The 72,089-nt window shown below is 32.4% G+C and overlaps 7 protein-coding genes across 11 annotated transcripts; 3 read left to right on the top strand and 4 right to left on the bottom strand.

Annotated features, from left to right (window-relative positions):
* The first annotated feature begins 16,755 nt into the window (after positions 1–16,755).
* On the top strand, positions 16,756–20,730 carry LOC115702356 (alpha-(1,4)-fucosyltransferase). The gene is made up of 3 exons (XM_030629823.2): positions 16,756–17,390; positions 19,555–19,728; positions 19,870–20,730. Exons 1-3 carry the CDS (start codon positions 16,914–16,916, stop codon positions 20,437–20,439), a joined length of 1,221 nt encoding a protein of 406 aa, XP_030485683.2. The 5' UTR covers positions 16,756–16,913; the 3' UTR covers positions 20,440–20,730.
* Positions 20,731–26,341: 5,611 nt separating this feature from the next.
* On the bottom strand, positions 26,342–31,246 carry LOC115702355 (receptor homology region, transmembrane domain- and RING domain-containing protein 2). The gene is made up of 4 exons (XM_030629822.2): positions 30,667–31,246; positions 29,852–30,079; positions 28,678–29,082; positions 26,342–27,400 (listed from the first exon to the last, which is right to left on the bottom strand). The coding sequence occupies exons 1-4, from the start codon at positions 30,791–30,793 to the stop codon at positions 26,835–26,837; spliced, it is 1,326 nt and encodes a 441-aa protein (XP_030485682.1). The 5' UTR covers positions 30,794–31,246; the 3' UTR covers positions 26,342–26,834.
* A 466-nt stretch (positions 31,247–31,712) lies between these two features.
* Positions 31,713–33,769, bottom strand: LOC115696977 (CAAX prenyl protease 1 homolog). Of its 2 annotated transcripts, none has more exons than XM_061106409.1 (4): positions 33,585–33,769; positions 33,313–33,378; positions 33,099–33,197; positions 31,713–32,635 (listed from the first exon to the last, which is right to left on the bottom strand). In XM_061106409.1, the coding sequence occupies exons 1-4, from the start codon at positions 33,624–33,626 to the stop codon at positions 32,477–32,479; spliced, it is 366 nt and encodes a 121-aa protein (XP_060962392.1). In that variant the 5' UTR covers positions 33,627–33,769; the 3' UTR covers positions 31,713–32,476. The 2 variants fall into 2 exon arrangements, with proteins under 2 accessions (XP_060962392.1, XP_060962393.1); XM_061106410.1 differs by lacking the exon at positions 31,713–32,635 and adding an exon at positions 32,664–32,840.
* A 2,012-nt stretch (positions 33,770–35,781) lies between these two features.
* LOC115702352 (uncharacterized) lies at positions 35,782–42,849 on the bottom strand. 2 transcript variants are annotated; one of them, XM_030629817.2, is made up of 4 exons: positions 42,425–42,849; positions 42,204–42,272; positions 36,221–36,334; positions 35,782–36,087 (listed from the first exon to the last, which is right to left on the bottom strand). In XM_030629817.2, the coding sequence occupies exons 1-4, from the start codon at positions 42,563–42,565 to the stop codon at positions 35,983–35,985; spliced, it is 429 nt and encodes a 142-aa protein (XP_030485677.1). In that variant the 5' UTR covers positions 42,566–42,849; the 3' UTR covers positions 35,782–35,982. The 2 variants fall into 2 exon arrangements, with proteins under 2 accessions (XP_030485677.1, XP_030485678.1); XM_030629818.2 differs by lacking the exon at positions 42,204–42,272 and having other exon boundaries at positions 42,425–42,840.
* Positions 38,542–41,986, top strand: LOC115702354 (uncharacterized). 3 transcript variants are annotated; one of them, XR_004008852.2, is made up of 3 exons: positions 38,542–39,858; positions 40,424–40,490; positions 41,449–41,986. XR_004008852.2 is itself a non-coding variant. In XM_030629819.2 (2 exons), exons 1-2 carry the CDS (start codon positions 38,660–38,662, stop codon positions 41,594–41,596), a joined length of 456 nt encoding a protein of 151 aa, XP_030485679.2. In that variant the 5' UTR covers positions 38,542–38,659; the 3' UTR covers positions 41,597–41,986. The 3 variants fall into 3 exon arrangements, 1 of the variants encoding a protein (XP_030485679.2); XR_004008853.2 differs by lacking the exon at positions 40,424–40,490; XM_030629819.2 differs by lacking the exon at positions 40,424–40,490 and having other exon boundaries at positions 38,542–38,967.
* A 4,648-nt stretch (positions 42,850–47,497) lies between the features above and the next one.
* LOC115702351 (ABC transporter G family member 25) lies at positions 47,498–54,775 on the bottom strand. The gene is made up of 3 exons (XM_030629816.2): positions 54,456–54,775; positions 53,409–54,255; positions 47,498–49,025 (listed from the first exon to the last, which is right to left on the bottom strand). The coding sequence occupies exons 1-3, from the start codon at positions 54,588–54,590 to the stop codon at positions 47,914–47,916; spliced, it is 2,094 nt and encodes a 697-aa protein (XP_030485676.1). The 5' UTR covers positions 54,591–54,775; the 3' UTR covers positions 47,498–47,913.
* Positions 54,776–65,764: 10,989 nt separating this feature from the next.
* LOC115702350 (large ribosomal subunit protein bL21c) lies at positions 65,765–68,903 on the top strand. Its single transcript, XM_030629815.2, has 5 exons — positions 65,765–66,282; positions 66,403–66,483; positions 68,038–68,139; positions 68,260–68,334; positions 68,709–68,903. Exons 1-5 carry the CDS (start codon positions 65,947–65,949, stop codon positions 68,778–68,780), a joined length of 666 nt encoding a protein of 221 aa, XP_030485675.2. The 5' UTR covers positions 65,765–65,946; the 3' UTR covers positions 68,781–68,903.
* The last annotated feature ends 3,186 nt before the right edge of the window (positions 68,904–72,089 follow it).

Genomic DNA, 72,089 nt, shown 5'->3' with positions numbered 1-72,089 from the left:
GCTTCTTCTTCTTAGGCCGATCATCGAAGAAAGCCATAATCACCTACCAACAAGCTAATGTAGAAAAAAAAAATAAACTCCTTTTAAATATTAAACTTAGAATATTAATCATGTCGTAGACTAGACGAACTCCGTCGTCGATCCTTGACCGGAGGTCTAGTCTTCCACGAATCTCGACGTAGATTAGTGGAAGATTTTGTACAACACGAAGGTGGTTGAGATGGAACTTTGGGCCTCAGGCGAGGTGAGGCGAGGGAGAACAAGAACGAGAGACATAGAGGAAACATTGGTTCAAAATTGAAAAACTATAAAATATGGTAGTTGAAAACTTAATTACAAAATTATGGCATAAAAAATCCCATAAAAATGTAAAAGGAACAAAAAGTCCATAACTCCACTACATTTAAAAAAATATATCATAAAAAAGTAAAGTCTTTAATTTTTTCTATATTTAGTGTAATTTCTGCTAATTCAAATTATGCAATCTAAATAGTGAATACTAAGCTTCTCAAGTAAAGGATCTAGTACTCAAGCACTCACATGCATCACATATAATATTTTTATTTTTTACCTAATTATGAGATTCTATCATTAAATATTGTCTAATATTATTTTATATGTAAAAATATTGAATCATTTATATAATATATAAAAGAACATAATTTATTTTATTTATCAGTAATTTGTTCTGACATGCAATTTCATAATTTTTGTTGTGGTATTAGAGTTGTATTCTTAGCATACGTTGGATCTACATCTATTTAGATAATGCAAGACACTTAAAAGGAATATTAAACAATATTATGATATATAGATTAAATATAAAAATATTAATTTTGAGATAGAATTTTATATTCTAATTTCTTTGAGAGAATTTTATAATATTGGATGCTAATGAAGAAGTGTGAAATGTGCTCTTAGCGTGGCTAACAAACAACCGTACTGTTCATTGTTGATTGTTAAGTCTTTTGTTTCAGTGTTCAATTATTGAAGCGACTTGTTTGCAGGAGACAGTTTAACAAGATTGTATAATATTAAATTGTGAGTTCAAAAAAAAATATAATATTAAATTAATAAATGGTTTTGTTTGTTCCTTCAAAAAACAAAATAGTTTTGTGTGGCTAGTAATTTCTTCAAATTACCTATACAAATAATTCATACATTTTTATAGGTCCCGTAATGTACTTTTACGGAATGTATTTTGTGATGTACGTCAGCTGTTAAATGGGAGAGGGCTTAGGTTGATATATGAGTAATTAAGGTTAAAAAATGGTAACGTACCCTGAGACCAGGAAAATTTTCATAAATATGGGAATTGAGGGTATAGTTTACTTTTTAATGGCATAAATAAATAACACTATAGGGTTATGAGTTTTTTTATTTTTTTACATTTATATGAGTTTTTTATGTCATATTTTTGTAAAAAAAAATAAAAATCTCATATTGTAAAACAACAATAAGTTTTGCCGAAAAAGTCGCCGGCACCGGGAAAGTCGCCGAAAAAATCACGGTCGCAGGAAAAGTCACCGGAAAGTCAACGGAAAAGTCAACGTTGCTGGAAAAGTCACCAAAGTAAATGTCTCATATATAACTAAAAATATAAACGGTTATATGAATAAAAACTAATTACTCAAACCAGTTATAATTGAAATATAACCGGTTTTGTAACATAATAAATAAATATAAATAATTTATTTATTAAAAACTAAAAGGACAATTTTATTAATTATTATTTAGAATTATTTATTAAGAAGTTTAAAATTTATTATATGTAGTATTTTAAATTATTTTGTTAAAAGAAATTATTTTTATAAAAATAAATAAATAAGTTGGTATAGAAAAAAATTACGGCGTTTGTCATAATGCATTATTTTCATATCTCGATCATTCAAAACTATTGTTATTATTGTATCTCACTTGTTGTCTCATTGTATCTCACTTATTTTTATCACCGCATCTCACCCGTTGTCATCACTGAATCGCATCCCTTGTCATTACCGTAGTTCACTTGTAGTTGTCACTATTGTATTTCCCTAATCTATATCTTAATCTTAGATTTCATCTCGAATTTTAAATATTTTTTAACATTAGAGAAAATTCTTTAGTTTGTTCTTTTATTATTAAGCAATATGTTTTGAAAAAGTGATTATTATTTTTTTAAATATCTTAATTAAAAAAAGAAAAATATAAAAAATGTGATATTTTAGTTATGAGAAAAGAAAAATAGTTTTAAAGAAATTTTAGAGTATCATGTCATCGCTTTATGTCTCTACTATATATATAGATATTGATTTATCTATATTGATTGATATTTTATGTATGTATATAAATGAAATTTACGATTAATTATTTTTTATTTAAGTTTTAATATTTTTTTTGAATTTTTTTTTATTTTCTAACTTTTTTAAAAATCTTTTATATTTTTTTTATATAAAATTAAAATAATAGTAAAATATAAATTTGTAGATTTATGCTTTTTATAGAAAAATTATTTAAATAATAGTGAAATATCAATTTGTAATTTATTTTTTATTTTCTATTTTTTTTAAATATTTTATATTTTTATAGAAAATTAAAATAATAGTAAATATCAATTTGTAGATTTATGCTTTAATAAAATATTAAAATTGAGAGAATTAAGGAGATAAGAGAAAAATAGTTTTAGAGTGATTTTAGAATGTCATGTCACTGCCTCATACTTCTCCTTTATATATATATATATTCTATATAAAGTGTGCCTATATAACAGAATTTTTGGTTTAATTATGAGAAATTCATGGGTGACTTTTTATTTATATTAAAAATAAAATGGTTTATGAGAAATTTATAGGTCACTTTTTATTTATATATAATAAAATAAATAAAATAAATCTCATTAAATCCAAAAAAATACGATTAGATTTTTGTTGTTGTACATCTACGATTGGGTTTTCTAAATATACTTATGTTATTTAGTTGGATTTTATTCTAAATAAGAATTTACTACTATTTATATATTATATATATATATTGCTAAAAAAAATTTCTATTTGTTTTTTTGGCTCGATCAGGTTATAATTGTTTGGCTCCACATTTATTCTATATAAAATGTGGCTATAACAGAATTTTTGGTTCATTAGAAATTATTAGGTGACTTTTTTTTTTTTAAATAACAAATTATTAGATGTTGCCACGTAAAGGGTCAGCATCATGTAGTTAGTTAAACCTAAATATAATTAATCTACCTAAAGTGTTGCAATCAATAATAAATTTATTTTAATTACTATTACAAAGTATAATAGTAATTTTTTTAATTACTATTACAAAATATAATAGTAATTTTTGTTTTTATTTAACTTAATATTATGCTTTCAAATTTCAATGATTATCACTACATTGAATATTATTAATTTTAAAATTATGATATTAAAAAAACTAAAAACTAAAATAAAATTAACATACGTGACTTGGCACGTAACATCTATCTAGTACATATATAGATTTTAACTTAAAAAATCATACTTTTAAGTAAAAATATTTATAAATAAAGAAATATCTACCCAACATTATACTCTAAAAACTAACCTCATATAAATATATATCTTATTTAAGGGAAATTAATCCATATACTATTTTTTTAACTTTTTATTTCAAATTTACGGTTTGAGTTTTTAAAGTGGTTGCAGCGCTAGTTGTAATAGAAGTTTCTATACAATTTTTTGTTACAATTTAGGTTGCAGCGCTAGTTGCAATAGTATTTTTTATGTAGAATTTCTTAAAAATACAAAAAAAAAAAAAAAAAACTGTTTTAAAGTGTAAAAATGAAAAAGGGCCTTATTTTAATCCTAAGCTACATTATTATTTACTCTTTCTAATTTTCCGTTGCATTAATTATAACTGTCGGTATTCAATTTTTTGTGTAATTTTTTGGTTTTCCTAATCTAATTTCTCAACCATTTTTAGGTCGTCATGTTGAAATTCCTTTGCATCATGCAGTTAGAAGAGGAGGACTATATATATCCTATTAATTAAGTTGTTTTGAGATAAATAATATGCTTTTTGATGTGGTATATGACACATACTTTTTTGAGTGTTCAACCAATGTTTAGTCATGAAGGATGATATTATTGCAAAGGTAATTATTAATTATTAATATGTATAAAAAACAATGATGTAGCACTTTAAAATTACTCTAAATTGCTTTATAAATTTATTTTTAAGTGTAATTTGGCGTTTTAATTTTCCAGCCGCGTAACAAGAGAACTCCAGAGTGTATTTATATATATATTTGAATTCTTCAAGATTTAATAAAAATAATTCAATTGTTGATACTATCTTCAAAAATATGCTTACTATTAAAAGGGCATATAATTGAATGGAAATATAGTACGATCAACAATCTCAAGAAATATTTACACATTATTATTACTTTTCCTTAATAATTTCTATTTTTTCAAACAACACAAATTTTATTTTCTTACAATGAATTTAATTAATGTATATGTACTTATTTTATTTATTTGTTTATTTTATGTTTTATTATAGGAAAGTGACTAATTAAGGCTTTAAAGAGAAACTTGTACACGTTTTAGAACTGATTCAAATTTTCACCACTTCATTTGGTACATATTATTGTAAAGCTTAAAGAATAAATGCACATGAGGTAATTCTCCAAAAATTTCACATTATACAATAGTATTTAGAATATATGATAAAATGAATAAAATTCTTAAAAATTATCTTTATTACTGCACTAAAATAAATATTTAACAATAATTATGTGGCCAAATTCATGATAATACCAATTAAAAGTACAATTATATATATAAATATTTGACATATATAGTGAATGAGTAAGTGGACCAGGAGGAGAAATATATAAATAAACTCAAGATTGTTACGTACGTACTGACCATGATCAGTTACTCCAGTCCTGTTATAATTTATCATATCATATCAGAATCAGAGTTTGATTTGCATTTGCATTATTAATTATCGCTTTGAAACCAATAAATAAGATGTCAAACAATTAATACTTGTCTGGTTCGGTATGTACGTACGTATAATACTATATATATAATGAATAACAGGTTGAATTCGATTCACATATAATTTTGTTTATATATTACATATCGTGTACTGCTTTCTATATATAATACATGTATTATTTATTATGCATATCGTATTTGAGATCTTATATTATATGATGACATGATATTCAATCATATATATCATATACATCATATCATATTTAAGTCTATCAAAATAATTATTTCCACTTGTTTCAACACAACACGTACGCTGTGTATATATAACATTTTAACTAAAATCGTTTTAATTTTTTTTTTATAATATTTTCTGACAAAATAAATTTATAAATTAATATTTTACTATTATTTTAATATATTTTTTATAAAAGTATTTAACATAAATTAATCATTATTATATAAATATAAATATCATAAACCCTAAATAATCTCAATTTGATTTTTTATTTTAATTTTTCTTCTTCGAACCTCTAAATACACTAAAGACAAATGTACATATATATATAATTCATATTCAATATAATTCATAATATATATAATTTTATTTATAACTCTTCTGATCCATTGTTTATTTATTTGGATGTTTTTAAGTTTTTAGACTTCTCTTTCTTAATTTATATTTTCCCACTGCCTTATTTTTTCTTGTGTTTGGCTTGAAATACACTTCTTATGTTATTGAGCAACACATGTTTTTCTTATATTTTTATACTATATATATATTTAACAATAAATATAACTAATTGATTCTTTGAACTCTTATTAGATTGTAAATCTCTTATAAAACTAATATATATCGATTTATACCCTTAGGTATATTTATAATGTCATCTACTTTCATTGATTCTAGTGTTTTTGCTTATATTTTTTTCAGTGTATATTCTTATTACAACGATTCGTTTTCTACATTACTTTTAACTTATCATCACTAATTGTATAAATTAAAAAAGTTCCACAATTTCTTTCCAATTCTTTCAAGCAAGTCATACTCATCAAATAGTTCACGCATATTAAATTATATATAAGAGAATATATATTTATTTTTTTCATATATTATGTGATATTTTAATTTTTCTCAGTGAGATATATAGAATGTATATTATGACATTTAATTAATTAATGTACAATACAAGTGAGTGCTTCTTCTTTCATTATTAATTTATTATTTTTTTACTAATATCTCATTATTATTTATTATATTGTTTGTGAAATATTTTATTTATTCTAATATCTATATATAAAACTTTAGCTATGTATATTTATATATATATATAATCCTCACATATTCTCTCTCATATCCTCAAATAGTTCAAGGTTGGATGCAATATAGAGAAAAGAAGTGAATATATGGTGCTATTTTACAAGGAGGAATAAAAAGCTTCAAACAAATTAGCTATGTCACCAGACACCAATTGTGAACATATCTCAACTACAATTAAAAAATTCAGATTATATATGCATATAGAAATACATTGTGAGAACAGTAGGAAACGACTACAAGTGAGATACGGTGATGACAACATGCAAGATACAATGATGACAACAACTTTAAATAATTGAGATATAAATATTACAGAAGAAAAAGTATTACTTAAATAATAATAACACTATTTTTTTTTTCTATGCCACCTACTTTTTTATTTTTATATTGAACCAATTTAAAATTTAATATGTACATTGATCTTATAAAACGAACTTTTCAATTTTCCTAATAATAATAATTAATATTATGGTTAATAGACTTTAAAGAAAAATCAAAATTTAATAAATAGAATTATTATTATCAATAAGTAATTTTAATGTTATTATATATATTAAAATAATATTTTATTTTGTTAATTATTATATTCATAAATAATTACTTTTTTGTTATCATACTTGAAAAGTATTATAAGAGACGTTCGAAGAGCAACTATATTACCTAGTTACATATAGAGAAAATCTACATGCGCCACACTCTCTTTTCACAGTAAAGCGACACAGAACGAATCAATGATAGCACACCACACGTTTGTGAAAAATACAAACATAAATTGGACTTTCAACCACCAGATCAATATTTCTCTGTTAAATTATTTATCTTTACAAATAGGATAAATTAAAATTGTCGCTTCAATATGTCAATTTGATTAGAATATGTGAGATAGGTCAGATTAAATGATGTCATGCAGTCTTTCCACCCTTTTTTTTTATCGTCTCTTCTTTACTTTTCCTCTGTTGTTCCTCTTTTTTCTATTGTTTCTTCTTCATTGATTTCAGAAGCAATATTTTTTGCTTATTTATATTGTCTGCTATTGATTAGAATTTCAGTTTAAATCTAAAACTATAAAATCAAAATTTGATTATTTTTGAAATTGACTAGCCTTTTCGATTTGGTATAAATGCTTGGATTTCTATAAATATTGAATAAATTTAAATTTAATTGTTTGTCAATTTATCTAGCCTCTTCAATTTGGTATAAATATCTGAATATCTATGAATATTGAATAAAATTAAAATTTAAATGTTTATAAAATTCTTAATTCAAGTTCATAAATTCATCATGGAGAATTTATCATGGGAGCAGTTTACCAAGCAATTTCTATCGTCATCAAAAGATTTTATTCACTGTTTACGTCATGAACTAACTGCTCTGTTCACCTTTATTCCTCTCTCACTCATATTTGGAAAATCTTTAACATTTCTCCACACAACCCTAACAACCCATGCAACTTTTCCCCATCATAACCAGTACTACAATTTGGTCTTTTAATTACACTACACTATTTAGTGATCACACAAAAAGTGCGGGTCACTAACAATTTAGGAGTAATTTTAATAACCAACACAATTAGACTCTAAACATTCAGTGTTAGTCTCTTATAAGGTGTGTAACTGAGGGTCACTAAAAAGTGAAATCCAAATATTTTTTTTTTTTATCAATTTAAAAAATATTGGCATATAGTGACACGCTAAGCACGATTGGGTAAATGTATCCCGACCCACCTAGCATGTCACTAATGATAGTTTTTATGATCCATATCAGAGTTATAAAAGTAGAAGAAAAATTTGATAAAAATAGTTTTTATCCAATATGAACCATAATAAGTCCAATGATCTCAACATAATTCATATAGATTAAATCTAAACTACTAAAAGAAAGATTATACCGCTTAAAGCCTCAGAGTATCCTTGTTTCTTTTCATATAATTATCGATCATCCAATCTAAGAACTTTATTGAAGAATCCACACCTTGTTCTTTCAAGTCAGACTCAACACTCAAGAAATGGAATGGGATATTAGATCTTAATTAAGATGACAAATTAGGAGTTACAGTATGTACTCAACTCATGAGACAGTGTAATTGAGTTAGGGTTTCGATCTCACACACCTAAATAGGTGTGGGCGTGTGAGACAAGAGAGAGAGTAGGAGTGAGAAAATCAATTTCTATTTTCTCTCTATTTCCAGTTGCTTACTTTCAAGCTTCTAATTAATTGTCTGTAAATTTTATGTTACTATATATCCTATATATAATGTTATAAATAAATTCCTTTAATTTTTTATTTAAAATAAAAAAATATCTAATTTGATTTGAATTAGAATTCAAGTTCAAATATAAATATCTAATAACTGAATAACAAATATCATTTAGATTTTTATTTTAATTATTATCTTTTTAATTAAATAATTATTCAATAATTTATTTAATTAATAATTAAAAGAAAATTAGATTAACTTAATTTAAATTATGTTAATCATATGACTTTAGGATCATATTTTAAAGTCTAAAATTGATTTTTTAATTTTACAATAAAAAAAGATTTATTATTTATTCCAATCACACACTTTTATTAAAAGCAATAAAAGTGATAAGGTCCTCATATATGACAATAAAAATGAATCAGACTTTTGTGTGTGTCTTAGCAATAGCATTACTGGAGAAATAATCCTATATTTTCAGGTAATAGAAAAGTAGTTAATTACCTTCATTTTTTGATCACCCTTTCATTCACATGACACATATACATATTTTCGTTTTATCTTCTAATGAAACCAATTAGAAAAAGGAGAGTTAAATTTGTCAATGACGTCACAGAGAATGGTTAAGCGTTTACATAATTTGTAACTCAAACCCAAGACCTCAATACATAATAGCGTCACAGAGAATGGTTAGATTCAAAAAAAAAAAAAAAAAAAAAAAAAAGAAAAAAGAGACTAAAGAGGCGGCATTAATGATAATGTTGTCCAATTCTTACTTTCCATATTATTTTATATATGAGACAACTGCCTATTATATATATAAATATATATATATATATATATACTGCCAAATCGAGTTTCAACGTACTAGATGAAAAAACAAAGAAAGCAAAAACACATTAATTTATGTAAACGTCAGTCAAAGTGTTCTTTCTTTAAAAAATTATTTATCTATAGTACTGCCTTGAGTTTCAAACAACAACTGTCAGAAATTTTCTATACATTATAATGTTTTCCTACTTTTCTATTTTATTTGTTCAACTCCCTAAATGTTAATTTAATGTTAAATCAACATAAAAATAATAAAATTTTGACATTAATTTTTTTTTTATTTCAAACACAATACTAAAAATTACATTAAAATTATATTCTTTATTATTATATTATTTTACTAAATTATAAATATACACAAATAATAAAAGAATTATTACATAAAAAACACAAAAAATTTAAGTATAAATATAATATTTAAATATTAAAACTAATATAAAAAAAAATTAGTGTATTCTATTGTATCACACTAATAATAGTGGAACACTATAAACAATATTATAAATTAAATAATTTTAAAGTATGGTTAGAATAAATTTAGTGTAAAATTTCATTAAATTTGACATTTTAATGTTTCATTAAAATTGGCCTAAAATGCTAATTTATATAAATATAGAGTTGTTAAAGGTATTATTGGTAAAATATAATTTAAGAAAATAGTTTTTATAGAATATTACTAACCAATCATAAAGCACAATTTATAAAAAATACTAAACACTAATAGTACCCAATAACAATATATGCTCATAAATATATATTGTAAGATTGAGAGTTTGAAACCAAAAAAGATTAATTATTTAGGGTATCCTATAAATTATGAGTTCTCCAATGTCGAAAAACAGAGAAAGAGGAAGATGGTCTGACTTTAAGTTTACAGCTACAAGGCATCTTATATTTATATATATATATATATATTATATGTTTTTTCTTTGTGGTAATACTAATTGACTCAAGTCATTCATAATCATAACCACCCCCCATGCGTCTCCTTTCAATATCATTATACAAATAAACGCATATGGACCTCACCACTCAATGCTGCTCCTCTCTCTGGACCCTCTTCTCCATTACTACCAATCTTATCATTATATATTCTTGTCTTTATTATTATTATTATTATAAAATTTTAGACATGAGTTCTCTACTAAAGACATTAATATAAAATCACATCGTATATGTATACATATACCTCAAAGGCATTAATTCTCATTTTCTCTATAGTGAAAAACAAAATGGTAATCAAACTTGATGATTAGATGAATAATAGTAGATGCACATGCATGGCTATATTGGCACCACGTTTGCAACCTACACACCTCTATTATTTAATAATTATCAAGAAAAGAAAACCTCCATCTACACAATTACTAATTAATTATCTTTTATCCTATGTTTATTATAGCACTTTAATCTAATGTATACACTAGACCGAAATGATTAATATTAGTAAGGAGTAATAATAGATATACTTTTATTTAATTTACACCATATTTTTACACACATACACATCTCATGTCATCATTTTTAGAAAATTTCTACTAATACTAATTTTACTTTTTATTTATTTGTATTTATATAAAATATCCTACTTTCTTAACTCTTTCCTATTTTTCTTTTCTTTTCTTTTTTTCTTAAACGTAGTAAAGAAAAAAAAATTGAGTAACATATGATTTATAAATAATACTATATATAAATATATATATATATATATAAAAGACATACACCTATTTCCACTTCTTATATTTCGCAATTAATTCATTATTTATAAAATATAAATAAATTAAATAAAAACAAAAATTAATTTGTTTGGATTACACAAGAGCTAATTTAAATGTCATTTTAAATTTTATTTCTTTGAATATTGGTCACTCTGTATCTTTTTCTTTGATTATTATATCGTTGATAAAAAAAAAATGGAACTTCATGTTTTTTCTTATAAAATCATATAAGAAGCACACCAAAAATAGCCATGTATCTAAAAAATTGATCAACTTAAAGACATTAATATAAAAAGTGAAACATGAAAATATAATGCACACACAAAAATAAAAAATTACTCAAATTAATAAGAATAACAGTGTCTGTTAACAAAAATTCTTGCACACCTATTCTAGAAAAAAAAATAATAAAAATTAAATAAAAAATTCATAGTCAAATAATAACCAACGCTTCTACTCATAAAATTCTTTTATTCTTTAACAATGATAATCATCATTATAGTCTATATATATAGAATTCTTCATAGGTCACATAGACAAATTAAGATCTCCAGATCACTCTCTTGTTCATTAACTTGTATAGTAGTTGTTCCTTATCAATTCTTTGAATTTGTCCATCAACATATATATGTATCTTGAGAAATTTGAACACCCTGTACTTATAATAAATATATGTGTACATATTAAATATAAATCAAATCAAAAAAACAAAAAGTAACCTCTACAAATTTTATTGATAATTTCTTGTGTTGTAATCTGACTAGTATTGCAATTTCATTGCTTACTATTTTCTTGGAGGTCGTCAAAGAAAAAAAATAACAACAAAAATATCATACTAATTTATAAACATAATATTAGTATATAAAAAAAATCTGACTTTTTAAATGAAAAAAAAATGTACTAACCTTCTTTGTATTTTTTCCTTCGAGCTAATTTGAGTATTCTTTTGTTTTTTATTTCTATTAATTTACTCAATTTTAGATTATTTTCTCTTGAATGACGGATATCCTTTGCTCCTAACTGTAGAGATCAAGAATCTTACAACCATTTGAAGTGAAAAGTGAATGCCAAATTCAACATTTGATTTAGCTCCTTTCTCACAAATATCATCAACTTGTAGTAACTTTATCTTAAGATCATTGACCATTTTCAACAAAATATGCATTTGATCTCATCTCTAGTTGCCAAATCTGCAACTTTATAAAATGATTTACACATTGTTATCATGATTTTTGCCCACTTGACGTGGCATTACTTACGTAGAAAAAATCAGCGCCATGTGGCAGTACAACTCACCAATGAAAAGGCCAAGTCAGTACCTCAGCCTACAGGGACCCCGGCTCTCAAACGGGACACCAAGTGATAGACCAGCTTCCTCGGAGGGGGTGGCCGACCCTATGGCCGACTAGCCTCTGGACAACACATGGCCAGCCAGCTTGCTCCCTGCAGGTGCTTGGCCGGCTAGGAAAGGACCTGGCAGGATTTTCTGTACAGCTTTACACGTGGACTTAACAACCCAATAAAGTAGTTGAAAAATATCTAGGTTTAAGGGCATTTAAATCTTTTGTTATTTATCAATTTAATATACAAATATTTAAGGATTTTGTTTGAAAATTAGGATTAAGCTTTCCTATATAAAGGCCTTAACTCTAACCTAGAAAAACTTAAGTCTAATTCTAGCCTCCAAGCTCTAAGCCTAAATCTCTAAGTCTGATATCTTTCTCTCTTCTTCACTATCTCACACGCACCATATAGCATTCTCAACACTTGAGATTTGCCATCTTGATTCCTATTTTGTAGTCTGAAGGGAGCTATATCGAACCCCAACTATAGTTCTGAATAGTATTTTCCCTCAGTATCAATATAACAAAAAAGGGAGTAGGTCATTATCTGCTAAGAAAGGGGATCAAAACCTCTATAAAATTTTGTGTGTTCTTTACTTTTTAATTATAATTGTGTAATACGTGGAAAACATCAGATTCATACGACTCCACTGTCGATTTATCACTTTTTGAGGTCAACCGTTTGGTGATTTTATTGAGAGAGTGGATATTTATCTGATCAAATGTCATGGTTAACACGAGAAGAACTCCAATTGCACCGTCTGCATCTTTGGATTTTCCTCAAGACACATAGGCTACAGATCTTGATGTTCATGTTCCAGCCACAACTAGAATTCTTATGAACACCGCAGATGTGGTAAATTTTGTTACCACAACAGGCACCACAAGTCTGGCCATTACAGCTGGTCAAACCAACACAAACATCCCGGTGGGTCTAAATATAAGGTTGTTGCCTCCAAGGGAGGACCTTCCACTGGCGCCTCCCACTAAAAGGAGGACTCATGGGCGACAACCCCCAGGAACAACAATCGGATCTTGTCTCCAGTACTATGCTGGAGAGACAGGACGAGGAGTTGGCGAGCCTACAATTGGTGAGCCCCATTTGGACTTGGGAGAAGATCTCGAGTTAGCCAGACTTAGAGAAGCTATCGGCCAAGCTGGCCTAACTGAAGAACCATGCGTTGCTGATTGCAATGTATTCCCTCAGCAGAGACACGAATTCTTGAGGTGGATGGATGACTGGGAGTACATCATTTGACCTCACCAAGCAAAGTTAGATTACTGCAACAAAGAGGACAGTAATCTGATAAGGCAGTTCAACCAGAGAACCGATGAAAGAGGCCAGGATCTCATCAGAGATCCACTCCAAGGAAGACTAGTTGATAGATCAGGGAGGGTCTATCGACAAGCTAATCAACCCGGTTCCTCAGGGACTAGGACAGATCTTCCTTTGTCAGAGGGAGGACAAACCTTGCCTCAAAGTTCTAACGACAAGAATAGACAGATCCCATCAACCAACATCATGGAGGCCAGCCAGGGATCTCAGGCTTTGCAACAACCCCCGTCATCCAGCCTTTAGCCGACCAGCCACCTGCAAAAGTCCCTATGGCCGGCCAGAGAGGAGCACTCCTTCCCCTAGGGGAACGAGACACCCAAAGATTAATTTTCAATCGACAAGGATCGAGAGCGAGTGTAAACACCCAAAATGACGATTTTAGAAGTGAAATTGATCACTTCAGACATCTAGATCCACCAAACTCCAATAACTGTTGCGATCTACCTCTTGACAACACACCGCAAACATCAATCAACCAAGGAGTCATGGGTGGCTAGACCCTACCATATGCAGGTCTGGCCGACCATGGAGGAGTCATGGGCAGCCAGACCTTGCCCGATGTAGGTCTAGTCGGCCATAGACAACTGTCTAGTGCAAGCCTGGCCGACCAGAGCCAACACCCCTACCTAGGAGTGGCCGGTCAGGGCCTGCAGTACAACATCGGTCTGATCAACACCATACACCCTCTCAAAGTATGGCCAGCCAGACCCTGTCACACCAGAATCTGAAACCCCTCTAAGGAGGGCTTGTCAGTCAAGCCCCTACAGCAACAGATCCTTCTACGCAAGCATAATTAGACCAACTAAGGGACATGATTCAAGGCATAGCTGGTCCGAAACCTTCAGATCCTGAACCAGACCGGTCAAGGGGATCACCATTTCCGACATATATAAATGCCTTGCCCTTGCCCAAATTTAGGATGCCGGTATGGAAGATGTATACCGGACGAGAAGACCCGTTAGCGCACATCAAATATTTCAAGATGTAGCTTAATCTCCAAAAGATAATTGGTGATGTGCAATGTCGCATATTCCCAACCACTTTGCTAGAAACAGCTCAATAATGGTACTTCAAATTGGCCCTAGGAAGGTTTAATTCTTGGGCTAAGTTCTCTCGAGAATTCTACACACAATTCTCATCCTCGAGGCTTGTACCATCACAACTAGAAGACCTTGTTGAAGTCAAACAACAAGAAGGAGAACCTTTGACGGATTACATCCAGAGGTTCATGGTTGAGGCCACGAATATCAAAGGCCTTACGGAAGAGGGCCAATATACGGCCATACTGGGGTCATACTCCAATTAAGTGACTTCTAAAAAGACATTTAGAGGATCTCAACCAATAACATGAAGGAGTTCCTTTATAGAACTGATGGCTTTATCAAACTCAAAGAGCTATCTGGCAGGCCCAGATGGGGCATGTCAACAGCAGGCAGTCACGAGACATCCTATAATCTCATGACCTACCAAGCGCGGAGGAAGAGACCAACAACTCTGCCAAAACCTCCAATGTCAAGAACACTAGAAACAAGTACAACACCAATAGCTCTGAGAGAAACAATGGCAAAAAGGGAAAGTGTAACACTTCTCTCACGCCACAAAAGAATAAGGAGGAGAAGTATACCTGCTTAACCTTCCTGACAGAGAAACCTGAGGCCATCTTCATGGCCACTCAGGGAACAGTCCCCTACAAAAAACCCTTTCCCAATAAAAGGGAGTTGAGTAAGAGGGACATGTCAAAGTTCTATTAGTTTCATAACTTTGACCACGGCACCAATGAGTGACAGAATTTAAAGAGGGAGATTGACTACCTCATAAGGGAGAACAATCCCCACCTGTATCGTTTATGTGCAAAACGACCAAACTTAGGCACAAGGTGCCCAAAATCGCGATCCAATGCCACCACCAGTGGTAGGACACTTAGCGGTCGTCATTGGCGAACCCCACATTACAAGTGAGACCAACAAAGCTAGGGTGCACTATGCTTAGACACTCCGTCACGAGCCTAAGAGCAACATCCTGACAGTCAAAGATAGGGGCTTTAAGCAACCAAAGCTACTAGAGCCCATAATTTATTTCACAAAAGAAGATGCTACTCAAGTCAGTTTCCCGCAAAACGACCCCCTGGTCATTACTGCACAAAATGAGAACATGATTGTAGAAAGATGCATGGTGGACGATGGAGCCTCCTCTAACATTCTTTTCAAGTCAACATATGAAAAGATAGGGCTCCAACTCACCGACCTGGCACCCTACAATCAAGTGATGTATGGCTTCTTTGGCCAAGCCATTGCACTTATCAGGTGTATCAGATTACCCTTCACCATTAGGGAAAATCCAACCACCAGAACTTCTTTGATGGCATAGTTTGTTGTAATCGACATTCCTTCAACCTTCAATGTATCAGATTACCCTTCACCATTAGAGGGAAACTTGTGATTTAAAACCAAAAAACTAATCAAATTTTTTTTGAAAAAAAATCTAACTAAAACCACCCCACTAACACAATAACTGTATGAAAAATAAAAAATAAAAAAATGAAGAAGATGATGAACATAAATATGGAAAATCGGAGAGTGGAATTAAACATAAACTGATGAAGTGTATATCTTGCCCTTAAAAGATAACACAACCGTAACTTATCAATATTATTTAAAAAGAAAAAAAGAAAAAAAATTATCACTAAAGTGACAACCCACGTCACATCAGACCTTTATAACAACAAAAAATTGTACAAAAGATTTGCATAAACCCTACGATGACACGTGTAACCAAAAAATAACAAAAAAATAGTTTTAAAAAAAGACAGTATACTGCGGTATAAAACTAAAAAAAAATACTTATAACAATATAAAAGAAATAAAAATGAAAAATATTGGGTGTAATTTTTGCTCTTAGAATGAGACTTTGTTGATTGGCTCTTGGATTATTGGGCCTGAAAAAAGATTGCAAGTGTGTGAGTTACAAAAATACATTATTTTATGAACGCATAGAATAGAGTAATAGAAAATTGAAAAATACGACTTTCAGAGGAGTTGCTTCATTTTGAATGTTTGTACTATTATGGACATAAAAGGGTATTTGAGGTTTGAATGAGATTCCAGAGATGGGAGATGAGTTAGAGAGGAAGAAGAAGAACCATTCCTCTCCGACTGCCTGACGATCTATATTTCAGATCTGTTATCTTTCTCTATCTCCAAATGCTTTTAAAATCTCTCAACTCCTTCACCATCATATCCATGTTTGGCTTCGCATTCTTTATCCTCTTCTTCTCGGGCTTCCTCGAATTCCCATCTCTATCCACCACCATCGAACCCATCAGATATCCAACTCTTTCACTAACCAAATCCACGCCACACCCATTTACTGATTTGGTCACTGCCTTCAAGGAATGGGATTCTCACGTGGGTTGCCCTCACTTCCGGGAGAACCACAAAGTTTCTATTCAAATAGCGAATAGCTCTTCTTCTCTGCAAGTTTCTGATGCTGAATCTGAGTGTGGGGAGCTGAAGATGGACCATGTCAGTGTTTTGGTCAAAGGGTGGACATGGATTCCTGATAATTTAGATAATTTGTATCCGTGTGCTTGTGGTTTGAGCTGTTTGTGGACTAAATCTTCTGTTCTTGCTGATAAGCCTGACGCCTTGCTGTTTGAGACAACTACGCCTCCTCTTCAGGTATCTTTTCTTCATTTTTTTTTTTATTTTCAAAAATAAATGATTACCTAATTGCTATAATTAATTTGAGTTTGGGATGAAGACTATTTCTCAAATGAAACTTATAAGAGAAACAATAAGAAGAGCATAATTGAGATCTAAGTAATTTTCATTAAAACTCCATTGATCTAGGATTCGGAAAGTGTAGCAGAACACATTTAATTCTTAATGTGCTAAAGTTTAGTAGCATTTCCTTAAGATGAAGTCTACAAAACGAGTCAAATGACCAAAAGATAGAAGGTATAAACCAATTGAGATAAGAAAGTGGGAAACACTTGTTTCATACCCTAGTGTGGATTAGTTGCACCAAGTAGATAGACAATGTGTGCTTTGTTTTCTCCATATGGGGATAATACCAACATTGGCACCATGGTGGCACCTTATAATTAGTTAGCGGTTCTTTATAATCTTTATTAAAATAAAATAAGTAGGACTCAATATTGAATTACACTAATAGCGATATTACATCTTACAAGGTTGCTAGGCACCGTGAGTGCCCTTTAGCATCTCTCATTTGAAATTTGTAGTCTATTGGTTCATTGAGTTTAGTCTAAGAAATTTCGGAGTTCTTGCTGTCAACAATTTCAAGAGTATGATATTCAGATCTACACCTAAATGGTTTTATCTTTTAAATGATATCAGCCGTTAATTATATTTATATATTGTTTGATCCCTTAAATTAAATCAATATTTCATAATTGGTTTCTCAATCCTCAACCTCTAAACCATGACTTTTAGGTCTGGCTTGAAATTGAATCTTTGTGGAGAATTGGAATCTACATGCTGTGCAAAGTCCACAGTTAAAAATATTTTATTCATGGATTTCAGAATAAAAATGAATTCCCCCCTCCAAAGAAGGAAAAAAAAAACATAACAGTTATCCAATGAAAATCCCATGGAGAACTTAACACGTCATAAATTTCTTCAAGCTATGGACTTTTGTGCATTTATGGAGTCTTTGGAGTTGTATTTGGATTACGAGTTCTTTTCATGATGGTTGGTAAATGTAACCGTGTACACAATAGCTGAATGGGACAAGTATTTTCTTTCTTTTCAACAAAAAACTAATAAACTACTAGCACGTGCACAACGCACAATTACTTAAACACTTACTGGATCCTTTAGTAATTTATTGTTTGTGTTGCTTTGAAACTTTAAATCTAAATGTTTTTCAGCATTAGTTGAAATATGCTAGCTTGACTTCTATGTTGCTAGTTTTAGTTTGCAGATTGTCTTCTACCCGGGATAGGCCCTGCTATTGCCATCATAGTTTATATGAACCTTTTAGGTATCTGATGTTAAGCAAGTGTTGGAAATTGTTTGTTTTCTTTTGTATTACTTATTTGTTCAACTCGGTTCATTAAGAACTTGATAAACTTACCTGTAAAATCAGGATTTCCACATCAAGAAATACAAAGGAATTTCAAACCATTCAACTTGGATTTCTCAGCAAGTATTGTTTTTTTTTTTGAACAATGAACATCTGTCAAAAATAATCACAGTTTAATACATCAAGTATTGTTCTCAGCAAGTATTGTTGTAGGTACTATTCATAGCCCCAAAAGAGTGTGGGTTGCATAGTAGCATGAGTTATGTTTCACTTAAAACCAAGCCTAGTTGTAGGGTGTGATCATATCAGCACTACCAAATTCTATCAAAACTCCACAGTTAAGCATGTTTGGGTGAGAGTAATACTAGGATGGGTGATCCTTGTGTTGCACCCCTAAATTTTTTGTTTGAGATAATAACTTTTCTACCCAATAGAGGTAGCTCAAATGGTCGGACATGTGATTTGCTCCCGCAAAGTCTGTGATTCAAGTCTTTTCTAGGCCACCAAATATTACAAGGTTAGGTGAAATACTAGTTTTTGAAAAACTAAGCTTACTTGTTACCATTCAGAAACCATAACTTTGACATATCAAACCGTTGAAGGTTGACCATTTCTGAATAATATTGACGATTCACTTACTGATATAAGCTAAAAATACATACCCCTTCTAATTTTTATTTATTTACATGAATGCAGACATACTACTATATATATTCAATTAGATTCCTAATACGTACTCTTATACACGAAGAGTATGTGTCTTGCTAATCTACTCTCTTATTTTATTTAAATCAGAGACGTACTGGTGATCCTCTTCGTGTATACATGGAACTTGAGGCTGGCAGGAAACGGTCCGGTGCTGAGGATTTATTTATTAGTTATCATGCCAAAGATGATGTGCAGTCGACTTATGCTGGTGGACTCTTTCACAATGGTCGAAATTATCATGTCTCTTCTCACAAGGATAATGTAAGCACTTGGCTCTTCTTCCTGCATGTTTGTTGTTTGTTGCATTGTCATATACTGTTTTCCCTTGATATTTGATTCTGCAAAGCTTGGCAAGAGATAATGTAGCACTTGTAACTCAAATCAATGATGTTATTACTGAAGGATACACTTGTTTACTGGTCGTCATCACGTTGTCTTCCTCAAAGAAACAAGCTGGCCAAGAAACTTCTCAGCTTACTGCCTCACCATTCATTTGGTAAGTGCTTGAACAATGTTGGTGGTCTAGACAAGGCCCTGTCATTTTACCCCGAGTGCACCAATGATGCTAATGTCACCCCGAAGTGGTGGGATCACTTACATTGCGCCATGTCCCATTACAAATTTGTTCTTGCAATCGAGAATACTGTGACAGAAAGTTATGTTACGGAGAAACTATTCTATGCTTTAGACTCAGGTTCAGTTCCCATCTATTTTGGGGCCTCAAATGTCTTGGACTTTGTCCCTCCAAATTCTATCATCGATGGGAGTACATTCAGCTCCTTGGAGGAATTGGCTTCTTATGTGAGAAACGTTGCCAATGATCCTATAGCCTATGCAGAATACCATGCCTGGAGAAGATGTGGGGTTTTGGGTAACTATGGAAAGACTCGTGCTGTGAGCCTTGACACCTTACCGTGCCGGTTATGCAATGCTGTAAGCAGAAAAGGTGGGAGAAATGCAGGAGCCATTTAGTATTTTTGTTTGTTTTTGTATGGGGTTATTGATTTGTGATGATATTTACAGTGGTCGTAGAGTATAGGTTAGGAAACGGTAATTACGATAGGAATACAAAATTATAGAGTCCACTTAACCCTGTTTCCCTTGGTCTATCTACTAACATTGTATATTACCAAGTGTTATGGGTTTAAGACACTTGTATTTTTCAACTGAATGTACTCCCTTCACAATGGGAGGAAGTGTTTTTTTCTTTTTGAGTAATGATTAGAATTACTCGTGAATTTATGATACAGAAATTTGCAATTATCGCAGGACTCTTCTCGAACTAAGATAACTTATCGTCTAACTGAAAAATATGTTTTGTCAAACCATGGACTGTTAAAATCTTAACGCAAACCACATGAGATAAAATTACTCCTGAAAATTTAAACAATAAAACTATGTCTCCAAACAACACTCCCAATTCCTAACACATTGAAAAACACCTTTTCATTATTAATAACTCTCGCTAAAGCTGGCGAAATTAAAACTAAAAACATCGCAACACCAAACCAAAAAACAAAGGTATATTAAAATGACAATCTTCAATATAAAAATTAATATACAAACTTAGAATTTAAAACACAATCCATTTTACTAGTTTTTTTTTTTTTTGAACAATTCATTTTACTAGTTAAACATTACTAAAAATTAAAAAAAATCTAAGTATAACTAGCTAAAAGTATTATCCTTTGGTTAGTAATAACTTACTAGCACCCCACTAATTTAAAACTACTGAAAATTAATATCTAACAAATTATGTATAAAAAATTAAATTTATTGGCAAATTTTCTATAATCATAATTGGGGGGAAGTAATTTTTGTCGAAGGGTAAATTGGTATCACGCTTTTCATCGAAGTACATAATGTGTAAATGTAATATGAGCTATATGTGGAATAAAAAAAAAATTTAAGTTCGGCGACCCTGAAGACTCGATGAGTGGATAAATAAACGTAATTTGTTAATTACGGAGATTTATTTGAAATATGTGGATATAATATGAGTAATTTATGAAATAAAAATATTTTTAGGTTCAGCGATTTTGGAGATCCGATTGGAGGCAAAGAATGTCACTATGGTCTTAGTTAGAAATATTGATTGGATTATTGGGATATGATAATTTTAGAAATACCGAGATATTTTAGAGTACTCAAAGTTGATCAAATACCCTAAAAATATAGATTCTTTAGTGTCTAAGAAATAATAAGATAACTATCAATAATAAAATTTTTATAATATTATTATTATATTATTATAATATCATATTATTATTATAAAACGATACATTTATATATAAGTTATATGTTTTAAAAACATAAACAGAAAGAACGAACGAAATCCACCTCTCTCAGTTCAACGAAACCCTCATTCTCTTTTATCTTTTTTATTATTTTCAACCCGAAACCTAGCGATCTAAGCTTTGGTAGTAGCGGGATAGTAAATCTTTAAAGAGGGAAAGCTTAAGGTATGGTTTAATTTTGTTTTAAGCTTGGAATGATTAGTTTTATATAGGGCTTTCGTGAATTAGAATAATTATGGAGATTCTGACTTTATAGAATTGTTCTTTGGTAGCTATGGTACTAGTTTCGATGTTTAGTTGTTGAATTTGAGGTGATTTTGAGTTAGAAATGCTCAAGAACCGACCCCTGGGACTGGACGGCCGGAGGGAGCTTGCTTATAGAAATAAGATAGGTCGGTCAAACAAAAACAACGCGCAACGGGCTCTCCGCTCCTAGAATTTGGAACTTTTTAAAGCTTAGTCCGAACGTTAATGGAGTTTTTTATTTAAGGGCTTGATTTTAATTTTTGTTACATAAGGATGGTAATATTTATGGTATATATGTGCCCTGTGAAGTTTGGAGTGATTTGGATAAGTTTTAGTAGTGTTTCAGTGAGTGCGAAATTTAGAATTTTCGAGTTTCACCGTTTTTAGAAATTCCTAAAAGATCAGAAATTGTATTTTTGTCATAACTTTTCATTTGGGTGTTCATTTTGGACTAACTATATATCGTTTCGAAGCTTGCGACGAGATCTACAATATAGTATATATTTTAGAGCCAAAATATAAGTTTTATTTTAGTGTATTTATACTGCGAGGTTTGGTAGAAAACCCTAGATTGTCTTATGTGAATATTAAGTACTGTTTTGGGATAAACACCTATTAATTTACCGTTGTTGTGACATAGGGCTAAGATCATCAGGGATAGTTCTCTACTTGAGTTGTCTGAAATGTATGAACCTGGATTAAAGGTAAGAAAAGTATATTGTATTGCATAGTACGTTGTTTTGTAATGCAATTAGTATTGTTGTGAATTGATTAATATTGAGATATGGTTATTATTGTTATATAATGAAAAGATTGATTGATTAAGAAATAATAATGTGATGATACCATGAATGCGATATGTTGGGCATCGTACCTTATTAGGTACGGGCGGTAGTGATATATGAGTACCGAGCATAGGTACAGGCTCACTTGATTAGGTGATGCGATATGCCGGGCATCGTACCTTATCAGGTATGAGCGACAGTGATATATGAGTACTGAGCGTAGGTACAGGTTCACTTGTTTAGGTGTTGTGATATGTCGGGCGTCGTACCTTATTAGGTACGGGCAACAGTGATATATGAGTAGCGGACGTAGGTACGGGCTCATCTGATTAGACGATGCGATATATTGGTACCAGGTTGTGGCACAGGCTCACCTAATTAGGTGATGTAATTATGTACCGGGTGTAGGTACGGGCTTGCCTAATTAGGCGATGCGATATATTGGTGTCAGGTTATGGCACGGGCTCACCTGATTAGGTGATGCAATTATGTGATATATGGGTGCAGGTTTTTGGCTCGGGCTCACCTGATTAGGTGATGCAATTATGCAATATATGGGTGACAGGCTATGGCACGGGCTTGTCTGATTAGGCAATGTAATATAGGATTATCAGATTAAAGCATCGACTTGTTTGATTAGGCAACGTGATGTAATGAAGATGATTACTTTATGAGGTAACATATATATAATTTATATGATTAAATGAATAAGAATTCTATTATTGGTATAATGGTTTTGTATTACCAAATATTTGTATACTGATGTTTATTCATGGCAGATGTCAGTAGTGATTTGGATTTCATCTTATGAATAATGCGTGATGGTTTGATTCTGATTGTGTATAAATGATAGTATTTGAATAATAAAATATATGATTATTATTATTACTTTTCTTGCTAAATCCTTGTGACCCACTGGTGCTATGTGGTGCAGGTAAAGACAAAAAAAAGCTAGATCAACCATGAGGTGACTATCTTCTCCAGCAATGTACATATTGACCTCGCCGGCCTGCGTGCCGGGTTGCCAGGAGTTATTTTGGGCTGTATTTATTGTGTATTTTGGTTTTATATTTGTGAGGCATTGTCATATATAGTTCTTTTGTAAAACATTTTATAATAGGGATCCTCAGAACACACTTTTTATGTCATTGTAATGTCCATTTTTAGTGTTTTATTTTAGTCAAATTTTTAATATTATCACGGTTTTTAATAATTAATTAATCTATTAGTATTAAACTAGTTTATAAAATCGTACACGTGGTGTCCTCGTAGATTAGGGCGTCACATAGCTACTTGTAAATGAGATTACAGTAAACTAATATATTTACTGAAATGAATACTCCACCATTTAAACTCGTTTAGCCAAGCTCTAAGGAAACCCTCATTTCACTTTTAAGAGTTTATTGAAACTATAGATTCCATATCTATGATTAGTGCTCCCATTCAATTATACTACTATGTTCCCAAGATGTAAGTATGAGCTAGTCTTATAGGTAAGAGGGTAACGAACAAGTCAAAAAACCTGAATAGTATTCGCCTAGAGTCTAACCATCTCAGGATTGAGATCATATTTATCTAAGATCAACTAAGTGATATTGACTAAGAAAAGATATTATGATAAGTTTATGATATCATTTACACTATCAATATCGCCTCAGTCTGATGTATAACAAATACATTCCATACAAGCTCAATTTGCTAATGCCTTAGAAAAGGCATTCTACTTGTATAAGTGTAAGTAAATCACATCGTTGATTATCACGTTAATATAAATCTAGTGCGTTGATAAATCACAGAACTAAAATAATTTATATCATATAGTCATAATTGCTTTTAATTGTGTAGACAACACTATCATTATAAATAACAATATGATGAGGATTTAATAAAATTTATATATCAAATATATGATCACTAAATAAATATTTGAACTAAGTAATGTACGAAATAAGTAATTAAATTTGTTGATGATGAAATTAAGATTACATTGAAATTAAATTTTATTTAGAGCATAAAATCCTAACAGAAAAAGCTTGAGTAAATTCTAATAACTTTGTCCAAAAACTATTTTTTTTAACTCAGTTCATATAAAAGAGCATACAATTGTTAGTGGTGATTAGTTAATTTAATTTAAATAAATTTTTATAGGGTAAATATTATTTTAAATCCTATATTTTGTAAAAGTTACTGATTAGACTTTTTGTTTTGATAAATAACAAATTGCATTCTATATTTTCCAAAATATACTAATTAATACCTTAAATATTTTTTTGGTCAAAATAAAACTTAATAATAACCCGATGTAAATGTATTATGACAAAATTGGTTATGTTTTTTTGCATCTATCCGTATGAGAATTTATTTTCAAGTTGATTATATTAAAAAAAAAAATTGTCGAAAATTCAATTTAAGTCTATTTATACTATTTTGGATGATACAGTGTCTAATTTATCATTTAATAAAATAAAATGTCCAATTAATAATTTTTAAAAAATACAAGTCCAAATAAGTTACTAAAATGTTTTTCAAGCGTTATTACACATTTGTACTAACAGCTCACAATTTGGATTGTTACATCATACATTAGGTCCTTATTTGACACAATGAAAATTTCCATTCACTTTTATGTTGTAAAATAAAATATATCCTTATTATGGTCGAATAATAATAAAGAAATTGTAGAACCATGAAGCTTGATTCTCTTCAATTGTTTATCATATAAATTTTTTAGTGGTATATTTTCTTTTTCTTCAAGTGATAGCTCTTTTGATGTCAATCTTGGGACGATGATGTTTAAGTGATTCTTTTTTTACTGTGGGTTGTTATGACAACTGACGCTTAACAAGCAACGTTATAAATAATATTTAAACGCATATTATGCGAGATCCCTCTACATACATCAAATTTCTTTTTTGGAAACTGACGTAAATTATGCCTAATGCATTGGTTATCATGTGTGGCTTTTGTCACTTGGAAAAATGTCATTTACATGATTCCTGAAGAATGACGCTTTCTGACGATTGCTGAAGAACGACAGTCTTTCTAACGATTGCTGAAGAAAGACGGTCTTTCTAACGACGGTATTTCTAACGACGCTTTTTCTAAATTTATTATTGACGTTAAATCATTATTTTCTTGATAGTGTGGGGAAAAAATTATGCAATGGTGCTGCAAGGGCAAAGGCTGGGTGTCAAGATTGGTGCCGCGGCTGCTTGGCATTAGAGAGCTAGTCGGTGATGCGTGTTGGGGCCACTGCTTGGCGTTAGAAAGCTAGTTGGTGATGCGTGTTGGGGCCACTGCTTGGCGTTAGAGAGCTAGTCGGTATGCGGGTCAAGAATATGCTCATATGCTCATAACTAGTAACCAAAATTAGTCATTAAAAAAAAATCAACAAACAAACCAAAATTAGCTCGTCAAAAGCATTCAAGTTTCCAAAGATGAGAAAATTAGCGTTAATATGAAATCCTAGGTGACAGTATTTGACAATACTATCCTTGTCGAGCCCCTAACAAACTAAATCATCCCATGGAGTGGAGCTGCATCATATAACAGTGAAATCAGTTTGAAATTGCCATGCGAAAATCACGGATAATTGTCTCAAAATTGCTTCTGTTACAGATATACCTCTGTTTAACACGCAACTTTTAACATCAACAATTGTAACATAAATATTAACAAAACCAATGCATCAAGTTACATTCGATATTTTCTTCCCTATGTTTCTGATATACAATCGTCGAAAGAAACACAACTATTTCTTGTAAACCAGAATTAAATACCAATGTCACACTAAAAGTTCTAATGTACACGCGAGTCTCGGCAAGAAGAAACCTTTCCCTCGATTCACCATAAACCAGCCACTGAATTAGATGTAACCCAACCATATGAATATGAGGGGGAGTATGGAGCACAGGTGACTTGGTAACTGCCTTCTTTTCCTTTCTGTCGGTGTCTTTCCTGGACAAATTCACAAACGTTCACACTCACTTATTTTTACCGACTCAACCATGCCCAATAGTTTATCACAGGATAGTTTGATTCAACAATCAGGTAGGGAGTGTGCAGACGTGAAAGGAGAGAAACTTGCAGCAGAATCGCTGCAATGCAACGGATTCTGCTGATAAGTAGAAGAGCTCACAAAGGGAGGTGAGGCATTGCTAGGGCTTGGAATATGTGTAGACAAGTATCTTGAGTTAAGGGGTGATAAAGAAGGGTAACCCAAGGAATGGCCAGAGATCAAATAAGCATGAGATCTTTGGGAAGATGCATTCTGGAGATCCATGGAGCTTCTGCTTACACCCAAGGAGGGGGATTGGCGGTAGGACCTAAGAGACTGTTGAAAATAGGAAGTACTTGCAATTGAGCGAGAAAGAGAAGGGGAGCGTGACATTGATGGGCCAATTTGTATGGCAGACGAGGATGCCAAAGATGATCTCATTGATGATAGCATGGATGAGGAAGCTAAAGAAACTTGGCTGGAAGAAAGTAGTGGTGTAGATTCTGAGGCTGGTGGATTGCCTGTGCTAGTTCTTGCATCACGTTTGCAAACTGGGCAAAAAGTCCTCCAGGATGTAAGCCAGGAATCCACACAAAACGCATGAAATTCTGAAGAGTCAAAATAACAATATTTAGATTATTTAGACTTAATAGAAAAAAAACAATATTTAGACAAGCATATAGAATAATCTTTGGGAAACACGAGGATTTACTATCACAGTTCTACTTATACCCAAGCTCCTAAACATTAAAAACGCAATAGCAACTACAGATTAAGAGAAACTATTTGAGCACGAGTAGGTTCTATGAAGAAGCTAACATAGTACGTACGCAGTTTTAACGATGGTTAGTTCTCTATATCAAATTACATAGAGTATAAGGGCATGCACGTGTTTTACACCCATTATAAGAGGATAGCAAACCAGAATAACTACAATGCATCAAAACAAAGATGGAGCTGCAAACTATTATTCTACAGGTGATGACCACCTTTTAATAGTTTCACAACTCTACCTGTAATAAAAATATTCTGTTTTGAGTATTCTGCCACCTTTTAACAAACAAACAAAAATATTTTCTTTTTGGAAAAAAAAAACAAACATTGTACTCCCATCAGCCTCCCTATTCTATCCTTCAAAATACATATCCAAAATCCCATTTTTTCTGTTTTACTTCAAATTTGTACATTACACCATAAAACAGTTTATTCAAAATACATCACCAAAACTCTTATTTTTTTTTCAAATTTTAATATATTTTTTTTATTTCAAATATATAATATTAATATTTACACATATTTACCATATGAAAATAAAAATGTAAACTCAAAACAATTAATAAAATATGTTCAGAACAATAAATTGTATTCTATAGATGTAAAGCATGAATGGTGAATTTTAAAGAAGCTTTAAAATAGAGAAAAAATTTAGAGCATCTGATGTAGCTTGTTTTTAGTTTAGTTCTTTAAATAATTTAAAAAATCTCTATTTTAAAGCATCTGATGTGGGTGCTCTAAGGAACACGGTTAACCCGTTCTTAGCACAAAAAACAAAAACATTATGACATATAAAGCAAAGACATTCGGATTAAAATAATAATAATAAATAAATAAAACTTTTAAAAAAAAAAAAGCAAGCGATGACAGTTTTTCACACCCAACAGCAATGACAAGAAAACTTTAAAACCTATCATCTACAAGAAAACTTGTCACAACTCAAGTGTCAGAAAAGGTTAAATAATAGCAATGATGGGTAATAAAAATAACAGCAATGACAAATGTAATAAATTACTAGAAAATGACTATAAATTACTAGAAACCGACTAAGAAATACTACAAGAACTTCAATTGAGTAAGCAAGTATGTAATAAGTTGCAGATAAACTTACTGTGACGACATGGCAGAATCCTCAGCTTCTCTCCAACACTGTAGTCTTCGAGACAAATGGCACATGTTGCTGAAGTGCAATTATCTTCTGAAACAGCAGTAAATATCAAACTTGGCATTGCTTTCACCAACCGACTGCTCATCCCATGAAATTCTCGGACCCGAGAAGCTCGAGGTCGTTCTCGTCGTATTCGATGCCTGCGAACAAAGAAACAGGTAGCCAGCACAGCAGACATTGCTAGCAGGGAAATGAAGGATATTGCCATAATTGACCATGCTGAATTCTCAAAACTTGGGATTAGCCACAACTCCATATCAGTATGTCCAGCATATCTCTTTAGTTTCTCACCAGAAGCTTTGGATACAAAGACGGCATGAACCTTTATACCAGCTGAATTCCCGGCCACTGAAAAATTCACAAATACCCAGGAGAAGGATAAGATGACAAACCACCTTTGACATACAACTCCACAGTCCATAATGATACACAACATAGATATAAAAATTAGAAATGCTCTTAAGGGATCATTAGGTACATGGCATAAGGGTATTATCCTTATCACCTGTTTGTTACCAACTTATAACTAGGATAAAAATAATCCAAACCTCCAAAATAGTCTTAATGGGCAAGAGAATGAGGACAAAATTTGAAGTGAGGAAAACAAAAACAAGACCCTTATCAAGAGTGCGGACATGTCCCATGAAAAAAGAAAATGAAAAGTTTTTTGTTTGGTAGGACTTGTCGTAACTTCTGTACTTCATTCTCAAAAAGTTTGTTATCCTAGGGCTGTTGGCTAGAACTTTGATCATTACTCATTAGTGATTACTTTAATAAAAAAGAAGCTTTCATCTGAGTCCAAAAAAAATTAAAAATAGTTTGCCTAAGAAAATTACTGAACATAAAGAACAAAGCAAATTGACACACATCCCATTCTATACTACCTGGTTACTATTATACATGTTTTAGATGTGCAGATAACAGAGTTAGTGTCTAATCCCATCGGGAACTCTATTGATAACTCAGTACATTTAATAAACCAGTAAAAGGTTAATCAGCATTTACTCATGAGAAAATGCAGGCTCACACTCATTCACTATTAGTTATAAGACTAAGCAATTTCATAGAAGTAGCTAGCACAACAAGCCTATCCAAGTTGTTAAAAAAAAGTCATTACTTGCAACTAAGATGCCGCCATCTTCATTGTCATAGATGATTGCAGCTTTGAATCCCGCTTTTTGAGCTGATCGAACTTTATCCTCAAAACTGCAACCTCCTCTCACGATCAGCACAAATGGAGAGCTAGTATTAATGGATTGAACTTTATTACTCAATGGTGAGCAGGCATTCAGAGGCTGTGCCAAATACAGAATTCCACATTCCCCAGACCCTCTTATTGCAGGAGCTGAAATGAATGCAACAATAGTCATCTGTCAGAAAGGCATTACAAATGCAGTACCAACACAAACACGCAGGCTTACAAACACTAATATAGCTTTGTTTTCTCTTATCCTTTCGCTGAACCCTGCAATCTTAGCAAGCAAAGGAAAGAAACTCTAACAAAATTGCAATCTTTGTGAGCAAAGAGGATTAAAATCTAACAAAATTTCTAGGTAGGTCCCATAAGGAATCGAACCCCATACCTAATGGGAGGTAACCAGTTGCCTTGCTAATCCACAACTAATATAGTTTTTCAATATCCCTAACTCTATATTCTTATTAAACAACAACCAGTGGGAATATTCACAAAAGTATTCTAATGTTATCAACATAATAGCTTTAGATGTACACACATAAAGAAATTAAGTAAAAGACACAAAATAAAGGATGAAACCCACATGAAGTCACTAAACTTGAAGCTTTGCTCAAATATTTGCATTACGCGAGCTCAATTCAACCAAAGAAAAAAAAAATCACTACAAAAACCCAGCAACCAAACAAAACCCCAAACCAAAAAATTTTAATTTCAAAAATAAAAAGTAAAAAACTCACCGAAATTGGCTTCAATGTCCCCGAAAGAAAGAGTGACATTCTTCCCAAGAAGGACTACATTGGCAAGAGTCAGGGAGAAGGAGAAGCCAGTGAAGAGTAAGAGCCAGAAGAACAGGACCAAATTCATAGTCGCTAACAGAAAGATTTCAACGCAAATTACAACAACTCAGAGATTGGATGAAAGGGACAGAAAAGAAAAGTAGAAGAAGAGAAGAAGATGAATTGGTTTGTGATGTGAGAGTGTGAAGTTAGGGTTCGGAATTGGATAGAGAAATGGAGACATCGGCTTCCATATCAGAATATCTGAATCTTAACCTTAATATTCTATCATTCTATTTGGTTTCCTGATTTTGGCCAAGTTGTGTGAATTTCAAAAAAAATATCAACTAGAGTGTCTTCTCTCCTCTTCTCATCTATTCTTAAATAAAAAAAATAAATAAACCAAAATATCTCAATTATTATCATTATTTTTATTTAATAAATCTCAATTATTTTTATCATTATTATGCATGGTTAATTTTTTTTTTTAAAGAAGAAGAAAAATAACAAAGAAAATTGAGGATTCGCTGAGACTTGTTTTATTTCGTAAAAACAATTAATAAAAAAATGATTTAAAGATAATGTATTAATTGGAGTCCTTGTGTGACATGTTTTTGTCTTTTTGTGATTTGGTTTGGTTTGGTTTTATCCACATCACTACCACCACCACCGCCTCTATAGCGGGCCCCAACTTTGTTATTGATTTTTTTTTTTGAAATCTATTTAGACAACAATTATGAGCTGTTCTTTACTTACAATTCTGGTTGTATTTGACTTGTGCATTTGCTCACCTATTCTCTCCTGCTCATTTCTCTATCTCGGAAATTTCTAGGGCAATCGTTATTTAAAAACTTTAATACTATTTTAATAAATCTCATCTCTACAAATTATTAGCTACACCTTATATTTTTTAAAAGAGTATTATAAATTAATTTGTTGTTCAAATAAAAATTATTAATAATAATTTAATTTAAAGGTGGTATAATAAAATTAATTATATTTTTTTACATTTATTCTTATTAAAAATTATTTTTAAATTAGTTATAATATAAAAAATTATTAAAAATTAAACTCGTGATTATATTTGTATAAGTTTAGAAAATATATAGTCCTATTTGTACTAATTCAAAACATACATATTTATTTTATTACTAGTAAAAAACTACGTGCGAGGCACGTATACTAAATTTTATGCTAGTTATTTTTTTACTTTATTTAAAAAGTGATACAATTAAAAATTAAAAAAAATAATATTATTAGTTATTAAGTGAGATTATTATTATGTATATCTAAATAATATAATTTATAATTTTGACAATTAAAAGTAAATTCTGGATGCAATATAATGTCAAAGCAATTAGGTAATCTCAATCCAAATATATCAAAAAAAAATTATTGGCCATCAGAAGAAAGTCATGAAGTACAAAATAATAGCATCTTAAATAAACATCACTAACTTTCTGGCCAACATTTGTCTGGGTAACAGCACTGTACTTTTTCCAACCACTTATACATGAAGATGTGTAACTCAAGAGCATAAGAAAATAAGAATTCACACATTTTGCATTCACCTTTAAAATGCTCCTTATTGCATTCAATAAAAATTAACATAAAACTAACCTTCTATGTCCATTTTTGATGAAACTGATTCAAAAACACTAAACTTCATTCAATGTTCAACATTAAGATGCTAAGAATTTAAGAAAAAGTAAATATGTAAAGAAATATCTCAAATATGTAGTATGTGAATTTATACACCACTGATACCTAGTCATATTTCATTTAAAAAAATGCAATAAGTCAAAAAGCTCAAACTCACATTGCTATGACTTGACCTTGTGGACCCATCTACAACAAACAACTTCTGCAATGGAAATTTGAGAGATGCAGCAAGTTTTTCAATTTTTTCCCTGAGACCACCTTCTGGAAGCTATCATCAAATAATATAACCAACAGAATAAAAATCAAAACCAAACTAAAAGTGAGCATGAATAAACTTAGTGGATAGCAACTTTTTTGAATACTCTAGTTTTGTTATAAAGTGGGGCTATGAGAATTGGGTAGAGTGTCATCATCACAATTGACAGAATGAACATAAAGGCCCAATAATATATGGCCAAGTATGGACCTCCTTTCTGTAATTACAACATAATTTTTTACCATTTCAAGAGAGGAGGTTACTCAAGCATAGTGTAAAATAGAAAACATTATTAGTTATTACACCATAATATATTTAAAGAATTTTTCCACACGAAGAAAAACAAAATAACGCATCCAATTTGTTTTGAATACAGAAACCAGAGCACTTATCTAGTCATCCCTTGTTTCTTTTTGGTTATATTAATAATTTCAGCATTGTTTCTTTAAAAATAAATAAATTAGATTACCCTTACCTGAACTATGAAAATAATTGCAAACACAATAGGAGGACCCAGAATGATGGCAAGAAAGATTCCTTTGATTAAGTCTCTAAATAATAACCATACCATTTGCTGAAAAAAAAAAACAAAACAAAAAAAAGTAATATATACGTGTGCGAGTGTGTTAGAAAATTCAAAAAAAAAAAAAACAAATATAACGAGACAAAATCAAAGCAGGAAACCAAACCTTATTAAAACCATGACGGGCCTCAATCACAAGAGTAGAATAAAGGGAGAATGGCAAATCAGTGATCTGCAGACATTCCAAAGAGCAAAATGTCGGTAATTCATAAACTCAGAAGTAGATCCTAATGTATTATAAGACTTCAACTTTATACAATAAAAGTACCCACACAATTATGAGTTTAGTTACTTTTGCACTACATACAACACTCTTATAAAGTACACTGATACTACTTCCTTGAATGCAATTCAATATTTGGAGAAATCATGTCCCACCTGTGACCAAAACAAAATGCCAGTGTGTAGTATCTCATTCATGCTCCATCGTAAAATAAAATAAGCTAAGGTACGAATATTGTGCTTAGCAACGGCATCTGAAGAAGAAGACTACGATTTCAATGGCGAGTTGAGGTTAATTAAAGCTTACGAAGTTGGAGACATGCTTCACAGTCTTACGATTATCGCCGGAAAGTTAATAGAATAAGGTTTGCTATTAATATATTAATATATTATTCAGAATTAGCATAAAATATCAATTCAAATATTAATGGAATTTGTTTTATTTTTATTTTATTATTTTATTATATATAAATAATATTTTATTATTTTATTAAATAAAAATAAAAAGTCACCCATGAATTTCTCATAAACTAAGAATTCAGTTATATAGGCACACTTTATATAGAATAAATTTAACACAAGAGAATTGGAATAAATAATTTTTGCAAGATACAAAATTTAAAATAGTATTAACTCTTGTTAAAAAAAAAAAAAAAGTTAAAAGGCACTTGTGTGAGTAGAAGACTAGTTCACGGATGATAGGCGGAAAGATAAAATATAGAGAATATGAGTTCCAACAAAAAATTCTTAAAATATTAATAAATTGTGATATCATTACCCTATAATCAAATAAATATAAATATGAGTGAGTCTTTTCCTTAATTTTATTCGTATCTATAATTTCGATACTATATTCTTTTAAAGAGAAAAATAAAAAATTGATATTGTATTGCTTATGTGTACGGGTATTTAATATATATGTTATTTTCGTATCAAGTCATTGTCGTTTTAAATTGTATCTAAATTTTATTGGAATTTTATGCCTTAAATAAAATTCATTTCAATCTAATCTGATTTGTTATCAATAGAAGATTAGAAGTCATTTATGTATACATGTAGTTTTCATGTTTATGGTTTAATGTGTACAAAATTGATTAAGTCCAGAACATATAGTTATTCACAATTACTGTATTGTCAACACAGTAGAAGGTAATTGTGATTATATGCTTCAAAAGATAATGTCTCTTGATTCAAGTGAAGAGTTTGTGCCCAAAGAACAATCCTCCGATGATGATTCTGGGTCTGAAAGTGAAGTGCCTGAAGTTGAACCTGTTAGTGCAGAACCAGTTGATGTCCCTACTGCAGTTCCAAAGAAGGACAAAGGAAAACGACCCATTATCTTGGTTTTTCTTCTCAATTCCTTCACCACTTGTCCTCAATTCTTGTACATACTTTCTTTAAACACCCGAGGACCTGAAACAAAAGAATCAAGCGTAAAATAACCCTAAAACTAGAAACAAAGAGTGAAAACTAACTGAAAATATGACCCAAAACTTAGACTAATTTTAGCCTAACAATCAACAATTACAAAGACAATTGACTTAAACAAGTTTAGACTCCCTCTAAATTATTTTCGCAAACCTTTGTAATCCACTTTATGAATTTGACTTCCGAAACACCTTCACACAGCGAACTCCCTTCATCTTTGAAGTGTGAGTGCTTACTTCCTCCCGAAGTAAGGCTTGAACAAGTCTTCTCCCGAAGACCACTCTCTTGTTCAGTCAAGTCGTTTTAACAAACTCTAAGACATAGTAAGAACTAATATTAAAAATACTAGAACCTAGATGAACAACTAGGTTCTCACAAAAAGAAAACTCTCTTCTCACAAATAAGAAAAATAAAAAAAAAAATGAAAACTAGAAGAGCTGATTCGAATGACTGCTCTCTAGGTTCTACTTATAGAACATAGAAACCCTAGAGACAGCCACAAGGTCGAATCTACAGCTGTACAAAACTTTCTTAAGGTAAACATGATTTGCAGCTTCAGAAACATATTCTGACGCAGCAAATCAGACCAAAAAAGGAAACTTGCCATAAACGAGTACGGTCTTAATACCTGCCATAAACAGTGTGTATAATCTGATTGTATCAAGACACAATCGAATTTCATAAGGAAAATAGCAATAGTCAAAGTTTCCTTTAAAAACCAACTTTCCATAAGAGAATTGCTTCTCTTACAAGAAATTTTCATATAAGAAAAGTCCAGCTGAAAATCAATCTTTCCTAAGTTAGAAAAGAACAATAAAACCGAATAATAAATGTGAGAAAATCGGATTGGAAACACAAAGCAATCTCACCATAAATAAAAAAAAAATATTTTGGCATCTAAATTGCCAAAAAAAGGACTTTACAATATCAAAATTTAATTTTAATATTATATTATTTAATAAATAATATAACAAAAACATATAAACTAAAGTTGTTGTATGATCTAATAATTAAAGGACCGATCAGATGATTAATGTGATGATTTTTTTTTTTCCTCTTTTCTCTCTTCAATAAGATAAAATACGAGAAATATTTAATTGATCTAAAGACGATCTTATAAATATTATTATTTAAGGTTTAGGTAGTCATCATCGTGATCTTTGTGAAACTTCCAAACTGAAGCCATAATTCCATTGTTTGAAGCCTTAGTAGACTTGCCAATCCTCTGTATCTGCACCAATATTATATTACATTTAATTTAATTATAATGACTTTATTATAACAAAGTAATATATTGTTACCAACAAAACATTCAATTAGTGAAAAATTAATAACGGGAAATGCATTTAATAATGGGTACGTACTTTTGGCCTGGGAGTATTATTGTTCTTCTGGATCTTTACTGTCTTTAATTCCACAGGTCTGTTTTCTATGTATTCCTTCAATTTCTCTTCATTCATGCTATCTATCATATTGGTCTGTCAAGAATATATAATTTATTGGACATTATTATTATTATTATTATTATTATTATTATTATTATTATTTATATATGTATATAGTGTTCCTAATCCTTATAAAATATTATTCACATACTATTTTACTTTAAAAATATGAATTAAAATATATTTTGTAAGCCAAAAGTCTACATTAATTTAATTTATTAATAATAAACATACAAATATTAACTTTTAAGTATACAACATTTTGGTTTGAGAGCTCTGCTGAAAAGGGATAGTCTTTGTAACAGAGTGAGATGATTGATGTACTGGCATTCCTGGGGCTGTTGAGATATTGTGAATATGGCAATTAATAGTAAATTGGGAGTGGAAGTAGAGGAAGAATGGGAGGAAAATGATGAAGCTGCTACCAACAAAACAAAGTATTTTTGTGAAGTTTGAGAGGCTAGTGATCATGATGTTATGCTATATATATATGGACAAAAGGATTGCCAAAGTGGAGTGGTTTTACAAGGAGCTGTTGATGGTCAAAAAGTTGGTACATATTAAAGATGGCATATATATATATAGTAGCAGCTAGCAGGATGAAATAGAGAACCAAGAGAATGTGATATTGGGAGCGGATCAGGTTAGAGAGGTGGAAGAATTTTCTAGTGATCAAAGGAAACGGTTGGGACATTAATTGGTGATGGATACAGGAGTAATTGCCAAGATGGTATTAATACCCATGGAACTAAGAACATGCATGGGAGGAGTGGACATAACGTATCAAATGGAGAAGGGAATTTTGATTTTATATGCTTAAATAATTAAAAAAATTTATTATTATACCAAAAATTTAAACCATAAAAAAACTATACTTTTTTTTTCAAAACTCCAAAAATACCCCCCTCACAATTCTCTCTCTCTCTGCATCATCTCTCTCTCTCTCTATCTCTCTCAGCCAACTCTCTCTCTCTCAACTCACAGTCGACCCCAACGCCACCCACGAACCCAAACCCCATCGGACCCAAACGCCACCCACTCTCGGACCCAAACGCCACCCACTCTCGGACCGAAACCCACTCTCTCTTCCTCTCTCTCTCAAATCGCAGAAAAAAAAAAGTTTCACAGCCGATGGTCGGACCTTGGGGTCCGATGGGGTCCGACCAATCGGACCCATCGGACCCCAAGGTCCGACCATCTGACCTCTCTCTTCCTCTCTCTGAAATCTGAAGAAAAAAAAAAAAAAAAAAGTCCCACATCCGATGGTCGGACCCCATCGGACCTCTCTCTTCCTCTCTCTGAAATCTGAAGAAAAAAAAAAAAAGTCCCACAGTCGATGTTACTGGTTACTCTCTCTTCCTCTCTCTCTTCATCTCTATCGCACTTTTAAGTCCACCATCTTTCTCCAACTTACTCTTTTATGTTACTGGTTCATTTTGTTATTATTTTATTTTTATTTTAAGGTTATTTTACTGTAATTTTATTTTATTTATTTATCACATTTTTTAAATATTATTATACTACTCTATTTTTAATAGTAATAGAAAAATAATAAAATTTATATGTTAGTTATTTTCTTCAATATCCTATGCTCCAATATATATTCAACTTTTCATCTGTTGTTCCACTGTTATTTTTTAGTTGTTCTACTTCTTTTCTTTTTTGATGTCTTCTCCTGTGTGTTCTCTTGTTGTGCCACAGCTCCTTCTATTTTGCTGCATTTGTTATGTTGTCTCTTTTCCCACCAACTTCCATCCTCTCTCTCTCTTTTTTTTTTATCTTTCAGTGGGAGGTAAGACTAATACTGTTTATAATTCTTTCATAATGGTTACCTCAACCAAATATTAAGTGGTTGGTTTAACCAATGTAATTTAAAATAAATATTTGTTAAACATACGAAACAACAGTGGAACAACCCAAAAACAACATTAAAAAAACTATGACAACTCCAGTATTAATGAATTTAATATTTCTACTTCATCTCGCTAGAATTAATAGTTGTTTTTCAACTGTTCAGGTGTTGCTGTGGTGGTTCTGTCTGTGGTTGTGGAAGATGGAGGCCTTATTTTTTTCGGTATTTACAGTATAGAAGAAAAAAAAATGGGGGAGGACAGTATAAATATAATTTCTACTGTGTGGCAGTAAAATTAAAAATTTTTGCTCAAAATTTATTATTTTTATAAAAATCCCCTTAAATCATGAAGGTATCATTGAGAGAGACTCGATGCCCACCTCTTTTGAGTGAAAATGATCTATTATTAAAGTTTGGGTTTTTAATAGTGCGAATGACATAGCTAAAGCTGGAATTGATCCGAAAAAAGTAAAAATGAGGGAACAGACAAAAATGTAGACTATGAGATGGAGAGGAAATATCTTCACAAGGGGAAACAAATTCAAGCTAATGGTAATACCGAGCTCATGACAGTGGTAAATTTTGTTCAAGGGACCTCTCATGATGAATATCAGAAGCTTTCGAACACTATGGGGCCAAGAAATAAAATTTCTATGAAGACTCGTGCAAGGTTGGAACATGTGGAAGTAGAGGTTGTAATGATGTTTGAACTGGTCATGGGAATGCAAGAGGAGAGGGTGGCAGACCAGTTTGTTTTGGAGAAGGAGGAAATATGGGTCACACACAACCAACTATTGAGAATGCTACTACTGAGGTGAGTCTTTTTGATTCTTTGGATTTACCATCTCAATTCTCTTTTAGTGAAACAGCGAGCCTTACTGATCAAGACCACCGAACACAATAAAAATTTTAAGTTGAAATATCTAAGGCACTGGGAATCCTGGGACATTACGTGCTCTACAATTCTATCTCCGAGAATTTAGCCTGACTATTATTTTTTCGCTGATGTAAACTAACCAGGTATCAAGTTGAACGTCTTAGCAGTACTCTTCAGTTAATTTTTAGATGGTGGATTGTGTGGGTCTTATAATAGGGGACTGTTTGTAAAGACCGCTTAGCTTTAATTTAGAAATTAGCAGATAATTAGAGTTTAATTATGAAAATTATTTATTAGTATTGAATTACATGTTTATGATGATTTATTTGAATTCAGAATGCATTTTATATGTAATATATAGAAAATTTTATAATTTTGCATATTTTGTGTCCGGTAATATTGGAACGCGGTGTTTGACTATTAGAATCACATCCTAGTATTTTTAGTATAGCGGGACAATATAATTAGACATTGGGAATGTCGAGATTAGTCGGGATTTTAGAATTTCTCAAAATATCCCTTAGTGCCATTTTATGACTTTTAGTGTAAAAAGGGCAAAATAGTCATTTTGCCTAAATGACTTTTGTCCTTTACTGAATTTATTATTGGTTTAAATCTGATTTTTAAGGTTAATGTTAAGCTGATATTTAGTAGATAAAACCAAATTCTTTTTACTCATTTTTCAAAAATAAGAAAAAATCAAGAAAAGGGTTCTCTCTCTCCTTGCCTCTCTCTTTCGAAACCCCATGGAAGCAGCTAGGGTTGCTGAATTTTTTTTCCTTCATTTTAAGCTTGTTGTAGCAAGGATTGAGTGTCCTTGATCTCTAGGTAAGTCTCTTGCAACTTCCTCCCTAGTTCTTGAGTTTCAAGTTTAGAGTTTGTGCATGAATGGATGATTTTCCTACTGTTGTTGATGTAGTTGTTTGATATTATTTTTAGAGGTTTAGTTATGATGTATTGTGTTGATTTGAGCATGAATTAAGGGATATTGGTAGTTTTATTCAAGTTTTGAGTTTTAGAACTTAAACTTGGAGCTTTAATGGTGTTTTTCAATTTTGAGCTTGAGTAGTTGTTTTATTGTTTGGAAAATGTTTATTGGGGTACAATATGCAGGTCTGAAAGGTTTAGTTAAGTTTGGAATCGATTTGGTTAGGGTTTGGATGTTTTTGGGTTTACAATGCTTGTAAAACCGGTTACCCGAATTTTGCAGTAGGGTGTCCCGAAAAATCTAGCTCGTCGATTCGTTCTAGTTTCAGGTTTCTAGTTGGTTGATTCCCTGCTAGTTTAGGGTATTGCCATATTAAGTTGCAGTAGATAGGTTTTTGGTTTATAACCTAAGTCCCAGTTGTGATTTAGCGAGTCACTTATCTGTGTTGTTATCGATGTGATTTAGGAGCCTATAATTCACCGAGTAGTTGTTCCACTCAGGTTGACCGGCACACCTGAATTTCGGAATTGAGGTAAGATTAGTATAATGTCATGCATATGTTATTACATGTTTATCGTACATGTTGTTTATGCCTGTTAGATTACATTGATAGCAGTAATAGTATACATAGAGTTGTACTGATTACTGATAAATGTATGTTGGCTGAAATAATTTTTTAGTCAAATTTTTTTTATGATCATGTACGTTTTAGCTATTTAAGACATCCTGCAAAATTTTAAGAAATTTGAAAAAAAAATTTATACGCGGAAAAAAGGGCCCAAAAAGTGTGTTTGGTTTAACTGAGATGCATCAGATTATTTTAACATCCTTTTTTTAATGTTACTTTTGAATTTGTTTTTGATATTTTACAATTAGTTTTGAAAAATATGCTACATTTCACAGAAGAAAGAATTAGGAAAGAGAAAATGAGTGTTCTTAATTTCTTGTTGGGGTTTTTATGAAGATTCATGAATGGTTAAATTAAAATGAATAGATTAATGTATTGAATGATTCTATATGAGTCAAAAACTTGCTTTGGCTATGGAGACTTTTTTTTTTTCTTCTTAAATCTGAATCTTTAGTGTCGTATTAAAACTCTTTTTCTCTCTCGTCTTAGTAACTCTCCAAATATTTGAGTTCTGCAGTTTGGTACTTTGCATCCTCATTCGATGAGAGTTGTGGCTTCCTAATATCAATATACATATTATTTGATTGATAATACTAATCAGTTGTAATTAAATTTGATTATCTCCTTCTGTCATGTAATTTTAGTTCAGATTTGGAAGTTTACAACAAAATTATTTTTCCTCACACATTTTGATCCACCCGTATCTATTCATTTGAAAATTATTGTTTGTGGGAAAGAAATGTCTAAAAATTATGTTTTGATTTCGTTAATGGTTTTTGATGCAAAGAAGAGCAGATAAATGAAATTGTTTGTGGGAGGAGATGTCTAATGAACATGTTTTGGTTTATTTTATGATACAAAGAACGAGAGAGACCATGCAAGAGGTGCATCGATCTCTTGCTGGAGATGTTGGAAGAATTTTGAGACAAGAAAGAGCACCAGAGATGGGGAGAGTTCTCAGGCAAGAGAGACCATCGGAGGTGCATCTCTTGCCGAAGATGCACCACTAGAGACGAAACAACATCATAAATATAAAACTTACGAGGTTATGTGCTTTTTCTAAAAAAAAATGTTATGTTTTAGAATGGGGAAGAACGGGTTATGTTCCAGTGTTTCTCACCCCTCCAAACTCACTTTCACTCAAAAGACGTCTCACGCCCTGATATTGGCTCCGAGACACTCCCACCGATGGGGTCTTTTTTTGGAGCCCCGGTAGAAGAAGCTCCTTATATATATATATATATATTACACAAAAATAAAATAATAAAATGAGATATATTTTTTTGAGGGTGGAATGCTAATTACAATCTCTTATTACAATTTTTTAGTCAATTTTTACTTCGAAATCACATGTCAGAATTTTTCTTTTTAATTTTTAATTTTTATTTTTTTCAGTATCATCCCTTCTGATATTCTAGTTTACCATACGCGTCCAAAAAACTTCAGATGTATTTTTAGCACGGTAAACTATTCGAAATTAAAATTTTTAAAAATTTACAGGAATAATATTATAAGTATAACGAACACTGCTATAAAAAATTAAAAAAAAAAATATTCTAACATATGTTTCTAGTATAAATATTGACTAAGAAATTCTAGTAAGAGATAGAAGACTACCACTCTTATTATTGAGATGCAAATAAAATCCCACAAATAAAGTCTGCCCCCTCTGCTCTCCATCATTGCCTACGCTAAAACCCACCTAATTATATCATGATAATTAAAGCTAGCCTAGCAACAATATTATAATAGTTCTTCTTGGTGTTTGATAAAATTAATAAAAATAAAATAGTATATACAGAATTAATTAAAAGTGTAAGGAGATATATAAGATATACCCATGATTTGAGATCTTGTATATCTTGTTTAAGGGATCCCTCTTCTGTATCTGCAAGGTACTTCATCTCTTGCCAAGAAACACCCTTACTATTACAGTACTCTGTTGTATTTATCTTCTTTTTCTGCTTTCCATCCTTCATTGTATATATTTATTAATTTGTAGCTATAGCCAATGTTAATGTTTTCTGTGTGTACTAAGGGAAGGTAATAAATCACTACATATAATAAAAATAGTTGGCGTTACAGACAGAGTATGTATTGAAACGTTAAAGATATGTACTAAAAAAAAAACAAAAGAAACGTTAAAGATAAGTGTGAAGAGTATAAATGCATATGACGAAAGCCCAGGAAACATGTAACATGAGCATATTTTATAAAGTATAAAAGTTTTTAAAATATCCAAGTCCAACTCATGTAAAGAATTCATGAGATATATAGATATACATTTAATGGGGGTATTTATTTATTTTTACTTAGTGTTCATCTTATTAAATTTGGACTATGTTGCTTATAGTGTATTCGATTTATGTTAAATACAAATTTTATATTTTAAATTTAATTGGACTAATTACTTTTTAATATTAAATTATTTATATTTATTAAAAAATATTTTTTTTTCACATAATTGACAATAAAATAAAATAAATTATTGTTGTTTTATATCTCCTCCAACAACTTAATATAAATAAGGGATATTGGCGGCTAAACCACCTGAATTTTACGGTTTATAACACTTAACCACAAAAACTAAATTTTTGGCGGCTAAACTACCTAAACCCTAGTTCCGTTTGCTCTACACACCTCCGTCCAAAAATCACAGTTGAGTGCCACGGTGGACTGTCCACGTGTACACACTTGTACACGTGGCAAATTTTTAGTGGTCCACATAATATTAATTTTAAAAAATAATTAGAAATATTTTTAAAAAAAAATAAAAAATCTTTTTCTATTGTTTTTTTCTTTTTCTTTTTTTCTTTTTTCTTAATTCTTTTTCTTTTTTCTTTTGTTCTGCTTTTTTTTCTTCTCTCAACAAAACCAGTGCCCTTCTTCTTCTTCCTTCTTCTTCTCTAAACCCACAACTTCTTCTTCCCTAAACCCACACCATAACCAACATTAGACCATATCACTACCACGGCTAATGATTAGTTTTTTTTTTTTGTAAGATGCTACTGCTTAGTGTTGGTTATAAGCACAAATCAAAGAAAAAAATTAGGGCAAGAACACAACAAATTGAAACACAAATCATAAATAATATCACAAAGTCCAAATAAAATCTTAACTCTAAAATCCCAATTAGATCTATAATCTTCTCTCTTGAAACCATAACCACCACACCACCACTACCATCACACCACACCTTTAACAGATCCGAGCCCAAACGACTCCATCCAAGCACCATCTGCGGCGATGACGAGAGAAAGCGAGAGAGAGTGAAAACGGGAATCCTAGTCGAAGAACCATCTACATCTTCCTCCGTCCAAGCACCATATGCGTCGACCTCGCTTCTTGCCTTGCGAGTTCAGATCTAATGTAACGCCCTAAATAATTAGGCACGCTACCCAAGTTACTTACGAAACCCTAATCCCCTAAACGGGATTACTAAACAAAAGGCGTAGAATTTAAACTTTTATAATAAACAGAATGAAAATAAAACTTGTAATAATTTAAACTTTACAACAATTGCGATCCCAAAAATATTTACAAATTTTATTACAAGTTTCTTTCTTTCAGCCGACCTAAGCGGCAAGATAGAGTTTAAAAAAAAATACATCGCTGGTAGACCCTTAACCAGCTTGGTCTGATGTGGCTCAGACATGTACATTCTTCGTCCAGCTCCTGCACTCATGGCTGATCAGCTAAAGACTTACCCTTTCCTGGAAAGTAGAGCACCCGTGAGCCAAGCCCAGCAAGACAGTATAAAAAACAACAATAATAAGCTCATCATGTTATTTAATTAGAAATGTCATTCAAATATGTTTGTGTGACACAGACCTGCATATTGCACTCAGATGCCCATTTATGTCTACGTGGCGTAGACCTATGTATTGCGCTCACACATCTATTTATATCTACGTGACGTAGACCTACGTGTTGCTCTCACACGTCTAGATACAATAAGGCCTTAGAATGGTTCATCTCGGTTATGGTTACCGAGTCCAACCTAATTATGCCTTAAGCGTATAATCCTTGAATCTCATTACATTTAACATGGCATGGCATTTACACACATATATCACTAGGGTAAAAATCCTAGGCTATTAAACCGTTCCTATTACGGTAATAACCCTAATCCCGGTTACTTAAACAATCATACATATTACTTTCAAAATAAGCACCACTCCGCATACTCTACGTGCTAACCACTGTCTTACCTGTTGTCCCTCTGAATCCCCAGGTGCTCCTGATCAGGTGTCGGTAATCCTAGTCACACAACCCGAGATTTCACAAATAGGGTCAACCCCTGATTCCATACTCATAAAATTTAATCATTGCATTTGAAATTTAGATAATCATACAGAGCTCGGAACGAGCTTTCCAACGATATAAACAACTCCCAAATCGGAGTTTGAAAACAGAAGTTATGAATTTTCAAAATTTGCACCCAAACTGCCCTAGAAAATGAGGGCGTTCCGCGGCATGCCCAAGCCATGTCGCGGCACCTGGGACAAAACCCAGGTTCCACCAACAAGGGGAGGGTCACGGCATGCTTGACACCTGGGTTGAAAACCTAGAAATCAGCCACCTGCAACACGATTTTCAGCCCCCAAAACCATACCAAATCAATCCAAAACTCAACCAAACTCTCAAAACATGATCACAACTTATCAAGCTCAAAGATAGAATATTAAAATACATACAACATGCATTAACATTCACAATTTTCCCTGAAAATTAGATTGCACAATTAACTCAAAAATCATGCTCAAACTCATAAAATCCAAGCTCAAGAACTTGAACTTAATTCAACATACCCAACTATTTTTCCAGCAACAACATCATCATTTAACTTGAATTTAAGATATTAAAGAAACCCTAGAATACCATCTAAAGCTCAAACAACCACCACACCAGGAATTCAAGCAAAACACACATATATTCCCAAAGGAACATCACTTCATGCAACACATAAATATCATCTTCATCAACAACCTAATCACTTTAAGGCTACCTAGTAGGAATTAGAGTTATAAAAACTACCTCAAGAATCACTTTAAGGCTAGCACAACAATTCGCCAACACTTTACTTCAATTTCAAGCTAAACCCAAGCAATTCACCAATTGAAATCTTGAAAATCCAAAGAGAGTTAGAGAGAGAGAGGGATCGGGTGAGAGAGAGGGATAAACACCAGAATTTTTATTTCTTTTTCCAAAATCAACTTCTTTTGATAAATATGAAAATATAGGTCAAAAGACCATTTTGCCCCTAGGGCTAAAAATCAACTCACATACACATAAGGGTAAACATGTCATTTCATATATATCTCAAACTCAATTAAATTTCAGATATCACCATTAAATAAAAATGCCAAATATTTCAATTCAAATTGCATTTCGGGCTCGAACCCGATTCGGCCCGAAATACCCGGTTGTGACTATACCGCGCCAACCTGTTAGAACACACCTGAAAAGACAACACAGGCATACTATATAATAATGTAGTTCCATTAAGCACGTAATTAAACTAATTTCATCATTTTACCCTTCCCGAGTCATAATTACTAAAATGGCCCTAGCTCACCAAGGGGGTCTTACCATGTTATAAATCATATTAATTCACATATATTGAACTATATAATAATATAATTCCTCAATTATTCATAATTATTTAATTTGAGTTTTGCTAATCTATTTCTTAATTCTAGGGTATTACAATTACCCCCTCCTTATAGAAATTTCGTCCCGAAATTTACCTGAACGGATATTTCTGCTGCATACCCGTCTCGAGTTCCCAGGTTACCTCTTCCACTTTACTGTTTCTCCACAGTACTTTTACCAGTGCCATTGTCTTGCTTCTCAAGACTTTCTCTCTTCTATCGAGTATCTGCACCGGTTGTTCTTCGTATGACAAGTCTGGCTGGAGTTCCAATGCTTCATAGCTCAGAATATGGGATGAGTCTGAGACATACTTTCGAAACATTGAAACATGAAACACATCATGTACAGCTGCTAGCGCTGGGGGCATAGCCAACCTGTACGCTACTTGCCCTATCCTCTCAAGGATTTCAAAAGGTCCAACGAACCTTAGGCTAAGCTTTCCCTTCTTACCAAAGCTTTTAATACCCTTCATCGGAGATATTCGGAGAAATACCTTGTCCCCGACCTAGAAATCAATATCCCGACACTTTGGATCAGCATAACTCTTCTGTCTACTCTGAGCTGCGAGCATTCGCGCTCTAATCTTATCCACTGCCTCACTTGTTCTCTGAACAGCCTCGGGACCCAAGAACTTTCTTTCACCTACTTCATCCTAGTAAATAAGTGATCTGCACTATCTTCCATAAAAAGCTCATAAGGGGCCATCCCGATTGTTGTTATATAATCAAAAATTAAATAATACATCCTATATAATGATTCACAACAAAACTAAAACTAAAAATAAAAATAAAAAAATAATTAAATTATAAAATTAAATAAAATAATACATCCTATATAATCAAATATATATCATAAATATATAATAAAATAGTTTAACATATTTTTTTATTTAATAAATAATTAAAATAATAAAATAAAAATACATGAGTAATATATAATTGTTTATGTTAAATACTAATTTAATATAAATATTAATTTTTTAAAATATTTTTATAAATTTTCTAATCATTTAAAAATAATATATAATTTTATTGTCATATTGTTTCTCTTAGAATCAATTTAAGTAACTATTGTTTAATTAATAATATTTTAAATTTTGAAAACTTATGTATAATAATTTAAAATTATACATTTTCACTAATTTTAATGAATAAGTTTTTAATAAAAGAAATTTATAAATAAATGTGTGATAATTCTTTAATTTAAATTCTTATAAAATTTTAAATATATTAATAAAATCAAAATTAAGAAAATGATAAAAAAAAATCTCATCTGCGTGGGATTATTTATCCCACCCTGCTGGATGGGATAAATAATTCCAGACATATGAGATTAGCTGGATTAGTTATCGAGACTTCTGCCATGACCAAACACTAGATTGGATAAATTAGCCTGTCTAATCCAATCCAATCCTGCGTACTAAACGGGTCCTAAGAGAAAACTTTCGGGATGACCTATGCCCTCAAAATGGACGTAATAATTCATCAAGGATAAATCCTATTTATTTTAATCATAATTTATTATTATTAATGATAATAATAATACAATTAATTGTTGTGAGTACTTGCCCACGTAGAATAATAAAAACCTATATAATCATCTGTAGTATTAATAATAGCAATAATTAATGTACGTACTTAACTATATATTGTGGTAGTACCTACCTAGCTAGCTATAAGGCTTTATTGATTCGCCTCAAAGCAAGATAAGCCAATAACCTATAGCCCACAAACATAAACAACATAACAGATATACTAATCAAAGGACTAATCTGCCCTTCAATATCCTCTTCAATGAATCTACAGCTTGCATTATGGATATCACCACTGTCTCTTCTTCCATGTCTAGAGCATCCCAACAAAGCCGAAATCGCCTCCCCTTGGCCGTACTGGACATTGATGAGAAGCCTGTAAGTGTAAAAAGTTGTGGAAATGTATTTTATCCAAGCCAAACAATAAGGCACTTTGTGGACATAAAATCCTCCAGTCAAAACGAAAGCCAGCATAGTGACGGTTACTAAGGTGGAGGCCTGTTTAGCATCCATAATAGCGGCCCCTAGAGCAAGGCCAAGGCCTTGAGAGACTAGAACATAGGCTAGGAGAACCAAGAGTGTCATAACAAAAGCACTGAACTCAGGCTTCAATCCAGCCATCCAATAAGCGATGGCAAGGAAGATAGTGGGGAGGATGAGCTCCATGGGCAAGTCTCCCACGATTCGGGCCATGAAATAAGACGAAAGAGTGTACATACCGGAGGCCTGTTCCTTCATCAAGATGGCACGTTCTTGAGGGAATGCAAAGACTGAATTGAAAGAGGGCAGAACACCCCAAAATATGGTTATGAAGAAGAGAAGGCCGAGTCGGTCTTGGACGTTGAGATAATCCGAGTGCCACCACATTAGGCCGGCTAACAATGCAGCTGTGATTACTTGGAAAACTCTTAGAGCGTTGAAAGATTCGTGCTTTCTCTCTTTGAGGCTTCTCTGCAGCAAAATGCTGAAATGGCTTAGCCATGTGGGAAACCCTATAATTATATCACAGCATGATATTGATGATCTTCTTGATCTGGATAATGAGTCTTTATTGGTGGAATGATTATTATGGCTAAGAATTATCTCACTGCTGAAGCCTGGTAATTCTTTGGTCGAAGCATTATTATTTGGGGTTTCCAGGCAAGCAGATTTGACCTTTGGAGCTAACAAAGCGTTGTAAGAAGACACTAGGTGTTGCTTCACACTCGCCGATTTATCTCTTTCGTTATTAGAACCTTGGAGTTGGAAAGCACCTGCAATTTTATCATAAAAAAAAAAACCGTGAGTGATATAAAATTAAGGACCCAATTAATTAGGAGAGCGGTTAAATTAATTGAAGCTTTTAATTAAAACCATTAGTATCATGATCATGTCATTCTATGTAACTGCTTTATTATTTTATTATTTCATTTAAGAACCCTTAATTAAGAGGCACGTACATAAAATAGAACTTAAAAGTGAAACTCGCTACTACTGTCGAGAGTAGAACTTAAATATATAACTGCATATATTCTAATAGGATAATATTGGATTAGTTAATTTGTTAATTAATCGATCATAACGTACAAACTACCATCTATGTAACAATTGGGACTATATGTACTGTAGATGAGTTGTTGAGCAATTAATTAATTAAACGCTATAGCAAAAGATTGGGAACGAAATATATATATATATATATATATATCTCTGTACGTACTTCACACTTTCTGCACTTTCATTTTCTGTACTCTAGAAGTATTATTTGTTTTCTAGTGGAAGAAAATAGTGTCCCATGCATGTTATGCATTATCTTAAAAGCAACTATAAACATAATAATATATAAGATGTGTTTGCCTATGAAAAATGGCGAGTAGGCAGACAAAACTTATTTTGACAAAAACAAAACACCATTTAGTGCGGTGGAATGACATTATTGGTCCACTAATTAAATAATATGACACTTGAATTTTCTTTGACAAAGTAATAATTTACTAGGTAGAGACGTAAGAAATGCACTAACACGACTAAATAGAATACATTATATTTGTTTTTATAATAATAAGAACAGACTATATAGCTGATTTTAACAAGCTTTCGCAAAAGCTGACCAGTGTTGGTGCTATTAAGGTGGGAGTCCACTGAATTTGGTGCTGCCTGCCATATTAAATCACTAATAAAGGATGGGCCGCCACATTGGGTTTTTTTCTACTAATAATAATAAACCTGTACTCTCACTTTTTCTCTTTTAATATTTTTATTTTTTTTAATATATATCAGTTTTGTAAAGAAAAAAAGAAAGAAAAGTATTTTGTAAGATAAAATGCTCGTTGGACGTAATTGAAACCCAACACGTGTTACTGTTATGTTTTTTCTTTTCGCTAAAAAAGCACACAAAATTTCATCTAAAGTAATTAGGCACTTTCAAGGCTGTAGCCATATGATACAACCTCAAAAATAGATTATATGGATATACATGAAAACGGTGGAAATCTGTTATATATTAATCATCTAATGCTTTACTGCCCCATCAAAAAATTCAAATGGATCGAGCATGCTATCATGTTCTCAATACTTTTTGATACTAATTTGAAATATAATCAAAGTTTAATTTATGATTTTGCCAAAGGGATAATGATCGACAAGTAAACCATGTAAAAGCAATTGCAACCGTTAATAAAAAGAAAAAAAAAACATTTTAATAGCACTTACGTGGTTGCCCATTAACAACACCCACTAATAATTTTAGGAAAGAGTACTATCTCTATAATAATATCTATATTATATAATGTATTTCATGATTAAAATAACAGTAATTCTATGTCCCATAGAAATTATAAGTAAACTAGCTACATCTACCGTCATAAATCGCAAATTAATTATTGGTATTATTTTAGTTAATATTTACAGGATATTTCTTTCCTAGATTTGCAAATATTTGCTGGGTGCAACATGTGCACAAAAAAGTTAATTTTTCTGTATTTTTTTTTTGAAACATTTATATAGAAAATATATATATTGAGTGTAGCTAGTGTGATAGCTAACTACTAAATAATTTAATTATATAAAAAAATATAATAAAGGACACCTTTGAAACGCTCATAATAAGAAAACTTAAGAATTATATGTTTTAATTTCTCAAGCACCTAATGTAGTCAAATCATCCTCGATATGAGGTGGAGAAAGTAGATCGTGGATGATTTAGTAAAGTTACTTAATTAGACAAAAACTCTTAAAGTTGCGTCTATTATAAAATGTTCTTTTTTTTTAAATGGTATTATAAAATGTTCTATTGTCACATTTGTTCTGCCCAAACAAGCTCTAAAGGGAAAATTAAAGAACAAATTAATGAACAATATTTCTAGTTTGTCTAAGATTTTATTGATTGGTACATTATTTCTTTTATTTTTATTATTTATGACACTCATTTCTCATACTATAAGTACCTCATAATAATAGTGTAGTGGGAAAATAATATCAGTAAAATTTTATTTTAGTATTTATTAACCACACCTTAGAGCTTATATATCCTACGTATACCTAACACACACATATAAGTAAATATAATATATATTTTTTTAATTTTTTTTTTATGTAGTTAACTAAAAATATATATATATAATGCCTAATTGGTAACAATAGGACACATAGTAGCTAGTTTACCCAGATATAAGGATATCTTGTTTCTAAAAAGCAACAATACTATACCTCAATGATAAAGTGGGTCAACTGATCATCAGTCTCTATATTTATGCATGTATATTGAATGATCACAATGAGGACATCATCCCTCAAAAAAATCAGGATAGGATATTGGTCCATAAAGTTCATCATCTATGTACATCCAAGATATCGCTGATTAATCCCCTTAAGAAAAAGGGACATATATATATATATCATCATGTGGGTACCATATAATATATATATATATATAAATAATATATATGGACTCCATACTCAATGCCATGACGTTTTGATTTTCTAAATCTTCGTACACAGAGGAAAAGAGATTTTGTTTGTTTGACCTGAGTAATTATACGTTATGCATTGGAAAATGTTTCTTCATGGCACTAAATATCAATCCATCGCCATGTGGATTTCCAACAACAAAAAGATAACAACAACAACAACAACAACTAATAGCTTGCTAGTTTTGCTTTCCAATAAAGTGGATCTTTTCTCGCTACTCTCTGTGTTTTTCTTGCGCACTATTTATATAGCTAGGTGTGAGTGTCTTTATGTCAATATAAGGACATCTGTGTGTTATTTGGAAATACATATTCAAGTTTGGATCCCTAGTTTCCAGAAACGAAGGAAACGTGTCATGTGCTCTGATTTGTGATTTATAGAAAAAATGACAAAAGAAAAAGTAAAAACAAAAAGAGGAAAGGAAAGATAGGGCTTTTGATAAAGTTTTTCCTGACAGGGCTGAGGCCGAAGAGATATATATTAATGTTATCTAATCTTGTTTTTGCTTGAGATGGAAATTAGTATGAAATCAAGGAAAAATGAAATTAGTATGAAATCAAGGAAAAATAACAATAATTGAGAGTAGAAGACAAGTGGAAGTCACTAGACTAGAGTATGTAGGCTTCTATTTTTTCTTTTCAGTGAATGAGATAGTACCAATTTTTATACGGAGAAGGCAAGAACATAATGACCAAAACTTCAGACAATTAAGAAAACAATAATATATATATATAATATTATAAGAGTCAATTGCTACACAGGCCGAGCGAGAGTATAGTAAAAATTTTGACACATTTTGTCACTGAAAAATGGCTTATTGGGCAATGGTATATGTCAGTCATCGGTCATCATCAAAGCTCGCGCACCATCCTTAATTATTCACAGTCAAAATTAATACAGCTACGTACACACTTCACCATTATAGCCTATATAGGAATAATATTATTTTTAATTTTCTCAAGTCAAATGAGCGTTACAAGATATTCTGGATTATTACTGCGCTATTTAATTTTAAGAACTTATGTCTTTAAAATCTTTTTAATATATACTTTAAATCGTTACTGAAGTGAAGACATTGTTAAATAATAATACATATATATTGGTTCCATGTTGCATCGATTCAGAATCAATTAAAAGAGACAATAAACACACACAGCCCATAAAAGCTAGTAGGCAAAAACATGAGAATAAGTACTATATATAATAACTATGAGCAATACACACAATTGTTAATGGCAGACACCAAATATGGAGAAGTAATACTAATTGTTAGTGGGAATGAATTATAATCATGTCCTAACGCAGTATATATATATATATATAATAATAGAATAATAATAATAATAGTGATAATGATAATGGACAATCAAATATGCTGCATTCTGATCTGGACCACCTGGCTACATATCTAATCTCTATCTATATCTCTCTATACTAAATTTAATTTATATATTCTTCGTATTATTTTTGAGAAAACAACAAATATTATAACCATCCATGTATGAAAATTAATTTACTAAATATATAATTAAAGAAACACACAAATAATATAACTTGATTATTGACGTGGCATCATGCGATCGATCGAATTCATTTTATGATGATCAATAACCCCAAAAAAAAAATAATAATAATCGACTATAGTAGTAGAGTGTATATATTAGGGATAGAGGAAAAGGTTAACATACCGTTAGCGAGATCAAGCAGGAAATCCGCAGGGTTCATGGGGAAGGACGGCGAAAAGCCTAGGGAGTCGAAGTAGTTCATGGCCTCATTCCCTTTCCCATAGTACAAGCACCTTCCTTCAGACAACACCAACACCGAGTCAAACATCTGGTAAACCCGGCTCGAGGGCTGGTGTATCGACGTCACCACAGTCTTCCCCTTCTGAGCCAGTGCACCCAACGTGCTCAACAGCCTGTGCGCCGCGGTCGAGTCCAGACCCGAAGTCGGCTCGTCTAGTACCAACAAGCTCGGGTTTATGAGTAGCTCGTGTGCTATGCTCACCCTCTTCCTCTCACCACCCGAAACTCCACGAACAAAGCTGTTCCCTATGATCGTGTTCTGACATTTCTCTAAGCCTAACTCAGATATAACCGACTCGGCTACCGAGACTTTGTCCTTTCGCGAAAGTGTTCTCGGTAGACGAAAGAGGGAACAGAAGATTAATGTTTCCCGGACCGTTAGGTGTGGATACAGAACATCGTCTTGTGATACGAAACCGGTTCTTTTTAGTACGGGTTTACTGAATTTTCTACCGTTGGCCAGAACTGTTCCGCTGCAGCCGTGTCCTTGGAGCCTCCCTGCAATTGCATTTAGAAGCGTTGATTTTCCGCTCCCGGAAGGACCAAGTATGGCCATGATTTCTCCCGAGAATGCCATTCCTGTGACTCCATGCAGGATCGTTCGTTCGTTCGTTGCCGACGTTGTTGATCTTTCATGATCGGACGGTCGTGGTTCGTTGCCGAACATTCGTCGACCGATACTGCTGGTTTGTTTGTTGTCGATTTTCACACGGTAAGTCACGTCTATGAACTATAATAATGATGAAATACAGAAACATTTGATTATTCATCAGCAAATACTACTGACTTATTATTAACTTCGTATAAAGCAATAAAAGCACCTGATGATGATAATGATGAAAAGGAAGGAACGAAATAATAATAATAATAATAATAGAAAGCATTTAATTAAAAAAGGAGATTAATTATATGGTACTGTGTGTCACGTACCTTGAGAGTAATGGGAGAGCAAGAAGACATTAAAGATGGGAAGCCACGAAAATCTCGAGGGATATCTTTGGAACGATCTACACCGTCCGATGAGTCTCCATTGACAGTTTCACCGCCACCAAACGGTGCAGGCATTATTATTATTGTTATTTATAAAAGATCTTGCTCTTTCTGTCTGCCGTTAAAAAAAGAAAAAAGACAGGGAAACTTTAAGAAAGAAAGAAAGAAAGAAAGAGAGAAAGAGCAAGAAAAAAGTGTAATAGTATTAGTTGAAGTAGTGATGTTTTGTTAAGGATAGCAATGAAATGAATTTGAGAGAGCAAAGGTTGAGAGGAGAATGGGGTATTTATTTAGGTGTAAGGATTGAGTGCATGCCACGTCAAAGGTGAAACGCCCCACAGCAAAGGGGCTACGTGGAAGCCTTATGTGCCAGTTGGCAGCTTATGGGTTCATGTGAAGTTCATTCTATATATTTCTCCCTCTTCTGCCTTCATCAAATATCTTTTTAATTTTTAAATTTTAAATACAGTATTCCTTTTTAATATATTATATATTTATGTATGAGTAACACCAATAAAGACTCTTATCAAGAAAAAAAAAAAAAAAAAAAAAAAACACCAATACAGACGGTGATGGAAATAAAACAACTTCTCAGAGCTAGTGCTACTACTTATTTATGATTTTTCTTTAAAGAAGATGGAAAGGGAGAGAAAACAAAGGGAGGGAGGGTCAAATCTTGTTTGCTCAAAAAGGAAATATGGAATCAAGGAAAAGACAGTCAATTGAAATGACGAGCATAGGACACGTGGACTGCACTTCTCTGGCTTTTTTTTTTAATAATTATTTTTCTTTCCACTAAAAATTAAAACACTAGATGATTCAAGGCTAATTAGCCATTTTTCGCTCCAACTTTGACATATCTCAAATCATCATACCCCTAAACTTTTTTAGCCGTTAAAAATTTCCCCTGAACTATTGAAATTGTTAAATTGTTTCAGTAATTGTTTATGTACTAAAACATGCTCCCCAGACTTTGATATCTACCAAATTATGCCCCTCAAACTTTGATATGTACTAAATCATGCCCCCATGAACTTTCATCCATGTTAGAATTTTTTTACTAAAATTAGACAAAAGTCTTTAAATTTAACAATCTTAATAGTTCAGGGAGAATTTTTAACGGCCAAAAAAGTTCAGGGGGCATGATTTAGTACATGTCAAAGTTCGGGGGAAAAATTGCTAATTAGCCGTGATTCAAATACTAAAGCAGTCGGGTCATAGCAGTTTTTTAGGAGGAAACCCTAACTCTACATGCAGGTTGACTTCGAGAGTTTTGGGATAGAAGTTCAGACAGCAATAACTTGAATCGAACTAACTACTTTTCAGTATTCTATATTATGAAGACATGAAATAATCAAATCTAAGCCCCAAGAGCTGAAATTATATCAGCTTGCACCCTGGAAGCCAACCTGGGGACTTTTAGGGTTTCACCTAAAACCTAGGTTGATATTCCCAACTACGGTTTTAGTTTTCGGGACCGTCTTAGTGCAAATGGGTTAAGCTTTTCATTGGAACATTAACTAGATATACCATAGACATATTTGAGGCATCAGAATCAAATTCGAAGTAAGTTCATTTTTGAACACCCAGAGCACCCGGTGCCCGGGCACCTAGCGCCCAGGTTGATAATTTGTCAATCTAGGGGCCTTCCAAGTATCAGATCAACAATCTGACTTTTTCATCTTCTTCATCTTCATTGAAAATAGGAGAATAGGTACTTTCAGGGAAGAAATAATATTTCTTGGGTGCTAGAACCAAGGCACAGCGCCCAAGTTGACACCGAGGGCTGACCTAGCACCCATGTTGACATTTTGTCAACCTAGGCCAATTCTGATGATGTTTCCCAAGAACTCTTCTGAGCATCTTCTCCGTTTTCAGCAAATATTAAGATTCAACTATTTTTACAGACCAAATAGAACTTCCGAAGGGCCAAAACTGGGACATAGTGCCTAGGTTGACACTTGGCACTAGGCTCAGCGCCCAAGTTGATATATTGTCAACCTGGACTGTTTCCAACCAAGTTCTCAAAAAAGTGTTCCGAGCATTTTTTCCATCATAAAAATAATGAAGATTCAAGCAAACTCGAGGAGAAAGCCACATTCTTGAGACCCTAGAAATAGTGATGTGTACTTCCAAGATGAAAGGGGTAAGGACCAATGAACCACTTCACACTCGAAAGTACTTCCAAGATGAAAGGGGTGAGTTGTGTCGTTACTTTGCCCCGTGGCCCCTATGGTCGACAGTATGAGTACTTTCCTCGAGTACATGGACAGGAGTTGAACTTGAGCAACCAATTCAATTCTCTTTAAACTTGTGATTCGAATGAAGATTACTTTGAGGGAAGTAGCCACTATAACACTCTAGATCATCACACCCATAGAAGATCATCCCAAGATGATGCAGAGTTTGTCTCGGAGACATCACCAGAATTTCCTTCACATCCCCGTGGTGAGGAGACAACAGCAAGACCCAAGCTAACTGGAGCAGATGGTTGACTTGGAAGACCAAGAGACCTACGTGCCCTCTTGACCAAGAGACGGTCGGTGGAAGCGGGAACTTCTAAAGGAGACCCTACTTAGGTAATAGAAGCTCCAACTAGGACACAGACCACCACCCATGGGGTCAACCGAGCAAAATTCAAAACCTTCACAACCTTAGTGAAGCCCTTCCTATCCCTCTGAAGTTTAAGAGCCCTTCTTGGCATCAGTACACCAAAAGAGAATGTCAATTGTCTCACATTCACTACTTCGAAGTGTAGACTAGTCTGAAAGGTTTGAGAGATGATGTCAAGTGCAGAATCTTCCCTGCCATACTAACATGCCTATCTCAACGGTGGTACCTTAAGCTCTCTCCTGGATCGATCGACTCATGGAAAGATCTAGTGGATGCTTTTGGCAACCAATTCACTCCTTCTCAACAATGCCAAATCGAACCCAATGATTTGGTAGATATCAAGCAGCAGGAAGATGAGCCCCTTAATGACTACATCCAATAGTTCATAGAGGTTGCTGCTAAGACCAAAAGTCTTAGTGAGGACACAAGGATAATGGCACTTGCAACCAGACTTAGTTAGATGAGTCCTTTGTGGTCCAGCATTCGTCCCAGAGCGGTATACACCACGAATGACTTCTTAGATATAGCAGATGGATTTATCAAACTAGAAGAAGCTGTCACCCGGGCCAAGGTCTCATAGGTTGGCAAGAAGAAGTCACCAAACTCCCCATCCCCTGACACTGAGGCATAGGACAATTGAAAGAAAGGAGGAACCAACAGAGGTAAGAGAGCCAACAATGGTGGTAAGCCAGGCACCTCCCTTGGTTGAAAGAAGCTCAAGACTAGGGTCAGGATCTTAAAAAAGTATGAGCCTTGTTTTACCACCTACTCCATTCTCTTAGCCCCAAGAGAGGAGATCTATATGACCACACAGTCAACAAATGTCATATCACAAACCTTTTCCCTTCAAAGATTTAGGGAAGAGGGACATGAATAGATTTTATCATAACCACAACAATTACGATCATGACACTAATGAGTGTAATCAGTTGCCAGACGAGATAAAGTTTCTCATCAGCAAAAAAAACATGCTGCTCTTCAACTGTTTGTACGACCTAAAGCTCCAGCTGGAGGCAGTGCAACTCTCTAGCCTGAGCTAGTTACATGCAGGCTAGAGATTGTGCAAAAAGGTCCTGGATAATTTGGAGAAGCGTATTTAAGAGTCCTTACTGACTCAGCCTCTCCAAACGGGTCTACGAAAAATTATGCGCGTAAAAAAAAATTATCACTAGGTGATAATACAAACACAATTGTTATATTTTATCTTTAGTTTATATCCAAAGAGATCAAATAAAGATAAGAATTTTATTTTATGCTATCTTACAATGTCTTATGCTATTTTATTTTACCACCTATAAATTTTTATTGTCAATTTCAAAATTATGAATAGTATTAATATAACCTTATTACTAAGTAAAAATATTTTCAATTTTTTTAAAAATTAAATAAAATTATTATTCAATATTTTTAACTTATTGTTTAAATTAAAAATTATTTTCTCAATTTAAAATTTGTAATTTCTTAAAATTAGTAATCCTTATTTTAATTTTTCATGTTTCTAATTTCTTAAAATTAACAATCCTTATAGATCATTTTAAAGTTTCTAATTAGTTTAAATTAACAATATTATTTATCATTTCAAGTTTCCAATTTGTTGAAATTAAGTATCATTCCAAAGTTTCCAATTAGTTAACATTAATAATTTAATTTTTAATATTAGTTACCAACTTATTCAAATTACTTTTTTTTATCATTTTAAAGTTACCAATTTGTTATAGTTTCACCATTAATTTTATTTCAAATTTAATTTCTTTTTAATTAAAGTCTACACCATGTTACCAATTTACCAATTTCTTTTTAATTTTTTTTAATTAAAGTCTAAACTAAAATGTAACCAAGTTACCAATTTTTTTTCAAATTTTTTAGTTAAAGTATAAACTAAAATGTTATGCTACCGAAAGTTCGGCAACGTATCAACTTAAAATTGATCATTCCTAAATTTTCAATATCTACAAAAAAACTACACAAATACAATAATATTTTCTACCGCAGTATATGTTTTACAAAACCTACTTTACTATTAATGAATGTATAAGATATTCAAACTCTATTAATAAGTATTTTTTTAAGTAAATCTATTGCTTTGTATACTTGAAAATAAATTGTAGAACAACTTTGTTCTATCGTGTATGAGCAAGTATACTAAAGCTTTGGATTTAGTGAATATAGTATTAAAATATTTTTTTTATTAACATATTATAAAAGTATACTAACCTTCAAATATAACAAGGAATAAATTTTTTTAAACAATAAATAAAGCGACATCGAAAATTTATTTACCAAAAAAGTAAAAAAAATAAAAATAATAACTATAATTCTATACTTATGTATGCATATACATGTATACACATATGTATACACAAAAATATATATACATATACAAATATACACACATACATATATATGCATACACTTATATATACATACACACGTATATATACATACATATACATATACATATATACATACACACATATTTATATACATACACTTATACGTATATACGTACACATATATATACATACATAAGCATATATATTTAGATACATATATATGTATATACAAAATACACACATGTTCTAATATACACACATACATATACATAAATATTCTAACTATATACACTCAATATACACAAAATTAAACCCAAATTTATACACAAATAAAAATTAGAGGTTACATTGACTGAAAACGAGAATTCTAGTAGTGGACTCGGAGGCTCAAACAGCGGTGGCCAGAGGTACGGTCGGTAGTACGTCGTCGGAGTTACGCTTCAATTCTTTATTTTTCAGAAAAAAAAAAATTGAGGGAGATAGAGAGATTGAGGAAAATGGGTGAGAGAGAGAGAGAAGGAGATGATGGTGGTGGGAGCCGAAAATAGTGGTGAAAATTGAGAAGAAGAAGAGAAAGAGAAAGAAATGGGGAAAGGGGGTTCGGTATTGGATTTTATTGAGCTTCAACTTTTGCTAGTGCATTTAGGCGCGCCAGCAAAAGTTAAAGTTGAAAAATACTTTTGCCGGTGCACTTCAGCTTGCCAGCAAAAGTTTACCCTAAATGAAAAAATAAAACGCAATGTTTCATTAATTGTAAAAACTTTTTCCAACGCACTTAAACTCGCCGGCAAAAATTTTCACCTAATTTTCTGTGCACATCTTTACTGTGCGAAAAAGAAACTACCAAAATTTTCACTACTTTGGTCGGTGCATTTATTTACCGGTAAAAGTAAAATTAAATTGCCAATAATTAATTCACTTTTATCAGCGCACTTATAGTTTTGTTTGTAAAAGTGGAATTAAACTGCTAAAAATTTCTACCTTTGGCGGTTGGTTTACTATCTTTTGTTAGCCAAACTAAGGTACTTTGTTGGCAAAAGTAGGTTAGTTGTCGGCATAAGTGTTATTTGATGGAATATTAATCTGACCACCTTTCACCGACAAAGTTAATATACTGCGGTTTTTCTTGTAGTATGTTTATTAGTGAAGATACTTAAATTTATATGACATTTTTAGATACCTTTGTAATAAAGAAGAAGTGGAATAACTCCCAAAAAGATAAAGTAGATACATCATGCATGGTAACGGAAGACAGCTAGTATAATTAAACATATAAAAGAAAAGAGGTACACTGGGGTGAATCCTCACCTTGGGGTGGCTACCAAGCCCAAAATAAATACACCATTACTAATCATTCTTTTTTCTGCTAAGGAATATCCGTAGTTCACACATAATAAATAATGTTTAAAATTACTAACTACTCGTAATCTATAATGTTATTTTATTATGTATTATTGGGTATATATATAGAGGTACCAAATCGCAATTTCCTTTTTACATTAGTTTAATCAAATATAATGTTAGTATATGCCACTGAAATGGTTTATCAAGTCACACAGCATGTGTCAGTCACTCGGTCATCAAAGCTCGTGCACCACCTTTAATTTTAGCCTCTCGACCCAACAACACAACACTTGTCTTCAGAGTTTTATTAAGATGGACAATTACTTTCTTTAATTTAATATAATTTAGAAAAGTCAAACATGCATATAATTTAATAATGTAATGGTTACTTCAAGCTTAGGATTAAGAAATATAAATGTCAAGGAGTACGATAATTACTATTATATATATGTATATAAAAGTTCAACGATGTTTGACAAGAACATGTGTCATCCATGACCTTATTATATAACCCAATTCTTGTTGTTATCTCAATTTTTACATTTTTACTCGATATGTTCACATAAATAAAATTGATGTCACGTGGAGTACAACCAGTCAATCTGTCAATAGGAGGACCAAGTCATCATGCACAACTTACCAATTAACGAAGAGTTCAAATGGTCAAGCAGGACAAAGACACAACAAAATGGCCAACCAGGAGGGCGGGCTAGACCACCCCTGGCCGGCCATAAAGTGGCATGTCGACCAGCCTCCAGCAAATGGCAGGCCAATCAGCTTCTATTCTGGCAAACACAAGTGGTGTTTCTGCAGCTTTCACCCTGGACAGACAGTGGTTCACTCTTAGCTACGAATTCACTCTAACAACCTACAAAACTAGGGGTTCAACTTCAATTATTTACCTATTCTCTAGGAATAATTTATTGGTTATTTTCTGTATATTTAATATATGAAAAAGGAGGTGATATCTCCTCATTTTAAGGGATATTAACCTATTTCGGGTTAGATCTTCTATAAGCTCTCATCTATATAAAAAGTACTAGGCTAAACCAAAAACCTAAATTCTAATCCTTAAGCTCTTGAGTTCTAGCTCACAAAACTCTAGCTCTCTCTCTTTTACACGCCATCTGCTTTGTAATAGAGACTAAGTCTTTCTTATCTCACTCAATTGAGATCTGCCTAGCATTGTTCTCTAAATTATAATTTATAGAGAGCCACTCTAGAAATCACAAAGTAAAAGCTTGTGATCTGAGTGGTATTATCTCTCGAGTTAATACAACTAAAAGGGGAGTAGGTCATTACCTGTTATCAAAGGGGAACGAACCTCTATAAAATTATTGTGTCTATTTTATTTACTTGCACTAATTATTTACACGTGGTGATTCTGATCGTAAATAAGGCTCCGCTGTTGAGGTCAACATTTTGGTACTTTTATTGAGAGTGTTATTTATCAATTCGGTCAATCACCATGGTTATAACAAGGAGAACTCCAACTACAATTTCTGCTTCATCAGGTCTTCCATAAGACCCCATGATTGTTGATCCTAATGTTCATGTTCTAGCCACCACTAGAGTTTTCACAACACCAACGGATGTAGCCAATCCTACCAACTTGGCAGGCCCAACAAACTCGACCAACACAACTAGTTAGGTCGACTCAGCTAACCTGGTTGATCCCAATGAACAGTCTTTGCTACCCAGGGTATAGATCTGTCATTGTATAACGCCCTAACAATTAGGCACACTACGATTTCTGATAATCATAATCTAATCCCGCTAAACTGGGATTACAAGAAATAAGAACAGAATTTAAACTTTAAATCATTTAGGGAATAAAAATTTAACTTGTAACTATTTAAACTTTACAAACCATTCTAAAATATTCTACATGTTTCGGGATTCCATAAAAATTGTCATAAAATATTACAAGTCATTTTATTCAGTTGATGGTAACCTGAGCGAAGGTCGATCTTTGAAAAGACTGTCTTACCCTTTAGTTGATCAAATAAGTCGTCAATTGGGGTAGAGGATATTTATTCTTCATAGTGAGTTTATTCAGTTCTTGATAGTCAATGCCCATTCGAAGCAACCCGTCTTTCTTTTTCACAAATAGCAGTAAAGCACCGCAGAGAGAATAACTCGGTCTTATAAATCCCAAGTTAAGTAACTCCTAAAGTTGGATCTTTAACTCTTTTTATTCCGTTGGAGCCATTCGATACGGTGCCTTTGATACTGGTTCTGCTCCCGGAACTAACTCTATTACAAACTCAATTCTAGAGAAGGTGGTAATCTAGGTAAGTCCTCTAGAAATACATCTAAAAACTCGCACACCAGTCTCGTATTTTCAGGTCCAGATGACACAGGTTGGCTAGTATCCACTGTTGTAATAAGGAATCCTATGCAACCTCTATGCATCAGATTTTTAGCTTTTAGGAGTGTTATTCTATGTATGCGCGATCCTTGTACCTTACCCACAAACAGTGCTCGATTGGCACTGTCAGGTTCAAACACCACCATCTTCCGCTTGCATTCAATTGTTGCTCCATACTTAAATAAGAAATCCATTCACAGGATTATATTAAAACCAGAAAATTGTAACTCAATCAGGTTGGCGGTTAATTCATAACCGTCAATCAAAAAAGACAAAGACCTAATCCACTGAGTAGATACAATTAGCTCTCCCAAGGGTAACAGGGAAAAATCCCCGAAGCATACACATCACATGGTTTATGAAAACTTTCAATTACTCTACTTGATACATAAGAATGAGTAGCTCCGAAATCAAATAATACAGAATAAGAACAACCGTTTATGGACAATTAACCTGTCACCACTGACGAACTAGCGACAGTGTCAGCCTAAGTCATAGTGAACAAATGCCTCAGATTCTGGTTGTTGTTCTGCATTGGCTCGTCTTTCTTAGCCTGTAGACATTCTTTGATAAAGTGACCCACCATATTGCACTACAAAAAAGTCTTAGCCCGGCACTCACCTTGATGGTGCTTTTTGCATTCGGGACACTTTGGATATGATCTAAATGTAAACCGCGACCTTGACAGCCACCTCTGTTTCCCTGAAACTTTCTATTACTTCTCAGTGTTTTGAAAGCTTGAGCCTTCCATTTGTGATTCGAGTTGCCACTGTCGATCCCCTTACTTACATTACCACCCATAGTAGGATCTGATGTCGTGATGACATCCTTAATTGCTTGTTCTTTAATTACATGTTGCTCTGCCTCTTCAGCGATCAAGGCTAACTCAACCACTTTCTTATATAGTGTATCGTGATTAGTGGTAATCTTCAAGTCTCGGCTAATTGTGACACTCAGTCCCTTTACATACTTTTGTTTCTGGGTGAAGTCTATTTGTACTAGATCACCAGCAAACTTGGGCAACCGATCAAATTCAAGGGTATACTCGACCACGGTCATATTTCCTTGAGTCAACTTCACAAAATCTTCTATGTGTGAAGTTCTTACAGCAATGTTATAAAATTTTTCATCAAATAGGGCTTTAAACTCTTTTCAAGACATAGTACTAACATTTTTGGTATGTCCCACAATATTCCACCAGACGCGGGCATGATCTTGTAACATGAATGCAGCATAGTTAAGTCGTTCGGTCCCCGTCACCACCATGTTATCTAGGATGCAGGTAATAGTGCTCATCCGCTGTTCAGCCTTGATAATATCAGTACCTCTTAGAAATGTTGGAGGTTGCAGCTTCACAAAACGTTCAAATAATAAATCCTAACGTGGAAGAATAAACCCCGGGTTACCACCACTAGAATAGGAGCTGGTGGTAACACTTATTTTGCTAGAGCTGTCGGTGCCGGTTGTTTAAACTAATGCAATTCATCTTCTTGACGAAGTATGATACTTCGGATTTCAAGAAACATTTGTTGCTAGTCGATAGGTGGATTAGCATTATTCACCCTTGCATTATCCCCCGAATTCTGCGGAGGCACAAGCAGTGCCGGTAGACTTCCCCTGCCCGAAGACGGACAAATACTGCCAAACAGATCTTGTGGCGGGAAAGTAAGCTCTGGCTCCTGGTGGCATGGGGGGCCAACCAGGTACCTCTGGCTCATTAAAACTAGACAAAGGTCCTTAAATCCAACAATCTCAATAGTTCAAGGGGAATTTTTAACGGCCAAAAAAGTTCAGGGGGCATGATTTGATACATGTCAAAGTTTGGGGGGTAAAAAAAATCCTAATTAGCCTTATTTTAAATACATAGTGAATATTGATAAAAAAAATTAAAAAACTAAAGTAATAAAAGAAAGTACAATATACCATAATTAAAAAAAGATTTGTTTAAATAAAATGTGGAAATTTATAATTTATAATTTTTGATTATTATTTTTTTTAAGAAATTACTTAGCACATACGTTTTAGTTTTGTATGTTAATTAAGATGGTATTTGGTAACACTTTTCGAATCAGTTTTTTTGTTTTTAAAATTAGAAAAGTAAAAATATTTTTCAAAAACATGTTCCATAAAATTATTTTCACTTTTTAATTTTTTAATTGAGAATTAAAATTTTAAAATAAAAAAAAAGTCACTTTCAATATTTTTTTAAACAGTTTTTTTTTTCTTAATCAATATTTTAGATTCTGACCAGACCCGGATCCAAATTCCCCTCCCACGACCATGGCGCTATACACGACCTCTGACCCGAACCCGAATCTGACCCTAGACATAAACCCGACTTAAATAAAATCAAAAAATGAAAATAAAAATAAACTTTACAGAACACACTTTTGTTTTCTGTTTTTAAAATTGAAAAATAAAAGTGATTACAGAACGCATTTTTGTTTTTCAAAACAAAAATTTCACTTTCATTTTGTGATTAAAAAATTAAAAAATAAAAGTATTACGAAATGTCACCCTAATATTTTGGTATTTATTGGGGAAAATGCTTTTGTGGTAGGGTTGAAAATTGAAAATTTGTAGAAGATAAGCATAAGGGTATATATGTAATTTAGTTGGGTTAGTTTGGATAGGAAATAGGATAAGTTTAGAGGTAAGGGGAAAGGAAGAGGTTTAGATTTTGACAGAGAGAGCTCAGAGCTGCTCGCTTGCTCCTCCTCCGAGTCTGAAAGAACTAAACTCACATTTTTCCAATTCTTCAATTTCATTAATGGCTTCTGCAACTACTCTCTCACTGTGTTCTTCTCTCACTGCTCAATGCAAAATCTCACAGAAATGGCGTACCCACCCTCCCCTCTCCAATCCTAATCTCACATTTCTCTCTCTTTCTTATCCAAACCTCTCTTCCTCCACTCTCTCTCACCGTATCCATTCCCCACTTCCCCCTAAAGCCTCTTTGTCTGAGTCTTCGATTTTAGAGACCGCCGAGCTCGACGCACCTAACACTGATGACGCCAAAATCGTCGAGGTCTCCTCAGAGGAGCTACAAGTCGATACTTCGGAAGAACTAGCTCCCAAGCGTGAGGAAATCTTCGCGGTGGTTATGGTATGTGTTTCTATGAGTGGCTATTTTGAGGTTATCCAGATGAAATTTTGTTTTGTTTTTAATGGGTTTTTGGACTAAATTTTTATTTTTATATGAGTTTTGGTTTTGGACTTGGTGTAGATAGGATCGCGCCAGTACATTGTTTTTCCTGGACGGTGGATCAATACTCAAAGACTTAAAGGTGCCAATGTTGATGATAAGGTATGGCATTTCTCTTGTTTTTTGAGATTTGTAACTATTTTGTCAAATCATTTTACTTACACACCTCAACGAAGCCAATGTGCTATGAATGTATTCCAAGAATTTAATAGTGTCCTAACTCCTAAGATGATTCATAACTTGCTTAAGGATTGTCTTAAAGTAGTTATGAAGTTTATTTTGAAACTAAAAAAAGTGTTTTTTTTTTTAATGTCACTATGGGATTTATCATCCTTCTAGATATCTCTGTAGGTGAGGAATTGCAGACACTAGAAAAATAGTATGTAGTGATAATAAAAAACAGATCCTCCAATGTTGACAACTTTCATGCTCAAGATTTTGCTAACTAAGCACATAAGCACACCAATCTTCAGCTTACTATCGAATATTTTGTGGAGTAGTGTCATGTGAGATTTTTTTTTCTTTTCCTACTGCTAGAATTATATTGTTATTAACTTTGACCTTCTACTAAATACCGAGTTTGTTGATTATATCTTCAATTTACCTGTAAGTAGTGCAATTCTCTACTTTATACAATAAGCGACTATAGTTGAGTCATAGTTATGGGTCTTGTAGCTTAGTACTTTGACTAGAATATAGTGCAAGTCAACTATATTCTCCCAGTGATATTGTAGTTGAGTTGCTTTGTGGGCATTCTAAAAGACTCTGCAAGGCAGCAGTTGGATTCACTTTTACCAGTTTGTTGGTTTGAATACTTTGTAATAAGTTATATGATGAAGAACTTTTGAAGTAATGCTTTGTAATTTCCATTACGATTATTTTATGAGCACAAAAGGTTACTTCTTTTGACTCTTGTTTGACACCAGTTAAATGATAAATTTATTGTGTACTTTAAGTTTGGAAGGAAGGAAGTTTTACGTTGAAGACTCCTAATAATATTTTACATGAGAAGCCATGTTTTTTTTAATGAGATTTGAACACATATCCTGCCTCAAATGTATGCTCCACAAAAGCTTTTTGTTTCTCCTCTCTGACTGTTGGTAAATTGAAGAGTGCACAGGCCTAGAAATTGGTGTTCAATGTACATGTAGACTCTGAATAATTTGTTGTTGCACTATAGTGTATCTTGGGCTTCTGAGCTTTCTGTTCTTATTGCTGGCACTCTGTATCTCTCAATCTGTTAATAGTTTTGAAGTCATTGTGCATGGTATGTGGAGAGTGAGAAAGTAAGCTGTTTGAAGAACTGCTATGTTTTGATTTTGAGAAAACCATTGTCGGTTTGTGTATATATTGTTACGCTGAATACCTTCTCCCTAGTATATAGTGATTGGTAGTTGGTCCCTATTTATGTTTCTTTCACGTCTACTAATTCTTTCTATTTGAATTTATTTCTACTTCTGTGCCTAAAACATTGGTAATTCTTTTATACCTTATATGACAGTTTATTAGGTTGATTCAGATTGACTCTTCTGGAGTTTCTGAAATTCCCGATTAAAAAAAAATCATTATTAGCTTTTAATGCCATTAATGTTTCTGATTGTCTCAATAGTCAATTCTTTGTAGTTCTTAATCTATAAAAGTTTGGATCTTTTGCAGATTGTTCTGAAGAAGGTTCTGCTTGTGGGAACAAAAACAAGTACCTACATTGGCAAGCCAGTGGTGACAAATGCTGCTGTGCATGCGGTAGTTGAAGAACAGGTAATTTCCTTCCTTATTATAACTGTTTCCATTCCAGTCCCGTAACGGAACAAATGACCATGTTTAACTGTAGTTATTCTCTTTATTCTCTGACCTCTAAGTCTATGCTGTTTCATGTAGGCATTAGATCGCAAAGTAATTGTCTTTAAGTACAAGAAGAAGAAGAACTACAGGAGAAATATTGGCCACCGGCAGGTATTACACAACAACTTACTCACTGCATCTTCTTCGTTTATAATTCACTAAAATCTGCTGGCTGGTAAACCTGTTAAAGGTCCAACTGTTTTCCTATAACTGATAACAGTAATCCCGTTATTGCTTAAGAGTTAAATAACAAGCTTTATTTTCTGATAACTCTGCTTTTTCACTTAAGTTGCTCAAGAGTTAAATAACAATCTTCAAAGTATTCTGCATCCTTGTTCTCTTTTCAGACTCATGTAACTCATAGAAGAAAACTAAAAGCTTCTTAACAACCTTATAAAAAAAAAACAAACATTAATGGTGTTACTTCTTCTCCCCTTGCTTATTGTCTAGGTCTTGTTTGATTTTGATTTGATTCCATAATGCAGCCAATTACACGGATAAGGATAACCGGCATCACAGGATATCAAGATTATCCTGCTGTCACACTCGACTCGTAGGAGCTATGGAGGATGGTGTATGATGAGAAAATATGAAAATTTTATGAAGGAAATTTTTGTAATCCCTTTTGTTTGTAAGATATCTTTGATTGAATTTCAATTTTAACAGTGACTTTTAGTTCAGTCGTTATTTTACCCTACTCTTAATAGTTATTTTTATAGCAAAGACTTTGCCAAAACATATAAAAATCAGTTCATCGCTACTGAGTGTAGCCTAACATAAATAATTATTGCATTTCCTACTTTTGGGGATGAACACATCCTTGGTAAGTGACCATCTGATCTTTTCAACTTTCAGTTTACAACTCTATTTCCAGCAAGCTACACAATGTATAATGACTTCTATATCAAAGAAAAAGAAATTAGATTGAAGTAACTAAAATAATCAGAATTTAACAATACAGAGAAACAATAAATACAACTAAAACGTGAGAAATTCTACCTCAAAAAATTAATAAATAAAGGGGAAATTTTAGCGTACAATGAGAGAGCACCACATAAGCATATTACTATTGGTGTAATTTAATATTAAGTTCTATATTAATTTACTAAATAGTATAAAAATTATTAACCACTTACAACGCGCCATATCGGTATAGTATTAGACACCTTAAGGCGCCTAATAGCAATTGTTTTAATTTTTAAGGCAAAAAATGGTCTTTGCGATGGTCAAATCATGTGATAGTTTTAAGAAAGATGATTTTAGAGAAAAAGAAAAAAGATGCCACAACGATGTCCTGCGACGGGGTAGGGAATGTTGTGAAAAATAATTTTATGATGCTATATTGATGGTTCCTTGAAAACGATGCTATTTCATTAGGCTTTGTATAAAATTTGATAAAACTTTTAGTGAGAACTTTTTGTTTGGATGTCATTGTTTGTTTTTTTATTACTTTTGGTATTTTATGAGACGTATACGTTTAAATTTCAAATTTTGTTTGTTTAAGGAGATTGTGACAAATAAGATTCTACGCACACTAAATTTAAGATTCCACACTAGTCGAATGTGTAGATCTCGAGAAAATATATCAAATGTTGCGAAAAATAATTTTATGATGCTATATTGATGGTTCCTTAAAAACGATGCTATTTCCTTAGGCTTTGCATAAAATTTGATAAAACTTTTAGTGAGAACTTTTTGTTTGGATGTCATTGTTTGTTTTTTTTATATTACTTTTAGTATTTTATGAGATGTATACGTTTAAATTTCGAATTTTGTTTGTTTAAGGAGATTGTGACAAATAATTAAAATTTGAGATTCTATGCACACTAAATTTAAGATTCCACACTAGTTGAATGTGTAGATCTCGAGAAAATGTATCAAAAAAAAAAAAAGGAAAAACAAAAAACAAATCACCTCTAACTGATAAATGAATATGATTGAAAAGTTATGCCTTAGCATTTTTTAAACCTAAGTTATGCCAAAATCATCCAAAGAAAATTGATTTGTGTCAATTTTTACTCTGAATGTCAAGTTTTTTTTTTATCATTGCGTCATTTTGGACATCTAAAATTATATTTTGATATGACCATTGAATGACATTGTTCCCACATTAATTTTGAGCTCTAAAATTATGTTTTGGTGGGATCATCACAAAGCATCGTTCAAATTACTTTTTGTTTCTAAAATCATATTTTGATGGGATTATCGTTGTTCAAAGTGTGTGTTTTTTTGTTTATTATGAGGCTAATTAGTAATTTTTCCCCCTGAACTTTGACATGTAGTAAATTGTGCGCCCTGAACTTTTTTGGCCGTTAAAAATTCCCCTCGAACTATTGAGATTGTTAAATTTAAGGACTTTTGTCTAATTTTATTCAATTTTACTGTTTCAATAATTGTTTATGTACTAAAGCATGCTCTCCAGACTTTGATATCTACCAAATCATGCCCCTCAAACTTTGATATGTACTAAATCACGCTCCTTGAACTTTCATCCATGTTAGAATTTTTTACTAAAATTAGACAAAAGTCCTTAAATTTAACAATCTCAATAGTTCGAGGGGAATTTTTAACGACCAAAAAAGTTCAGGGGGCACGATTTAGTACATGTCAAAGTTCAGGGGAAAAAATTACTAATTAGCCTTATTATGATTATTCAAAATTCTACAGTTTTTAACTTTCTAGATTTGAAAAAAAGTATAAAACCAATATGATTAAAATTTTATGGTGTCTTATATAAATTTTATGATGTGTTTAATTTTCAGATGATTAAAACATAAATTGCCTATTAGTAAATAATTTATATAAATGGTTATCCGTGTTTCAAGAAGGGGGACACGTGTCATTTCCAATTTAAGATTAATCATCTAAGGCCTGGTCAAAAGCCTTACCAAGATAACGGGTCCATTCTGTACGGAAGGATGGGCCTCATACCCATCCGAGGCCCTAGATAATTACATCCGAGATCGAATCTCTTTAAATCTGAAAGGGTGTCCCGCCCGAATATGGAGCAGCTGAGACCCTTCAGATGAGCATCTGGGATACATCTGAAAGGACGTTCCAAGAGGCATCCCGTAAACCTAAGGATGACGTGGTAGCCCTCTACCACCAAATTCCACCAAATTAGGGGATTGTCCCCTGTGTCAGACCCTAAGAGTGCGCACACCACCAAAAGAAAACCTCCCTTTTGTCCGAAGCCACTATTCCAACACTACAGTGCACACTACTACAAAAAGGCTTATTCCCGTCAGTCCTCAAATCGGTTTTTTTGGAGGATCGTCACTAATAAAGTTATGTGTCTATTTAAAATTGTCAAGAATACTCTACTATTCTCGATGATTTTAAATAGTCGTTTAGATCTTCGACTGTGCAAAATAGTCACGATGTTAAAAATCAAAAACGAGTTAAAACAGTATTCTTGACGATTTTAAACTGTCAGGGATACTGTTTAATATATAAAAACCCAAAAAAATATCATTTCATTCAAACATTTAGATCTATCTCTCTCTCTCTCTCTCTCTCTCTCTCTCTCTCTCTCTCTCTCTCTCATCTTCAAACCCACAACAATTCCCACCACCACTAGCACTGAACCCACAAATCTTGTATGATATCAGTACCAAGCCTGAGGGTCTTAACAATTCTTCTTCTCCTTCCGCTGCTACTCCCACCGCAGTAGATTCCATATACGATGATGATGATGAAGATGACCTCGAGTTGGTTAGGAACAAAAAGAACCAGTTCTCTACCTTCTTCGATGTATCCAAACCTCTCTCGCTCAAGCCTCTTTGTGTTTTTCCACAAGCTACATCTGATGATGACAGGGTGAAGACTTTGAAACTCTTCGTACTATACAGAATGTTTTGTGATGT

The sequence above is a fragment of the Cannabis sativa genome, chromosome X (genome assembly GCF_029168945.1).
Source record: "Cannabis sativa cultivar Pink pepper isolate KNU-18-1 chromosome X, ASM2916894v1, whole genome shotgun sequence".
Classification (NCBI taxonomy): Eukaryota; Viridiplantae; Streptophyta; class Magnoliopsida; order Rosales; family Cannabaceae; genus Cannabis; species Cannabis sativa.
The sequence above is the reverse complement of the archived record's forward strand: the minus strand, read 5'-3'. Positions and strand labels throughout refer to the sequence as shown.

Coding starts and splice junctions, on each gene's coding strand:
- LOC115702354 (XM_030629819.2), top strand. CDS start 38,660: ATGGAGAGGAAATATCTTCACAAGGGGAAACAAATTCAAGCTAATGGT. Junction 38,968..41,448: donor TTGAGAATGCTACTACTGAG/GTGAGTCTTTTT, acceptor TATGATACAAAG/AACGAGAGAGACCATGCAAG.
- LOC115696977 (XM_061106409.1), bottom strand. CDS start 33,626: ATGAATGAGATACTACACACTGGCATTTTGTTTTGGTCACAG. Junction 33,379..33,584: donor GCATTTTGTTTTGGTCACAG/GTGGGACATGAT, acceptor GAATGTCTGCAG/ATCACTGATTTGCCATTCTC. Junction 33,198..33,312: donor CCCGTCATGGTTTTAATAAG/GTTTGGTTTCCT, acceptor TTTTTTTTTCAG/CAAATGGTATGGTTATTATT.
- LOC115702351 (XM_030629816.2), bottom strand. CDS start 54,590: ATGCCTGCACCGTTTGGTGGCGGTGAAACTGTCAATGGAGACTCATCG. Junction 54,256..54,455: donor GCTCTCCCATTACTCTCAAG/GTACGTGACACA, acceptor TCATTATTATAG/TTCATAGACGTGACTTACCG. Junction 49,026..53,408: donor CCTGCTTGATCTCGCTAACG/GTATGTTAACCT, acceptor ATAAAATTGCAG/GTGCTTTCCAACTCCAAGGT.
- LOC115702356 (XM_030629823.2), top strand. CDS start 16,914: ATGCTTTTAAAATCTCTCAACTCCTTCACCATCATATCCATGTTTGGC. Junction 17,391..19,554: donor CAACTACGCCTCCTCTTCAG/GTATCTTTTCTT, acceptor TATTTAAATCAG/AGACGTACTGGTGATCCTCT. Junction 19,729..19,869: donor TCTCTTCTCACAAGGATAAT/GTAAGCACTTGG, acceptor TTATTACTGAAG/GATACACTTGTTTACTGGTC.
- LOC115702352 (XM_030629817.2), bottom strand. CDS start 42,565: ATGAAGGATGGAAAGCAGAAAAAGAAGATAAATACAACAGAGTACTGT. Junction 42,273..42,424: donor TACAAGATCTCAAATCATGG/GTATATCTTATA, acceptor GTTTTAGCGTAG/GCAATGATGGAGAGCAGAGG. Junction 36,088..36,220: donor ATAATACTCCCAGGCCAAAA/GTACGTACCCAT, acceptor ATATTGGTGCAG/ATACAGAGGATTGGCAAGTC.
- LOC115702350 (XM_030629815.2), top strand. CDS start 65,947: ATGGCTTCTGCAACTACTCTCTCACTGTGTTCTTCTCTCACTGCTCAA. Junction 66,283..66,402: donor AAATCTTCGCGGTGGTTATG/GTATGTGTTTCT, acceptor GACTTGGTGTAG/ATAGGATCGCGCCAGTACAT. Junction 68,140..68,259: donor ATGCGGTAGTTGAAGAACAG/GTAATTTCCTTC, acceptor TGTTTCATGTAG/GCATTAGATCGCAAAGTAAT.
- LOC115702355 (XM_030629822.2), bottom strand. CDS start 30,793: ATGAATTTGGTCCTGTTCTTCTGGCTCTTACTCTTCACTGGCTTCTCC. Junction 30,080..30,666: donor GGACATTGAAGCCAATTTCG/GTGAGTTTTTTA, acceptor CATTCATTTCAG/CTCCTGCAATAAGAGGGTCT. Junction 27,401..28,677: donor GATTCTGCCATGTCGTCACA/GTAAGTTTATCT, acceptor TTGACTCTTCAG/AATTTCATGCGTTTTGTGTG.